Source organism: Pelophylax lessonae (genome assembly GCF_965119305.1).
Source record: "Pelophylax lessonae genome assembly, chromosome: 8".
NCBI classification, from domain to species: Eukaryota; Metazoa; Chordata; class Amphibia; order Anura; family Ranidae; genus Pelophylax; species Pelophylax lessonae.
In genome coordinates this window covers 269,075,038-269,147,126 of record NC_138775.1, presented here as the reverse complement: position 1 = coordinate 269,147,126, position 72,089 = coordinate 269,075,038, and positions in this window count along the sequence as shown.

The window sequence follows — 72,089 nt, the reverse complement described above, 5'->3', positions numbered from 1 at the left end:
GGTACGATACGTCCTATGGAGTATAAAGAGCTAGGAAAGCTTGTGGGAAGCCGACAGAGACACCGAGGGAAGGGCCTCTAAGGCCTGATCCCACTGATCTCCGCCAATATCCCCCAGATCCATGCCGCTCTACACCGCAAGGAGGCCGGGTCCTGTATACACGAGAGAAGCCATTGGTACCTAAGGGAGATCAGTCCCCGTTTATCTTGAGCCCTAATCACTGAGTTCACAATCGTCTGGTCCGCCTGTCGTATGGGGGACAGTCGCTGCTGGGTCTGAAGGGCATGGCGCAGTTGGAGGTAGCGATAGAAGTGTTGGCGAGGGAGATAAAATTCAGACTGAAGGCGGTCAAAAGGCTTAAGCACAGAGCCCTCAAACAGTTGGGCAAAGTACCTTATACCCCTGTCCCGCCACCCCAGAGAGTCTTGCAACCTAGCGACCTCTGGAAAGGCCGGGTTGTCCCACAGAGGCGTAAAATCAAAAAATCCGTCCGAGTGTGACAACACACGCAGTTCCCGCCACAGGCGACGCAACAGGGTCGCCGTGGGAGCACGGAACGGCAATGAGGGAAGATCCATCTCCAAAAGGGACGCCGCTGAGAGAGGTAGCCTGGAATTAGTCAGAAGCAGGGACTGTGGGTCCGTCGAGGACTGATCCCCCCACCCCGCCAAGTGCTGCAACTGAGCTGCAAGAAAGTACATCCGCGGATGGGGTACTGCCAATCCACCCTTATCCTTGGGGTACTGAAGGGTAGACAACTTAATACGGGGCTGCTGCCTCCGCCAGACAAGGTCACGAAACTGGGACTCCACCCGCTTAAACCAGGACACTGGGATCCACATTGGAGAGTTATGAAAGATATACAATAGCTGGGGGGCCCAAATCATTTTAATTAAGTTCACTCTGCCAACCACCGAAAGTGGCAGCTTACTCCAACTCTTACCCTTAGTACGTTGCTTGTCTAAAAGAGGCAGCAGGTTCAAACGCAGGTACTGAGCCGGATCCGGGGAGACCATCACCCCCAAATACCTAAAAGTGTCTGCTACACGCAGGCGACCCAGGGCCGGTAGAGAGGGATTGGGTATGGGGTCAAGAGGCATTAGTATGGACTTATCCCAATTAATAGAAAAACCTGAAAATGAGCCAAATTGTGCTATAAGAACCATAAGCGAATTAAGGGAACCCTCAGTGTCACCCAAATACAGAAGGGTATCGTCCGCATATAGGGACACCTTCTCCTCCAGGTCACCCCTCCGGAAACCCACCACAGCCGGGGAACACCTAATGAGGGCCGCCAACGGCTCTATCGCCAGTGCAAACAGCAGGGGGGACAGAGGGCACCCCTGCCTAGTACCCCTGTAGAGGGGGAACGGGGAAGATAGTTCCCCATTCACCCTGACTCGCGCCCTAGGTGCCGAATATAACGCCTTAACCCAACCAATGAAGTCATCGCCCAGGCCAAAGCGAGAGAGGACCTCCCACAGATAAGGCCACTCGACACTATCAAATGCCTTGGCCGCGTCCAAGGACAATATGGCTCTATTACCCGGGTTATCAACTGGAATTTGTAAATTGAGATAAAGCCGCCGTATATTAATCGCCGTGGACCTGCCCGGAATAAATCCAGACTGGTCTGGGTGAATGATGGAGGTAATGACCTTCGAAAGCCGGTTAGCAAGAATACGTGCGAAAAGTTTTATATCAGTGGTCAACAGGGAGATCGGTCGGTATGAGTCGGGGTATCTAGGGTCCTTCCCTGGCTTGGGCAAGACAATAATAATGGCTTCACTCATGGAATCCGGCAGGACCCCCGTCCGCATAATATCCTGCATAGTGGAGAGGAGAGCCAGCAGAAGGACTCGCCCATACCTAGAGTAGACCTCAACTGGAAGGCCATCCGCTCCCGGTGCCTTATTATTAGGTGCCTGCCCCAACGCATCCGTCAGTTCAGACATTGTAATCGGAGCACTAAGGGACAGACTATCCTGCTGCCGAAGCTGAGGCAGGGAGCACCCGTCCAAAAAGGAGGACAGGGCCGCCCCCCGGCCCCCGCACCGGGGCTGATACAGATCAGCATAAAACTGCCTAAAGCCCTCAAGCACCTGAGGAGTGGAGGAGACCACCTCCCCGGAGGGAGAGACAATCTCCGTCACCGAGCCAGGATCCTGTTGAGACCTGGCTACCATAGCCAGCATGTGCCCAGTGTTCTCGCCCTCCTCAAAGTACGTTTGTTGCAGGAAATATCGTTTCTTCTCAGCCGCTGAAAATACCACTGAATTATACAAAGCCTGCGCCTCCAGCCAGGCCTTCTGCGCAGAGGGAGAGGGCGAGGCTATCATGGCCTCCTCCCTACGCTTCATGTCATCACGAACCGTTTCCTCCCACTGCGCAGAATTACGTTTAACCATAGTAATCCCTTTGATAATTTGACCACGCAAAAAGGCCTTAAGGGCATCCCACACCACCGCAGGGGAGGCAGAACCCCTATTAACAGCCAGGAAGTCTTCCAAGGCCGGTGCAATCGGATCCGGCTCAGGGAACAACGTCAGCCAGAACGGGTTCACCCGCCACAGCCCACGAGTCCCCGAGCCCGGAACCGAAAACCTAACCCAAAGCGGGGAATGATCGGACACCAGGCGAGGCTCGTACGCCGAATCAGTCACCCGGGGCCTCATAGAGTCATTCCCCAGGGCCAAATCAATGCGTGACAGTCCTCCATGAGTGGCTGAATAGCAGGAATAACATTTAGTGGAGGCCTGCCTGTCCCTCCAAACATCTCTGAGGCCCAATTCCGTCAAAAACTTAGCAAACGCCGTAGGGCGTGAAATAGGGGCGGGCCCGTGATAGGAGGGGTGGAATTTGTCAAGTGCCGGGTCAAGATAATTATTGTAATCCCCCACGGCCAATACTGGGGTATCGGGGTGGGGCGCCATAAATTGTGCCAATAGACGGAGAACCTCGTGGGAGAAGGGTGGAGGGACATAGACAGCAGCCAAAATACACAGAAAACCATTAATTTTGCATAATAAAAAAACATATCTCCCCAGATCGTCCACCCTGCTGCGCAGGCACACAAAAGCCACCTCCCTGGACACCAACATGCTCACCCCCCGCGAATACGAGGAGTGAACAGAATGGTATTGAACAGGATATGCCCGAGAGCGTAGCAAATGCGTGGAAGTACGCACCAGGTGGGTCTCCTGTAAACAGACAATAGTGGGCTTAAGCTTCCTAAGATATGCAAATACCGCTTTACGCTTAACCCCATCCGCCAGGCCCCGAACATTCCAGGACAAGATTAATGCATTAAGCTGTGAGAGCTCCATGAGTTAACAAAAACACAATATAAATGTAACAGCAGAATTCCCCCAGACCACCCGACATACCACTCCCCACTGCCAACCATAGTTTGCCAGAACAGAGTCTCCGGGAGCATGCGCACTGAGTGCGTAGGTAAGTAGAGAGGGAAATGCAGTCCACGCCAGCCATCTGCAGCCGGAAGAGTCCTAGGCCTGAGAGGTCTCACCTGAAAAAGAACATGAGGTAGGGAAGGGGGGAAAAGCAGCAGTGCAAAAAACAAAGTCAAGGGGGCCAACAGGGCCCAGTAGTAAACCATTCTCCGTTCCACGGAGTCAGCATGTCCCCGCAGGACAACAGGATAGGGGCACAGTATGCAAAGGAACCGCATACAATCAATCTGGGGGGAAACACGACAGTCTCGCTCAGCCGAGCGGTGATCCCAAATGTAATACCCCTATTGGGGGGTAAAAAACACCAACTGTAGAAAAAAAAAGAAAACTTGGAAACGGACAGTCAGTGCTCCGCATCATAGACTGAAACTCAAAGCCAGTAAAGGATAACAGCATCCCCAAACTCAGGGGGGTGCCTGCCGGGCTAGATGACGTTCCTCCCTATCCAGCCAGTTCACAGCGGCCTGGGGGTTGTCAAAGAATTGTGTCGATCCATTCGCCACCACCTTCAATTTGGCAGGATAAAGCATAAAATATGGCACATTCAGCCTACGCAGCCTCTTCTTAACATCCAGAAATTTAGCTCTCCTGCGTTGCACTTCAGCAGAAAAATCAGGGTACAGAGAGACCCTGGCATTATCTATAGAGAGATCAGCAGTGGTTCTTGCTTTATTCAGGATGACATCGCGGTCCTTGTAATTGAGCAGCTTGAATAGAAAGGGCCTGGGGGGGGGGCTCCCGGCGGAGGAGGTCTAGCAGGGATCCTGTGGGCCCGCTCCACGGCAAACATAGGGGAGAAGGAATCCTTGCCAAAGGTTGTCAGCAGCCATGCTTCAATAAAATCCACAGGGTGTTTCCCCTCCGCCTTTTCAGGGATTCCCACTGCCCTCACATTATTCCTACGCAAGCGGTTTTCCATGTCCTCCAATCTGGCTGCATTAGCTGTAGTAATAGAGTGGAGAAACTGAACATCCCGCTGTAATGGTTGCCACTCATCTTCTATAGTACTAACCCGGCCCTCCAATGCAGCTGTGCGATCCCGCAGCTTCTGCATGTCCTGGCGTACTAGGGACAGTTCTAGTTTCATGCCCTGAACTTCACCAGCCAATCTAGCGATGTTAGCGTTGCCAGTGGTGACCGCTGAAAGGATATCCCGCAGGGTGGGCTCCGAGTCAAGGGTCATGGAAGGGGAGGTAGGCCCCAACTGCAGCGCCGCTCCCGCCTCAGGGGGGGTCCCAGGGGGCAGTTTGCAGTACTCACAAACTGGGAATGCTTTCCTGAAACTGGACCCCTCTCAGCTCCGCTGGTCCTCTGCACACTGGATACTCTCTGCAGCTCAGCTCAGCCCTTTGTCACCTCAGGCAAGCTGCCCGGAACACCCGATCCTGCTGACAGGAGGAGAGACAGCTGTACCCTCCCTCCTGGGACTCTGCTTCCCGCCAAAGACGCTGCATCATGCATTCCCCTCAAACTTATACCCACTCCCAGAATGCTGTGCGGCAGAATCTGCCTTTCTGGGGTAGATACAGGCCTGAGTGCACCATTGGCTGGGTTTCCTCCACTGCCCAATGAGAACCCTCTCCTTGTTAGAGTAATTTGGAATGGTTCTCCAGAGTTGATGTTGGAAGATTGCAAATTCATCGGGAGTTATCCTTTACTGTATAATCATTTTTCTATGTCAACCATTTTTCATGAGAGGCATGGCTATCTGGTGAGTGACATAGTGTGACGGGGAGCGGTGATCATACACATGTGGAGCGAGCTTTCTTTTTCACTGTAGACACTAATTATTGAACACAGTTAACACACTAGGGTTGATTTCCTAAAACTGGAGAGTACAAAATCTGGTGTGGTTCTGCATAGAAACCAATCAGTTTCCAGGTTTAATTGTCAAAGCTTAATTGAATAAGCTGAAGTTAGAATTTGATTGGCTACCATGCAGAGCTGCACCAGATTTCGCACATTTCAGTAAATACACCCCAGTGTTGATTTACTTGAGTTTAAAGGGACTATCTGTTGTAGATATTTAAATATATTTGCGAACACTGTATTGTTGTGTGCACTTTAAACCATAGAGGTGGGGTGGATTCATTTTCACTATGTTACTGTATTTATAAATTTACATGTTGGATAAAAAAATATTTTGAGTACATAATATAAGTGCATCTCAAAAAATCAGAATATCATCAAAAAGTTAATTTATTTCAGTAACTCAATTTAAAAAGTGAAATATATATATTCATTACACGCAGAGTGATATATTTCAAGCATTTCTGTCTTTTAATTTTAATGATTATGGCTTATAGCTAGTGAAAACCCAAAATTCACTATCTTAGAAAATTAGAATGTTACATAAGACCAATAAAAAACGTATTTTGAATACAGAAATATTGGCTTACTAAAAAGTATGTCGATGTACAGTACTTGGTCAGGGCTTCTTTTGCATAAATTAGTGCATCAGTGCGGTGGAGCTTGGAGGTGATCAGCCTGTGGCACCACTTAGGTGTTTTGGAAGCCCAGGTTGCTTTGATAGCGGCCTTCAGCTCATCTGCATTGTTGGGTCTGGTGTCTCTCATCTTCCATTTGACAATACCCCACAGATTCTCTATGGGGTTTTGGTCAGGCAAGTTTGCTGGCCAATCAAACACAGTGATACAATGATCACTAAACCAGGTAATGGTACTTTTGGCATGTGCCAAGTCCTGCTGGAAAATGAAATCAGCATCTCCATAAAGCTGGTCAGCATGAAGTGCACTAGAAGTTCCTGGTAGAGGGCTGCACTGACTTTCGACTTGATAAAACACAGTGGACCAACACCAGCAGATGACATGGCTCCCCAAATCATCACTGACTGTGGAAACTTCACACTGGACCTCATGCAACTTGGATTATGTGCCTCTCCACTCTTCCTACAGACTCTGGGACCTTGAGTTCCAAATTAAATGAAAAATCGACTTTCATCCAAAAAAGAGGACTCTGGACCACTGAGCAACAGTCCAGTCCTTTTTCTCCTTAGCTCAGGTAAGACGCTTCTGACATTGTCTCTGGTTCAGGAGTGGCTTGACACAAGGAATGGCACAGTTGTAGTTCATGTCCTGGATACGTCTGTGTGTTGTAGCTCTTGAAACACTGACACCAGCCATAGTCCACTCCATGTGAATCTCCCCCAAATTATTGAATGGTCTTTGCTTCACAATCCTCTCAAAGCTGTGGTTATCCCTGCTGCTTGTGCACCTTTTTCTACCACACCATTTCCTTCCACTCAACTTTCTATTAATATGTTTGGATACAGCACTCTGTGAACAGCCAGCCTCTTTAGTAATGACCTTTTGTGACTTACCCTTCTTGTGGAGGGTGCAATGACTCTCTTCTGGACAACTGTCAAGTTAGCAGTCTTCCCCATGATTGTGTAACCTACTGAACCAGACTGAGAGACCATTTAAAGGCTTAAGAACCATTCACAGGTGTTTTGAGTTAATTAGCTGCCCATTTAGCTGGGGGTTTTGCAACTGTAGCGCCAACTTTGCACATGCCGAGTTTTCTGCTGAGCATTTGCTCCCTATCACATCTGAGCAGTCCATGTAACTACAGAGTCACACATTTGGGCATATATACAGTGGAAAATGACAGTCCACTCCCTCCTTCCTCTTCCATGCTCACTAACCAGCTAAACACAATGGGGGTGTGATATTACATGTAGATTGATGGAGGCATCACCTCCCTCTTATTCTAAGACACAGGCTGGAGTGGTGTAACACAGCCTGTGACTGGCAGAAATCCACCCACACTATGTTATTTTCACAACATAATAAAAATTTGATTTCAACTATTTATTAGTATGACAATTTAAAAACAGTTTATTCATATAAATTATTTATTTTTGCTCTGTATTCCAATGTTTTTCTTTTTTTTTTTTTTTTTTTTGGGACATGTGACCAGCAGCAGAGGACCAGAAGCTCCTCCTGCTTATGTTTACCTGCAGACATGCTGGGAAAAACCTGAGTCATGCGACAGCTGTATATCGATTAGGAAAAAGGTACTTAGATTTTTTTTTTTATTCAAATAATTACAGTGCCATCATACACATACAGAAGAAGAATGTAGAATGTAAATTTAACAGTGTGTGTTTTGTATCATTTTAAGTCTGAAAGTTTTTTTTCAGATAAAACCAAGGAATTCTTTCCATTGGCCATCGCACTAATGCACTGTGTGCTTTTATTATTATTATATAGGATTTATATAGTGCCAACAGTTTACACAGCGCTTTACAACTTGAGGGTAGACAGTAAAAATACAATACACTTTAATACAGTAGGAATCATTAGAGCTTACAATCTAAGAGTAAATAGTAGCAGGGGTTTCCTTAGACCGGAACGTTAATTCAAGGGTTCCTCCATGTTAAAAAGCTCTAGAAAGGCTGATCTAGAGCATCAGAAACACCAAGACATTAGTTTGGGCCTTTATGACTTTGATGAAAATCTAACTGGATCAAACCCGGGGTCTTTTAGATCTTCCCACACTTGTACTTTAATCTCATTTTTCTTACACATTTTCTTTTCCGATGTTGTCTACTGATTTAATATGCCAGCACTTCCCCCTCCTATGGAACGTTCAAACTCTTCCATATCCATTTGATTCCAAGTGGCCATTTGAATTTCTGTAAACATCTGCCCACCTACATAGCGTGTTTTCTACTAATTAGGGAACAATTAAGTTATAATTACCAGATTCAAATCACTTCACCTAAATTGCACATATTAACTGAAATAAAGGAATATATTGCATAGTGTCTAATTACTGTCTTTTCTATAATATTGGAAACAAAACCATTCCAATTACGGTTTGGGTAGGAGAAGGCTCAAATACACACCAGCTTGTCTAATTAAAAGGAAACAATAATCATCTTACTTTTTCTTTTTTTTAGATTTATGTGTGAAAATGATTAGCTTCAGGTAAATGAACATATCACTGTTCAAAATAGCAGACCTGAGCAATTTAAACAAATAGATGTTAGAAAAGAAATAATGTCATGAGGATCAATAGACACAGAGATGTAGAGGGCTGTATTTATGTGCAGTTCTCAAAATTTCCTGTAAACCGTGACCTTGGTCCTGCCTCTGACTTCCTATTGATCCTTTATTGTGACCAGCAGTCTCACTGACCAATAGGATGGCTCAAAAGATGGGGTAAGCTTGACTTTTATGCAGAAAGTTGGGTGAGATATGACTTTGGCTGCCTACATCTGTGAATATTTGAATGACACCAAAATGCATCTGTAAATTTTTTTTTCATCCACTCTGGTAAATCAGAAACCTATATAAATGAATAGGTTGCCTTAACCACTTAAGCCCCGGAAGATTTTACCCCCTTCCTGACCAGGGCCTATTTTGCGATTCGGCACTGCGTGACTTTAACGGACAATTGCGCGGTCGTGCGACGCTGTACCTAAACGAATTTGTCGTCCTTTTTTTCCCACAAACAGAGCTTTCTTTTGGTGGCATTTGATCACCTGTGCGATTTTTTGATCATGCGCTATAAACAAAAAAAGAGCGTCAATTTTGCAAAAATAACAATATTTTTCACATTTTTTTATATGAAATTCCCCCAAAAAAAATGTAAAAATCAAAATTTTTTAACATTTTCGGCCAATATGTTTTATGCTACATATGTTTGGTAAAAAAAAATCGCAGAAAGCGTATTTTGATTGGTTTGCGCAAAAGTTATCGCATTTACTAACATAGGGAAAGATTTTTGTCATTTTTGTTGTTTTTTTTTTTAACGAGTAATGGCGGCGATATGCGATTTTTTTTGCGGTACTGCGACATTGTGGCAGACAGATCGGACCCTTGACTGACATTTTTGACACTTTTGGGGTTACCAGTGACATTACTGCAGTAATCAGTGCTATAAATATGCACTGTTACTGTAAAATTACACTGGCAGTGAAGGGGTTAACTTTTTTGAGAGGGAGGGGTTAAGTGTGTCCCTAGGGGTGTGATTCTAACTGTGATTGGCTGTGGCTTGAGGTGTATGAACAGTGATCAACGGTCCTACATAGTAGAACCGTATGATCACCATTCATACACAGGGGAGAATGACAGGCGGCTTGTTTACATTAGCCGCCTGCCTTTCTCCCTCTGCACCGACGATCGCCGAGTGCTCTATCACTTTGCCACTCTGGTTTCCAGCTCCTTTACTGATTGCTAGCATCGGATTGGGATGGCCTCATTTCTTGAAACAGAACCAAACTCTTGCAATCAACATTAGGGCCCCATTCACATCTAGTATTTTACAAGCGTGCATTTTTGGGCTGCCCTACAGGCGACAAATGTGGCAAAGTAGGTCTTGTTGCTTTTAGCTGCTTTGAAGTTGTGCGTTTTCTAACCGCACATTCTGCTGTTTTTGCTTGCCACAGCACAAAAACATGTGGCTGCTTGCCATGTTTGGGTTGCCATTACCAGTGAATGGCACAGCAAACACAACACGCGTCTTTAGTATGTTTTATAAATGCGTACAAATCTCATGATTTTGCACATTTATAAAACACGCAGGTGTCAGTGGATCCTATCTTTTTTAAATCCTCATACTGCTAGCATTAGTAAATAGATCGAAAGATATATTATATGTACTTGTTTTATTCTTTTTTTCTTTTACATTTCTTCAGCTGCTTATTGGTTTCTGGCTTAGGCCAAAATTATGTCATACATCCCAGGAGTCTTCATGGGCATTTTTTTTTTCATCTAGAGCAGGGGAGGAGGGGCTTTCACAGCCAAGCACACTCTCCTACCGCCACGACTGAGCTAAGGGCAGACAGATTCCAGAAAGTAAATGTTACATGAATCATCTGCCTTTACTCAAGATAGCCGCACCCAGAAATGCTGGGGGGGGGGGGGTGTTTTTCAAAGTGATTTCTCAACAAAATAAAGCATGGAGACATGGTAGGATGGTGAGTTTGCTTTGAATATTACCAGAAAAATATGAACAGCAGGGCACTGAGGTCAGTATAAAAAAAGAAATCACTTCATTACAAGAAGCAGTACACTTGCATTGATGTTGTGCATTTAAAAAAGAGGGTGAAGTCCCTGGAAATACACATGTGTCATACACATCCCCTCTCCCGACATCCACCTGGCATTTTGACAGCTGTCATTACTGTCCATACCCTGAGTTGGCTGGCACCCTGTCATCCTTGGTCTCTGTTTGCTCAGTGATGCTTACAGCCTCACACTGATCACAGCTGCTTGGCCTCAGGGGTTTCCTATCCATTCTGTTTTATGCTAACTCCAATGTAAGTGTGTTGCTTATTTTAATTGATTTTTATTTGACCTCAGCTCCCTGCTGTTCGTATTCTTTTGGCATTGAGGCGATCCTACCCAGGAGCTACAGAGGTTCCAGTCTCAGTCCCTTCTCCTGCTCAGCCATCCTTACTCTCTCATCCATCAATTTATCCATCCATTTTCATCATCCCTTCTTCTACCCTGTTGATGGTCTACAGATACAGATGAAGATTCCAATGAACTAAGTGATTCTGCACTATTCCTAGGAGCGCCGTATGTTCTTTGTACTTGCACACTTTTTGGATTCACCATACTGCTTTAAATATTACAAATGAACAGTGGTTTCAGTTTTTGGTGCTCAGATACTGTTTAGTTTTCCTTTAAGTTGGGTTGACCTCAGGCCCTAAATTGGGTTGACTTCAGGTCCTAAGTTGGGTTGACCTCAGGTCCTAAGTTGGGATGACTTCAAGTCTTAAGTTGGGTTGACCTCAGGTCCTAAGTCGGGATGACTTCAAGTCTTAAGTTGGGTTGACTTCAGGTCCTAAGTTGGGTTGACCTCAGGTCCTAAGTTGGGATGACTTCAAGTCTTAAGTTGGGTTGACCTCAGGTCCTAAGTCGGGATGACTTCAAGTCTTAAGTTGGGTTGACCTCAGGTCCTAAGTTAGGTTGACTTCAGGTCTTAAGTTGGGTGGACTTCAGGACCTAAGTTGGGTTGACCTCAGGTCCTAAGTCGGGATGACTTTATGTCTTAAGTTGGGTTGACCTCAGGTCCTAAGTTAGGTTGACTTCAGGTCTTAAGTTGGGTGGACTTCAGGACCTAAGTTGGGTTGACCTCAGGTCCTAAGTTGGGATGACTTCAAGTCTTAAGTTGGGTTGACTTCAGGACCTAAGTTGGGTTGACCTCAGGTCCTAAGCTAACACATTAGCATTTCTGAGGTTATAGTAAGTGGTAATAATATGGATCAAAACCCTTTATGCACAACAGTTCATCCCAACAAAACAAGCACAGGTAAACAGCATCCCTTATGAATAATTTATTACTGGCTCTGCATTGCTTGTCATTCGCCTTTAAGCTCTAGCTTTATTCTTTCTCAAAAATGTTGCGTAAGCTACTTTTTAAGCCATTACATCCTCGAGCCACTAAAAGGGCCAGCAATTACATCTGTTTAATTTTACAAAGATATATTGCATCTGAAATGTTTCTTTACGAGCATAGTTGGGAAAGGGGGGAGGGGGTTCATTATGGATAGGCATCAGAGACAATATCATTTGTGATGGGGACAAAAGGAGAAGGAGGCTGTCTGGTCGATTGCGACTCAGAAGTGGGAGTTACTGGAGCATAATTAACAGCCTCTACGAAGGATAATTGAGACTTATAACTCAGCTGCTCTTGCCTCGTTGCTGCCCCATAAATTTCGGCTCATGGCAGTGGATGATGTCATACAAATTAATCGGAGATGCCATTTTTGAACAATGCCATTAGGGACGCCATAAAAACGCCAACAACTTAGACTTACAGCTTCCACAAAGATCACTGGATTGTGAAAAGACATGTCCATTAAAATATAACCTAGCGGTGCTCTTTTGCACATCACAGTACAAGTGCGCAATATAAGGAGAACTACATAAGAAGAGATTAGTCTATTAACAAAATGGCAAATTTAAAGCTGAACTTCAGGCAAACATCTAAATACACTAATGAAATGCATATACAGGAGATATTTTATATTCCTGTCTATGCGGTCCTGAGATTTACAATGCTCTGCCACAAACAGCCCTGCTGTCTCTGGCAGGGCAGAAGACCTGACTTTTTCTCTGCTGCATTATGGTAATGCTAACAGGTCTTGTCCCTCCCCCCAGCCTGTGACTGGACAGCGAAAGGAGAAGCAGGAGACTGATGAGGTCATCTCTTTGTCTTTCTACTTTCTACTCCTATTACCATGTTCCTTGTTAGCAAATTAGGTCTGCAGCACAACTCAACCTTTTGTTACTTCTCCCTCCCCGAGTCTGAGCTCTACTGTTCAGTGGATCGCAAGAGTATAATTCAAAATCAATTTCAGGTACTTTCAATGCGTTTATTCACAAAAAATACACTGAATGAAGTGCTCGGACAAGATCATCCAGTGCCCAGGGCAAAGATGGCAAATTGCGCCCCCCCCCACCCTTCATTAGGTGCAAGCTTATGAGGAGGAGGGGGAAAGAGAGCACAGCCTGCATCTCCTCCCGGCATTCCCCTTCTCCCCTTGCCGCTTCCAGCACTGAGCTGACAGTAATGCCACTTTCACTATTCTTGTCAGCCTTATAGTAGAAGGAACTTGCGGCACCCCCATCCCTTCAATAAATGCTGCATCCTGGGCAACCGTCCCTTCTGCCCACCCCTTGTCCTGGCCCTGATTGAATGTATTCCTGAATAAAGAGTGTATTTTATATTTTTCTTGGATTTCAGCCTAAACTGCTGGAGTTCTAGTGACCTGGGCTTTTTTTTCTCAGAGAGCAAGTGCAGGAACTCCCACTTTCTGAGTAATTTGTATGGAATTTCTTAAGGATAACAAGAAAAGCTGTAAAAATAGATCCCCTGCAGCCAGCAAGAATAGGTCCCTCTGAGCAGCAACAGATTTCCCCTAGCAACAATGGACCCCTGCAAAATAATACCACCCCAGCAACAACAGACCTTGAGCAGCCGCAACAGGTCTCCCAGTAGCCAGCATCAGTAGACACCTCCCTCAAGAGCAGATCCCTTCCAGCAACAATCGATCCCCCCAGCAACATACGCCCCCCCCCCCTCGGCAAACTAGCAACTTTAGACCGCCCCAGCAACAATAGACCACCATGCAAAATTCAGATCCACTCCAGCAACAATAGATCCCACAACAACCAGCATCAATAGACCCTCCAGCACACTTTAGTACCCCTTACCTATTCACCCTAAATGTCATGACCTACCCCCCCCCCCTCCCTGTCTTGCCAATGGACATTATTTATTTTTACAAAGCACTTGACTTGTGCTGCAAAGCAGCACTTCCGTGGTTCTAGCCTAGGTGAAAAGTTCTCCCCACCCCCTTTGCTTAAACAGGTGTACCGTATGGCTTATATTGTAATAATAATGACCCGATAGAGCCCTGCAACACAAATGTACAGGTACCCCAGCTATCTGTACACAGGTCGGGTTTTCCACACACTGGCAAAAACTGCTACCAGGGAAGTCAAAAATCTACCATGTCTTTGCCCATGTATGGACAATCCCATGCAAGTGTGCAGACAGGCTCCACCAGGACCCAAAGGCCAAGCAGAGCCCTTAGGCGCATCTATGAATGTGCCATAATGATGGTGCCTGGGGGGGGGGGGGGGTCAGAGCCAATAGGAAGGTGGACTCAGGTTCAGATTTAAAGATGGTGCACAGACTCTGAGGTTGTATTTTTAAGGTCGTTACCATGTCCCACCACAAAAAAGCCCCAAATAAATTCTTTTACTCCTAGCGTTCATTATTTGTTGCTTGTACACAAAGTAGGGCCAAGAAATTACAGTGCACATTTTTCTTTCTTTTTATAATGGTTATACAAACTCATATCTCGCAACTTTGTGAGATGTGAATGAGGGATACCTTGTCAGGATGCCAGGAAACCAGACCACATAGGGATGCCGGTAAAATAAAGCAGTTTATTGGAGAAATCAACAATAATCGCACAGCTAGAGTGAGGAAGAGAGAGCCGGAACAAGCCGAGGTCAAGTCCAGGAGTGGGTAGTCATCCAAGCAGGGTTCGGGTCCAGAAGTGGGCAGTCTGCTGATGCCAGGTAGTCTGCCGATGCCAGGTCATCTGCCAATGCCGGGTTGTCAGCCGATGCCGGGTCGAGAGCCAGGAGAGTCGTCAGCCAAGCAAGGTCATACACGAAGGAACACAGAGAACAGAGGAATACTAGCAGAGATGCACCTTGGAGCACAAACACAAGGGCAAGGATTACAACCCAACAGGTAATAGATATAGTCAGGTGTGCAGCATCATCAATTTGCGATGCCCATGCAGCAGAAAGTGATGATGCAATCAGAGTCTATAAGAGGCAGCAGTCCACACATGTCCAAGATGACTGCCAACAAGAGAACAAGGTAAGACCTTGACAGTACCCTCCCCTCAACAGTCCCGACTCTGAGGAGCAAAAAACTGTTTCTGAGGAAAGCAAGCAAGAAAAGCACAGAGAAGGGCGGGAGCATGAACATCAGTGGAGGGAACCCAGGAGCGCTCCTCAGGGGCCATAACCCTTCCAGTGCACTAGGCATTTAACCTGACCTCGGAAAAGATGAGAATCCAAGCTGCGGCTAACCACATACTCCTCATGATTGCACACGAGAATGGGATGAAGGCGGGGAAGTGAAGTATAGCGATTGCAAACCAGTGGCTTCAAAAGTGACACGTGAAAGACATTGGGGATACGCATGCCAGGGGGAAGATCAAGGGCATAGACCACCAGGTTCACCCTACGGAGGATGTGAAAAGGCCAGTTTTGGAGTGGGCACCCTGAGGTTGAGATTACAGGTCGACAACCACACCCTCTCCCCGACCTGGTACGAAGGAGCAGATAAACATCTCCGGACAGCCTGGAGCTTCTGGCGCTGTGCAGAGACCTGTAAAGTCTCTTGAATCTGCACCCAAGAGGAACGAAGGATGCAAAGATAATCCTCCACAGCCGGGATGTCCTGTGCCGAGAATGACTTGGGCAACACAGCGGGTTGAAACTCATACTTGGGTCCTATAATAACTCCTGTTGAATGGACAGGAGCAGCTTAGCAGCAGAGGCAGAGCAATCAGGCACATGGAATACCCTACGAAAGGAGGCAACAAAACTCTGGTAATCGAGTATCACATGATTATCGTTCTCCCATAGGGGCCTTGTCCGAGAGCAACGAGATTAGGAAGCCCACCTTGGACCTGTCAGAGGGGAACGCCTGAGGAACCATCTCAAAATAAATAGAAGTAAAAGGCAAATGCGCTACCAGTGAAGTAAATGAGAATAATAATATAATTTATAAATATGATCAAATATAAATATAATGAAACATGTGAGAACAAGCTGAAAATTTCTGTAGTGTCACCACATACCAACAAAGTAAGAAGACTATGTAACAACCCACTTAAAGAAATATCATACAAATCTAGCACTATAATAAAATATTCATAAAATAATTATCCAAAGGTCGCAATTGGATGCCCCACTTTCATTGGAAGAACTGCGGGAGGCGGTAGGTCTGTTTCCCAAATCCAAGGCCCAGAGGGATGACGGGTTACCGATGGAGGTATATCAAAACTACTCAGAAATATTGTTGTCCAAAATGTTAGAGGTATTCAATGAGGCAAGGGTTAGACAGAGGTTGCCCAAATCCATGAGCCAACATAGTATTGATACTTAAGCCAGATAAACCGGCGACTGAACCAAATTCATATCGCCCTATCTCACTTTTGCAGACTGACATCAAACTTCTGGCAAAAGTTATCGCCAGACGATTGAATAAAGTGGTGAGCTCCATAAAACATGAGGACCAGGCAGGATTTATGCCCAATAAATTTACATCAGTGAACTTGAGGAGGTTATATGTTGATATGCAGACTCCAACTGACAATGGGGGACTGAGGGTATTACTGTCATTAAATGCCAACAAGGCATTTGACAGTGTGGAGTGGGAATATCTGTGGGCCGTCCTGCGGGAATTTGGGTTTGGCCCCGGGTTTATTTCCCGGATAAGGTTACTGTATAATGCCCCTCATGCATCTATTAGGGAAGGGGGAAGGCAATCTGCTGGGTTCCAACTGGAGAGGGGAACCAGACAGGGGTGTCCCCTCTCCCCATTGTTATTTGCCCTGGCAATCGAGCCATTGGCGGTGTGTATTCGAAATAATGAGCATATTGTGGGGTTTAAGTACGGTTCTTTACAGGAAAAGATCTTACTATATGCGGATGATATGCTTCTGCTTCTGGGAGACTCTGATTCCTCGCTCAGGGAAACAATGGCGACTTTTACTGAATTTGGGAGGTACTCTGGGCTTACTATCAATTGGACGAAATCTGGTCTTATGCCCCTAGATGGGGTGGTGGACCCATTGGTGACGGTGAGTAGTTTTTGTCTGGTACCGGTAGTGGCCTCATCTAAGTACCTGGGGCTGGTGATTTCGCCAGCCCTGTTGGATTTTTGTAGACTCAGTGTACTACCGTTACTGGTAAAACTCAAAGATCGGGCTAAGATATGGAGGAAGTTATGGCTATCTGTTGCTGGACGTGTTAGTCTGGTTAGAATTATTCTCATGCCTCAATTACTTTATTGTCTGAATAATTCCCCGGTGGTGATTCCACTGCGGACTTTTCGGATGATAAATTCCATTTTTCGGGATCTAATTTGGAAGGGAAGCACTGCCATGATAAGGCTGGAACAACTTTAGAAGCCTAAGGAGGGGGGAGGGCTCGCCCTCCCGAACCCCTGGCTGTATTATATAGCCTCACAGGTACAGCATCTGGTGGGGGGACTGGCGGATGGACCGATGGCCTCATCATTACGCGTTATGCTTCAAAATAGTGGTGCGAAGTCTTTGGCGTAGGGCCTGGAGGCGCAATTATTTGCCAAGTCTAATAAATAATTTCCCACGTATAGACTGGTCCAAAAAATATGGGATAAAACCAAGCAGTTACAATGTGTGCCTGGGTTCACTAAATATATAGCCCGATATGGAATAATTATTCCTACCCTGAACTTTTAAAATTACAATGTGCGGCCCAGTGGAGGACTGTGGGGATGACACACCTCTATCATATTTTTGAAGACGGAATTTTTTGTAATTTGCTCAGTTGCAGGCTAAATTTAATATTTCACTAAATATGAAATTTCCTTATCTTCAATTACAGCATGCTATAAGAGCCCAGACAGCACTGGAGGGTATTGAGCTCTCCCCAACTCCTGTATTTTCCCTTATGCAACACACGGCTATAACTAAAGGATTTATTTCTGGCTGCTATGTACCTCGAGAAATTTCCTAGTAATGCCCGTGAAAAATGGGCGAGAGATGTGGGAGAAATATCCAGGGAAAAATGGGAGGGGGCATTGGAGGCTGTCATGACTTGCTCATTGAATGACTCTCAGAGAGTCTCCCAACTATATATCCTCCTCAGAGTTCACTATACTCCGCTTAAATTACATCTGATGGGCGTGAGGCCAGATGCATTATGCTGTAAATGCAGGGGGGGAGACGGGTACCCTTATCCATTTGTTGAAGAGATGCCCCAAATTGCACCGATATTGGTCCAAGGTTGTGACCACAGTAAACACTGCTCTAGGTGTAGCGGTCCCTTTGGATCCTAGACAATGCTTGTTGGGCATGCTTGATACGCTCACCCAGGACAGATGTCTTGGGGAGGCGGCAGCGAGAGCCTTGTTTCAGGCACGTAGACTTTTGTTAGTAAACTGGACTGCATCTGAACCTCCCATGCATGAGATGTGGCTTGAACAGTTGGGTAATGCATTGCGCATTGAAAAAAAACGTATATATCAACATAGGGGCTCCCCTTACAGATTTGAGAAGGTGTGGGGTAGATGGTTGGCTACTCCGGGCCTGGCCCCTGCGGACTTGGTACTGGATAGATTGTTGCGCCAATAATGGTATTTATAATGTTACCTGGGAGGAACTGCAGAGGCGATAGTAGCTATATGTTTGTAACTTTGTATAATGAATAGTATTTTTGAAACATTAGAAATGTATGCATCTGTTATAAATGTACTGTTGTTGGCATCTCAATAAAATTGCTCTTGATTAAAAAAAAATAAAATTATCCAGGGAACTGTGCAAAAAAAAAAATCAAGTACATAGAATATATCTGAATAATAATGTTCCATTGAGGATAATCAATAAAAGTTCACATAAAAGTCCATGTGCATGTGCAGTAAAAATATATATGAATGGGGAAAGGGTAGAACAATAGTGGTCTAAAAAACGTAATGCACATCAATCAAACAGTGTCACCTATGTGAACAATCCCAGACAAAGAATCCAACCTTGAGTGCAGTGGCTGCTGACCTCAATAATGAATAAACCAAAGCGTTATTCAGAGGTGTAAAACTTCTCCGTGTAGCTCCAATAATAATGATATTTCAGCTGACAAGGTGTGGTAAATCAATAGACCAAAGTTTTAGAGATACGTGTCCCCTTGCTGGTTCACTCATAAAGAAGGGGCTTCATGGCCTAGAAAATAAAGTGAATTTTTAATGAAGACAATATCAATAACTTACAGTAAAGTTGAAGACGTAGCATGTAGATACAGACCGCTCGGTATTACCTTTGAAAAAGTCACGTGTTTGAGTAGCAATGCGATGGTAGTAGCAATACGTCTGGAGGAGCCGGGTGAGTTTGGAATCTCTTCACCGCACACTGCGGGGACAGAGTGGTCCGTATCTACATGCTAAGTCTAAGTAAGCCATTCTTTACCAGGCTTACAAAAAATAAGCCATTCTTTTCCAGTTTTCAGAGTGCCGATTGCCACTCACATGACCTGCCGCCTCTCCTCCTTCCCTTCTCCTCCCCTCAGGAGGCATGGCAGGGGGTGTGTCCTTTGCCTACATACTTTTGCTTATAGGTGTGTCAAGCAGACATGGGAGTAAGTCACACATGTGCAAGTCACAAGCAAGTCTCAAGTCTTAACCTTCAAGTCTCAAGCAAGTCCCAAGTTACCGTGTCGAAAAGCAAGCAAGTCAAGTCGAGTCCCTGCTAGAAGTCATTTATTTTGGTCAGGTCACAAATCAAGTCAAAATACTGATCTTCCCCAATTTTCACCTTTAAATCAGTTAAAAGTCAGTGGTCAGGAAAGGTTTTGTTTTATTTTCAACATTAACCACTTAAGCCACGGAAGATTTTACCCCCTTCCTGACCAGGGCCTATTTTGCGATTCGGCACTGCGTGACTTTAATGGACAATTGCGCGGTCGTGCGACGCTGTACCCAAACGAATTTGATGTCCTTTTTTTCCCACAAACAGAGCTTTCTTTTGGTGGTATTTGATCACCTGTGCGATTTTTTGATCATGCGCTATAAACAAAAAAAGAGCGACAATTTTGCAAAAAATAACAATATTTTTCACATTTTTTTATATGAAATTCCCTCCAAAAAATGTAAAAATCAAAATTGTTTAACATTTTAGGCCAATTTATTTTATGCTACATATGTTTGGTAAAAAAAATCGCAAAAAGCGTATTTTGATTGGTTTGCGCAAAAGTTATTGCGTTTACTAACTAAGGGAAATATTTTTGTCATTTTTGTTGTTTTTTTTTTTAACGAGTAATGGCGGCGATCTGCGATTTTTTTTGCGGTACTGCGACATTGCGGTGGACAGATCGGACCCTTGACTGACATTTTTGACACTTTTGGGGTTACCAGTGACATTACTACAGTAATCAGTGCTATACATATGCACTGTTACTGTAAAAATGACACTGGCAGTGAAGGGGTTAACTTTTTTGAGAGGGAGGGGTTAAGTGTGTCCCTAGGGCGTTATTCTAACTGTGATTGGATGTGGCTTGTTGTGTAAGAACAGAGATCAACGGTCCTACATAGCAGAACCATATGATCTCCATTCTTACACAGGGGAGATGATAGGCGGCTTTGTTTACATTAGCCGCCTGCCTTTCTCCCGGTGTAACGGACGATCGCGAGTGCCCGGCGGACATCGGGTCCGCCGGGCACACGCGCGGGGGGTCCATGACTGAGCGGGAGCAGGAGCGCGCCTTCTGCGGCACGCGCTCGCTCCCTAGAGCCTCACAGGCTAGTGACGTAGACCTATGTCGCTTTGCCTGTGAGGGGCTGACCGCCGCCGTAAATAGTCGTGCGGCGGTCGGCAAGTGCTTAACAAAACTGCTTAGTGCTTTTTTCTTGGCATATTAAAGAAACACTTTGAATGCCCAAACAGCTCAAAATCCTTCGTCCGGTCATGTTTCAACACCACGGTCACTAAAAACATGTTAAGTATTTCCATTGTTAAACAGCCAGTGTCCTAAAAATCAGAACACACTGAGGTGTTTTAAGTGACTGTGGTGTCAGAAACATAACAGGCACATTAATTTTGCTTTTACACATCTTGAGAAAATGCAAATATTTAATAACTTAAAAAAGTAAAGTCATTTCGAGTCATATGTCTCAAGTCAAAGTCAAGTCTCAAGTCATGAATACCAAGTCAAAGTCAAGTCGAGTCTTTTATTAATTTTAGTCAAGCAAGTCTCAAGTCCTCAAACTGGCGACTTAAGTCTGACTTAAGTCAAGTCATGTGACTCAAGTCCCCCACCTCTGATGTCAAGGTCTTACCTTGCTCTCTTGTTGGCAGCCATCTTGGACATGTGCAGACTGCTGCCTCTTATAGACTCTGATTGCATCGTCACTTCCTGCTGCCTATTATGTATCACCTGTTGGGTTGCAATCCTTGCCCTTGTGTTTGTGCTCCAAGGTGCATCTCTGCTAGTATTCTTCTGTTCTCTGTGTTCCTTCGTGTATGACCTGGCTTGGCTGACAACTCTCCTGGCTTTCGACCCAGCATCGGCTGCCGACCCGGCATTGACAGACGACCCAGCATCAGCTGACGACCCGGCATTGACAGACGACCCGGCATCGGCAGACTACTCACTTCTGGACCCGACCCCTGCTCGGACGACGGCGTTTTTCCCCACTGACGTCAACGGGGAAAAACGCCTGCTGCAGCCCCTTGTCAGACGGGGAGAGGAGAAAGCCAGCGGGTCACGTGAGCGGCGATCGACGCTCTGAAAACACAGACACAGGGGCATGGGCACACTGGGCACACAGGGTTATTAAACAGACCAGACAGGATGGTTTGAATCGGCTTAACAACCACTTTAAAGGGAAAGTTGAGATTCCCCCCCCCCCCCGGACGCCCATGTGCACCCGATGACATTGTCCATTGGAGAAATTATATGTTACATATCTAAAATGAACTAGAAAAGAAGAAGTAATATTTCAGCTTATACCTGGAAATGAACAGTGTTGTGAAAAAGATGCAAATTAAATTGAAATGTGAGGAATATATGGAGCCATAATGAGTTGGTAATTGGTTTTAACAACAACATTTTCTCTGTCTCTCTGGAATTTGTAAGAGTAGAGCTATTTGTGAAATAGCGATACTGTAATGAGTTAGATTAGGTGCAGACAGGAGCCGGACCATTGACATTTTAATGCCCTTTTTGACAAACATTAAAGTCTATGACTAGCAATTGCCATCTCATAAAAAATTCCTTCCCAGCGACTCGCTTGCTGTTTAACGTAGATCTCCAGGCAGATATAAAATCCCACCCTTTTGTCATGATATGCATTTATTAAAAATGATTAAATGTCGTTTTTTTTTTTTCTACCATAATTTCCTGAAATCTGTTTTAACTTCCCATAATTCCATAACAGAAATCGGGACTGTAGTGGGAGTGGCAGTTAACTGTGAGCCAAACAAGTCTCCATTGCATTCACCAATTCTGCCATCCTAACATGTTTGGGGCAATGGAGGATGCATGGAGAAGTGATGGTAACTTTTCAGGTGGACATGCAGGGGTGTTGTGGAACCCCCCCCCCCCTTTTGCTTTTTGTAGGAAGCAGGCCTGCAGGACTTGTGGAGCCCATTTATACTTGGGGGTTTATCCCCTGGTGATTTACCCTACAGTGCATTCCACATAAACAGGGTTTTCTACAATGATGTAGTTGGATTTTTCCTTTGGCCTCTACATTTTTTCCCTCGGATATTTTCCTTTAAGGATTACTGTCTATGGATGTGTCCCCACCCTCACTAGGTCCTGGATTTTCCCATGTGGAAGCTCTTCTATCGTGCTCATTGACAGGCTCCCTCGCGAAAGTGTGAAACATGTCAAGCCTGAGAGCCTGAGCCAGAATACAAATGTTCAGCAGTGGAAGTGCCCTACCACCAGATGTTACATTCTGTTATGTTACTGACGATCGTTGGTGAAATATATAAAAGGAAATTACTCTATGTATACACTGTACTTGAGTGGTAATTGGGCATCCATTGACATAGTGCTGTACATATATAATAGACATATTTCTGTCTCCACATGTTGTAAAAATAGCTGCAGGCACACAGGTTCATGCAGGAGGGGCTGCCTGCCTCAGTATAACTGCGGCGGGCGGTCCTTAAGTGGTTAAATAGACCCACAGCTGACTCTCTAAACCAGAAGGGTGACAGCAGCCCAAAAGTCTCTAAGGTCTTTCAAAACCATGAGTACTCACACAAAGACAGCTGGTTGCCTGCTTCCAACTTCCAAGCAATACCTATCTCCCAGTGATACCAGTCTAGATCTTCAGCACACAGCCCCTCAGTCAGCTCTCTCTCCGTTCCACGGTTGGCCTTAGCATCCAGGCCCTCAGGTTTCCCACCTGAGGCCTAGCAGAGATGCAACAGCAATTCCCTGGAGGGCAGGAACCCGCTCCAGGCTTGGCTGATCCTCTCCATGAAGAGACCCAGAGCCCAGAAAATATATACAGTCTCCCAGCATGCCTTCAGGCCCAGCTCCCTGGCTGCATCACTATTTATGCTGCCATCTGCATAACTCCACACCTGTGACCCAGAAACTTCTCAAACTCTCTGCAAACAGAGGGAACTATCAGACTGGCAGCATTTGAGAAGACAAAACTACTCAAACACAGCTGCACTGATCACAGTGAGCAACTAAATTTACTTAATCAAAAACATAGCTCCACAAACCACAGTGAACCAACACTAAATCTTTCTATCTAATTCTAGCACCTATCTAAGAGGATACTACATACAAACTAAATTCTACCTGCATAACAGTTAACTGTCTTTTTATATATGGCAGATCTGGTCAGGTAAGCTTGAGAAAGAATCTGGTGTCAAGTACTGTGAAGTTCTGGGATTCCAAATGAGAGTCTGCCAGACCACGTTGGTTCATACACCATCACTATTACCCCACAGAGTCATGTACCATAAAGAAACTCCAGACAATGTATTTAAACAGACAATCTTCCCATGAGGATATATTTGAATTTAAGATACAGTATTTTATACATTTTATCTCCCTGTAAAAGCTCAGGTGCCGAATATAAACCCCTATGAAGACAATGGGAGTCAAATGTTAAAAAAACAGCAATGGAAATTTTCTAGACCAATTGGCAAGGGAATACACAAAAAAAAATAAAAATGCCAGATCCTTTTAGATAACATGTCTGGAGGATGCCCTGATCCTTCCTGTGAAGTGGCACATCTGTACAATGGATACAACCTACTGCAGCAAAACTGACATTTACAGAAACAAAATGCTGCTGTTTAAATTGGTGACAAATGACAGCTCCCCGATGCTTATCTCTGTCTATAAACACAGTGGCCAGGGACTATACCAGACTCTGATCCTTTATGAAGGTCTGGTATAGATGTTAATGAGGATTCCCCCCCCCCCTCCCCAAAGAAAAATAAAAGTGTGGGATTTCCATCATATATGCATTCCATACCGTTATCCTTGATGAAGGTCTGGTATAGATGTCAAGGGAGACCCCATGCAAACCCCCCCCCCTAAAAAAAAAACAGAATGGTCGGCCTTTAAATTCCATACCATATCCTTCAGCCCTGGTATTAATTCTATGAAGGAATCCCATAAAAAAAAAGAAAGAAAGAAAAGTATGAATTCCCCCCACAATAATCCATGCCAGACCCTCATCCAAGCATGCAAGAAAAGGGGGGTTTAAGTATAGGCCCCCTTCCTCCTGAGCCATACCAGGCCACATGCCCTCAACATAGGTAAGACCCTTATCCTTCATGAGATTGTGGTATAGATGGTATAGATGGTATAGCTGTTAATGGGGGACTTCACACACACTCAAAATAAGTGTGGGGTAAATTAAAGTATTTATTATTAATAAATGATTAATTATTTTAATTAATCATTAAAGATATATATCATTCACTTGTCCTTGATGAGGGTTAGGTATGGATTTAAAGAGGGACCAGTGGCGTCGGGAAGGGGTGCTGACCCGGGCTATATCCCCGAGTGGGCCCCCAAAAAGCCCCAGGTCTCATGTTTGTTTATAATTATTAGCCCCGAGTCGTGAGTTCAGCCAGGCAAGGCCGATATAATCCTGTGCTCCACTGGGCCTCTATTGCCTGGCCCGCCACACTGGTTGCTAGTATAGCCTAGTATACTATAGCTAGTATAGCCTGCCACCTGGTGTCTAGCGACCAGTGATGTCAGCGTCGTGACATGACAGCAGGAGAGAGCAAGGTCCCAGGCTCCCAGCATCCACCGTGCCTAGCATTGGCTCCACCCACCTCCCTCAATGCCCCCAGGCTCTAAATTCTTCTGATTAGGTATGTAGTGAGTGGAATTACATTTCAGCATCCTCATGGTGTGGTGCTGCTGCTTTGTGCACCAGTGAGTGGACTTGCATTGTGCATCCTTTTTTTTTTTCACTTGGGGCATCACCTGATCTTGGCTAGATCATGAATATTACTTTGATGAGGGCATGCCAGCTTACTTCTCTTCACTTGCATACTTTATATATATATATATATATATATATATATATATATATATATATATATATATATATATATATATATATATATATATATATATACAGTAGTTTTATCTTGTAAGAGAATGATGCGTGTATTTGGGTGGAGATGGGTGGGACTTCCTTTAAAATGTGGGAGGGGTTATCAAATTTACCTTCGGGCTGTAACCCCTGGTCTTTTTCCCACCTTGCAAAGCCCCTCAGAGGGACCCCATACAAATAAAAAATAAATATAAAATGGAGCATAGTCCCTCCCAAATTCCATACCAGAGCCTTCAACACTTTTATAAGTTTTGAGGGAGGATCACATGCAAAAACAAGGGGGAAAAAAGCATTAGGCCGACCTCAAAACCTACACCAAACCTCTATCCGAATATGTAGCCTGACTGGCAAGGGAGGAGGGGGGGGGAAAATATTTGCCCCTTCCCTCTTGTTCCATACCAGGCCACATACCCCCAACATGGGAAAGAGGGTACGTTAATCCCATTTTGATAATGACAAAGGCCTCTGTCCCACAACCCTGGTCTGACGGTTGTGGGGGTCTGCAGGCAGAGGGCTTATTAGAATCTGGAAGACCTGTTTAACAATAAGGGGGCCCCTAGATTCCACCCTCCTCCTCTAGGTGAAAGAGTAAGGGCAGTGGCGTAACTAGAACCTTAAGGGCCTCGGTGCAAGAAACCATGAAGGGCCCCCTGGACCCCTGGCCGGGGCCCTTCCCTTCAAGCCTGGGGCTCTTCTCACTGATCCTGGGGCCCTTTACTCTCATTGCGGGACCCTTTCACAAGTTCTGCAGTGGGCCCCTTCCTGCCATCTTGGGGTCTCCCCACGGTGGTGGAATGCCAGAGCCCGGTAGCAAGTGTGACCTTTGCAATCCTGGAAGTTTACCCACTGGTGTCAGTAGTTTTTATTTTCTGGAATTTTAATTGTATTATTTTTTATCATCTTATCTTATTTTTTTACAATGTCACTGACTATGACTCTGTCCATTCAGAAAAGGAAGGAGCTGGTAAATTACATATTTACTGACCTCTTCCTGGTTCTCTATTGTGACACATCCCCTGCTGCAGCCGGCAGGAGAGGGAAGGGAGGAGCACAGTGGGGGGGGGGGGGGCAGGGGAGCACAAATAGGGGCCCAGAGACAGCAGAACACAAGTTAACTGGATAGGAGGGGTGGCGGGGGCAGCATACAGAGGAACCAATCTCCTCCATTTTCCTCCTGCAGCTATAGGAGGAAGAAAGAGGACAGTGGTTTCTCCACATGCTGCCCCTGCCCCCCTCCTTTCCAGGTATACAGGGGAGCCACACAGGCCCCCTAGAGCATAGGGCCTGGTTGCAATTGCAACCCCTGCAACCCCTGTAGTTACGCCCCTGAGTAAGGGGTATATAATACCTCATTGCATTCACAAAAAAAACAGTAAACAATAAAAGGTAAAGACAGCAAAGAACTGTAGGCTCATCAAAAACTATATAATAATAACTCAGGATACTGAAAATACAAAGTAGTTTCCCTTTAGTGCCTTCATTAGGTCTCCTGGACTGTTAAAATTAGGAGGGGCCGTTTGCAAGGTCAGTATAGCTGCCTTTAGTAGCCTACGACTGCGGCGTTGGATGTTCAGCTGCTCCGCGTGTCACCCAGCCAGCCCGTACATCACACAATACAAATGGCTCCCACCAAGCAATTTGATTTCTGAAAGGGAACTTTTATGCAAATGTTTGATTTAACAGTTAGCACTTGGCACTGTAGTATTACGTTTCAGAACTGATAAATTATCCCCGTATTCTCATCATGATCTCTAATGCCTTTTTGACCTGATTTGCTCTTAAGTAGCTCGCCTCTCGAAGACTATAATTCTACTAAATGATTTTCTCAAATGTGGGGTGGCCCTACTGTGCGATCCTAGACAAACTTCAAACTGTGCCGAATGATATTACATGGAGGCTCCAGAGCCGGAAATTTGCATTTTTCAGCACACGCAGGGCAGGCTTGTAATTAAGTAGCAGATATGTTCGGGACAAATGTCAAACCATTCGGCTGTTTTTGCATAAATAATGCATATGTTAAGATATCATTGATAGTGAAGGATCGCTGTGGTAATAAATACAGTGCAATGACTGACAGCAAGATTGTAATTGTTCAGGAAAGAAAAAAAAAAAAAAGGCAGATGACAATCCATAGACTGGAAAAAGCCAGATTTCCTTTTTGAAATAATCAGCTGTTGAAATCACTTTAAGTATATTTAATTCCAAGAACAAAAATGTAATACATTGTAGCTTATCTGTCCTTAGATCAGAAGTAGGCAACCTTTTGAGCACAGTGTGCCGAAAAATGTTTTCAAAGAAATTAAGCGTGCCGATATTATAACAAAAAAAATGTCAACTTCACACTCTCAATCACTAAAAGGATTTTCTATAAAGTAAATGCTGTAAACTCCTTGAGTAATAGTGACAAATTAACATCCTGCACTCTCACGCCACAGATCAGTCCCAATTCCTGCCACCCCACACTTCTGATTAGTCCCTATTCCTGCACCCCCCGTCCTCAGATCAGCCATAATTCATGCACCTTTACACCTCACATCACTGCAGCCCCCTGCGCATGTGTCCCACCACTGTACCCTCCTGCTCATCTGTCCCACCACTGTACCCCCCTGCTCATCTGTACCACGACTGTATCCACTGCTCACCTATCCCACCACTGTACCCCCCTTCTCATCTGTCCCATCACTGTATCCCCTGCGCATATATCCGACCACTGTACCCCTCTGCTCATCTGTCCCATCACTGTACCACCTGCTCACCTATCCCACCACTGTACCCCCCTTCTCATCTGTCCCATCACTGTATCCCCTGCTCATATATCCGACCACTGTACCCCCCTGCTCACCTGTCCCATCACTGTACCACCTGCTCATCTATCCAACCAACCACTGTACCCCTCTGCTCGTCTGTCCCACCACTGAACCCCCTGCTCATCAATCCCATCACTGTACCCCCCCTCTGCTCATCTATCCCATCACTGTACCCCCCTGCTCATCTATTTCACCACTGTACCTCCCTTATCATCTGTCCCATCACTGAATCCCCTTGCTCATCTGTCCCACCACTAAATCCCCCTGCTCAACTGTCCCACCACTGTACCTCCTGCACATCTGTTTTACCTCTGTACCCCCCTGCTCATCTGTCCTATCACTGTATCCCCTGCTCATCTATCCCACCACTGTACCTCCCAGATCATCTGTCTCACCATTGAATCCCCCTGCTCAACTGTCCCACCACTGTACCTCCTGCACATCTGTTTTACCTCTGTACCCCCTGCTCATCTGTGCTATCACTGTACTCCCTGCTCATCTATCCCACCACTGTGCCCCCCTGCTCATCTATCCCACCACTGAACCCCCCTGCTCTTCTTCTCCACCACTGTAACCCCCTGCTCATCTGTCCCATCAATGTACACTATATTACCAAAGTATTTGATCAACTGCCTTTGCACAAACGTGAACTTTAATGGCATCCCAGCCTCAGTCCATGGGGTTCAATTTTGAGTTGACTAACTCTTTGCAGCTATAACAGCTTCAGCTCTTCTGGGAAGGCTGTCCACAAGGTTTAGGAGTGTGTCTATGGGGATGTTTGACCATTCTTCCAGAAGCGCATTTGGGAGGTCAGGCACTGATGTTTGAAGAGAAGGCCTGGCTGGCAGTCTCCGCTCTAATTCATCCCAAAGGTGTTCTATCAGATTGAGGTCAGTCAAGTTCCTCCACCCTAAACTCGCTCATCCATGCCTTTATGGACCTTGTATGAACACAGAAATGTATGGTTTTGACCATTTTGGAGTAGACCAAATGACATGTGTTGCAAACATTTTTGCTCTGAAGGGAAAAAAGGGCAACTGGGGATATGTGTGTCTCGGGGCTATTTTCTTTGACCTGGAATTTAAGCGCCACACCAAAATATCTGAATCTGAAGTTAAGTTTGTTCCAAATATGAATTATTAAGTACAGAAGTCAATGCGTTTTGGGGGGCACACATAATTCCCTTCATCAGGGCTAAAACATGACATTAAAGGTGAACAATAAAAACACTCCTTTAGCAATGTTTCAGCCCTGGGGAAGGAGGTGATGTGTGGCTGCCTAAAAGCTTTGACTTCTGTACTTATAATATTTGGAATAAACTTAATTTCATTTAGGTGTGATGCTTCAATTCCAGGTCAAAGAAAATGGCCCCCCATCTTCAGGTTCTACGCGCCTTCAGTTGTCAATTTTCAGGTCAACAAATATCCCTCTCATATTCGGAATTGGAGGTGGAGAAACTCACTTCTGAACTGTATCACTACCTTCATGTGGCGGCCAGTCCTAAACTATCCTCTTTTCGCCAGAAATGGACTTTGGATATTACTGGACTGGATGATTATGACTGGCTGGAGGTTTGGGATTTCCCCTTCTCATAATTAGTTTCCGCTAGAGACAAAATGATGCAATTTAAAGTCTTACATCAAGCTAATTATACCCCATACAGACTCCATAAGATGAGTGCTTCACTCTCTAAAGCTTGCTGTTCGCACCAGTCAGGTTAATTTTTTCATATCTTCTGGTCCTGCCCGGCTATTGCATGATATTGGCAGGATGTGTTGATAGCGATAGGACATATGACACAAATCATAATACCTATTGAACCACAATATTTTCTGCTTGCTATGGAGGAACCATTGGCCACTTGGGTGGCCAAAAGAACTCTTGTGAGCCTCCTGTTATTCTATGCCCGTAAAGAAATTACTACGTGCTGTAAGCAGGTCTCTTATCCTACAATGCCGTTTTGGTAGACATGCGCTCTACCGGAAAATTTGTTTTGTTTCATTTTCGTTTCATTCATTTTTTTTGTTTATCGGATCATTCATTATGATCGGCATTCAAAACTTCGGATGCATTCATATAAGTTCTGTTCCATTCGTTTGGATGCGGCATTCGTTACTTCGGATAGTTCATAACTTTTGCCACAGTATAAGTACTTCAAGCGGTCAGCAAGTGGTTAAGGGCCGCCCTGGCGCAGTAAATATACGTGGGGCGGTCCTTAAAGTGGTTGTATACCCTGCTTGGTGATTTTTACCTACAGGTAAGCCTATAATAAAAAAAAAAAAAAGAAACTGTCCCCTGAAGCACATTGGCATCTGTACCTGATCAACATTTGGAATAAATCTTGTTTTGGACTCAAATTATTGGTCTGGCGCTGCAATTCTAAATCAAAGTTTTGCCTCTACAACCCTGGGTGACTGAGATCACCTCTCAGTTTGCAGAAGCTGCCTACTTATCATTCAGATGCCACACAGAGAAACCATTGGCATATTAATGATAACAACTTGTACACAAGTGGGGGATATTTTTTGCAGTGCATGGCATACCTCCCAACTTTTTAAAATGGGAATGAGGGACACCTATTAGCAAAAGTATGCAGGCATAGGACACACACCCAGTCACACCCCCTTAAAGAATTATACAAAAAAATATTAGTTAAACTCACAAGTGCTTTTTTTTATTTTATTTTTTTTTACTACTACTATTTCTTTATATTGGTTTTTAAAATTTACAAATTTTTAATTTTATGAAAGGTTTAGCACTGGAAAATACTTTTTGAAAAGTGCATTTTATATACAACTATATAGATCAGACCAAAATGGGGGACAAATAAGGAGGAAAGAGGGACAGAGGGACTTTCTTCCAAATCAGGGACAGGCCCTCAAAATCAGGGACAGTTGGGAGCTATGGCATGGTAGGGATAGAGACCTGTCCAGGGCAGTGGCGTAGCGTGGGTTGTCAGCACCCAGGGCAAGGAAAGTAATTTGCGCCCCCTAACCCGCAGGATTTTAGCACTCGAGTCTCTTCCACTAGATTAGTTAAAGAAACCCTTACCCCCTAAGCACATATATTGTTTGTTATGAAAATACTGATGTAATTAAAGTAAAATGCATCTAAATACAAGTTTGAATGACCAGTGTGCCCCCTTTCAATGCAGAGAGACCAGCGTGCCCCCTTTCAATGCAGAAAGACCAGCGTGCCCCCCTTCAATGCAAAGAGACCAGCATGCCCCCTTACAATGCAGAATAACCAGCGTACCCCCTTTCAATGCAGAGAGACCAGCGTGCCCCCTTTCAATGCAGAGAGACCAGAGTGCCCATTTTCAGCGCAGAAAGACCAGTGTGCCCCCTTTCAATGCAGAGTGACCAGCGTGCCCCCGTTCTGCAGACAGACCAGCGTGCCCCCTTCAATGCAGAGAGACTTACCTGCAGCGGCGGCTTCTCCTCAGTTCCCCGGCGTCTCCTCGAGTCCTCCCATTTCCTCCTCGGTCAATGGCATGCGTTCGCCTTTCGGCCAATCAGCAAGCGGGTCTCGGACCCGCTTCCTGATTGGCCAGGAGGAGGATCCGTGTGACAATAGCAAATTTTAATTCGCTATTGTCACACAATGGGTGGGCTCGGGCGCACTGCTCTGCGCCCCAGGTCCACCCTTATTTGAAGCCTATTAGAGCCTCTGGCTCTAATCAGATGATTAAAAAAAAAATCCACTCTGTGACAGCGGCAGGGCTTGGCTTGCAATGCCACCCCACCCTACACCAATGGACAGGTGAGGCACAGCACAGCCCCGACCCAATATTTTCAGCCATAGGGCGGTCGCGCTGGACATCTCCCAGCCTAAAGATGGAGGCAGCCGCAGACAGTGTGTGAACTGTGTATGTCAGAATCAGACAGACAGAGTGACACTGTGGATGCGCCCCCCCTCAGATGTTGCACCCGGTGCGGCCGGCCCCCCTGCACCCCCCTGCTATGCCACTGGTCTAGGGACAGTGCAGAAGAAGACCCCCTAAGTGCTGGTTCACATTGGTGCGATGCAGGAACCCTGCAAATCCCTGCAAAGAACCCTGCAAAACCCTGCAAATCCACATCGCACCCGACTCACAGGAAGTTCACACTGCCATATGCAAACTGCATACATCCCAACTTTTTGAGATGGGAACGAGGGACACCTATTAGCAAATGTATGTAGACATAGGACACACCCCCTGACATACCCCCTTAAAAGAAAAATGAGTTAAACCCATGAGTGTTTTTTTTTTTACCACTACTATTTCTTTATATTGGCTTTTGAAATTTACAAAAGCAGCAATTTAGAAATCGGATGAAAGGTTTAGCACTGGGAATCACTTTTTGAAAGATAAAAAGTGCATTTTATATACAATTATATAAATCAGAGCAAAATGAGGAACAAATGAGGAGGAAAGAGGGACTTTGTTCCAAATCAGGGACAGTCCCTGGAAATCAGAGACAGTTGGGAGCTATGGAACTGCTGGGAGTCTCAATAGAAAGTTAATGACACCCCCAGATTAGTTCACATATCGCAGCGTGAACTGTCAATCCTGACATGATACGGATTGCCTAGAACACCCCTGCGATCCAATTCTGGTGCAGACTAAAAATAGGGTCCTGCACGACTTTTGCCCGAATGCGATGCATATTCAGCCTTACAATCTGTATGGCTGAATTTGCATCGCACAGGCATCGCATGTGATTTGCAGAGCAGTGCGGTGCGAATCACATACGATGTCTGACATCACTATAGTGTGAACCGGGACTAAGAAGAAATAGGCAAAATGTTCTAGGAGACCTTGCTAGAATACCTACGTAGATATATTAAGTTGCAGAGCATTTTAAAGGTACAGAACGTCTGCGTGACTTTTCTCAGAAGCCTATTACTGTGTGGCTGAATTTTGATGATACAGACAGAACACGAGTGCCATTTATCTTGGAGTAGTTCAGATGGTGTCATCCTGGATGTCCCTGGTGGGGATGTGTAACTAAAGGTATATTATTCACCAAACTGCTGTGACAGAACGTGTCAAATACATTTATCTTCTTGCCATGTCCTGCATGATAAGATCAAGAACATGCGGACAGACATGCCCTCAAACTAGCAGAAGGAAAGTTCAATACCAGCCTTACAAAGTCTTAGCGCCCATTCAGACTGGCACGACACGACTTGCTGGGGCGACCTCGGCGCGACTTGCTGGGACTTCATATAATTGAAGTCAATGCAAGTTGCCTCCAGGTCGCCCCAAAGTAGTACAGGACCCTTTTTCTAAGTCGGAACGACTTGTGTCGCTCCTATTAGAACGGGTCCTGTGCTATTCAATGGCGAGCGACCGACCGCGACTTGTCAGATGACCAAGTCACCTAACAAGTTGCGCTAGTGTGAATGGACCCTTAAAATGATTGTAAAGTCTCGTTTAAAAAAACAAACAAACAAAAAAAAAAACATGTTTATACTTACCTCCTCCTCTGTACAGTTGGTTTTGCACAGAGCAGCCCGGATCCTCCTCTTCTCAGGTCCCTCATTCCTGCTCCTGGCTCCTCCTTCCTGTCGAATGCCCCCACAGGAAGCAGCTTGCTGTGGGGGCACCGGAGCCGAGCTGAAGCTCAGTGTGAATGGCCTCTGCCCCCACCTATAACTGGCCTTCATAGCAAAGAACACATGGAAGGGCAACGCACATGAAACAAACAAAGATAAAATTCCCAGTTCAATTTGCCAACCAGTCTGGGCTTCCATTATGCCCCCAATTACCTTTCAGGAGGGATGGGCCACCTCCAGGCTCACCTGCCCCCTATCTATCCATTAGCTTGCATGTGCTACCACTGTGGAGACTCTTTAAAATTCATTAGAGTTAGGACTGCAGGTAACAGGGAACCTTGACGTGGCCCTGCAGCTTTCACATGCGTTTGCAAATGTGTGCTAACTAAACCCCTGTATTGACGCAAACTGTTAGACAGGCCAATTTGGTTGGTAAGCAGACTGGTTGGCAAATTGAACTGGGAATTTTATCTTTGTTTGTTTCATGAAGCTCAGTGTGACCATTCAGGCACAGAGCTGTGACCCGGCCCCAACACCTCTCTCTCCTGATTGGCTGACTGACTTTGATTGACAGCAGCGGGAGGCAATTAAAAAATGGGGAAAAGGAATAAGTGGGACCTCAGACTCCCCAAATATAAGGGTCCTCACTGGGAACAAGGGGATGGGGGATGGAAAATTATCTGGATTTTTGGGTACCAATACCCTGTAAATGTCAGAAGAAATATAATTTAAAATTTAAAAATATATCTTTATTGAAAAATGTATAAAATTTACACATGCTTAATACATAACAAAAAATGACAAACAAGTTGACACAACCGGTGCCAGCTAAGTATTACAGATTCCAGATGTGGAAGAAAACAGAGGTATCTCCACGGTTTCTCTACATGTTTCGCGGACTGGGCCGCTTCTTCAGGAGAATATAATACATAGATTTTATATAATATATCTAGAAAATGAAACAAAGGTAAATAAGAAAACATATTACCACTGTATAGAGAGTTTACAATATGTATGAGGAGAAGTAATAACCTCACCTGTGGTCACAAATGGAACAGGGGGGCTCAAAGCGGGAGCAGAACCATCAAAACTCAAAATCACAGCAGCGGGAGGCAATCGTGCCATGCTGCTATCTCAGCCAATGAAGAGAGGAGTCCTGGGCAGCTGAGAAACTCCTGCAATGTCGCTGAATAAAGATGGGCTCTGGTAAGTATTAGGGGGGCTGCTGCACACAGCCTTTACGATACTTTAAAGAGCTACAAAGAATAAACTAGGAGCTAAAAAGAAAAAAAAAAGGAATCAAAACATTTTCATTTACAAACTTTTCATTGTATAATGACATTGATATAATAAATATCGACGATAAAGCAATATCAACAGGAATCAAATTAACAATAGAAATAAAAAAAGGTGCATCTCTGCGCTGTGGTGGGGCAGCAGCCGACACAGATAAGTAATAGACCAAACTTATAAATAATCTTAAGAAGAAGTGCGTAGTGCCAAAAGTGAATGAGCAACAATGAAATGTGAATACTGTGTTATAAAGAAACAACACATTAAAATAAAGTTAAAAAAAAAAGTGCTAAAATGAAAAAACGGAAAATGGTTATGAGATACTTACCATGATTTTCCTTTCCTGATGGACTCCATGGCAGCATACATATCAGGTTTAGTCCCGCCCAGGGCTTTTTTTTCTTGGAGAATAGGTGCAGGTACTCCCCCCTTCTGAGTCACCCCTTGTCTCCACCCCCTACCCACCTCCGAGCGCTGTCCTTTGGATCCACCCTCTACCACCCACCAGTACCCCCCTTTTAGAGAATACAGAACCAAGTATCATGATGTGGTTCTAGGTAATTTGTATGGAATTTGTAATGATAACTAGAAAAGCAGTACAATAGATCCCCTGGAATCAGCAACAATAGACCCCCCCCCAACAATAGATCCCCTCAGCAACAATAAATCTTCCCTTGCAACAATCGCCCCCCCAATAAATCCTCCCCTGCAACAATAGACCCTCCCCAACAACAATAGCCCCCCCAGCAACAATAGTTCCCTCAAGCAACAATAAATCCTCCACTGCAACAATAGCCCCACACACAACAAAATGCCCTCCAGCAACAATAGATCCCCCAGCAGCCAGCATCAATAGGCCCTGCAGCTCACCCCACTGACCCCAGCACCCCTTTGCCATTGCATACATTAAGACTGGAGGCAGGGCCGGCCTTAGGTGTTTAGGCGCCCTGTGCGAGCTAATCCTGTGGCGCCCCCCCCCGCGCGCGCGCGTGCATTTTCTTGCACCTTTTTTGCACTTTATTTGACTTTTATTTTTTATGATCACTAATAACTTAGCCCCCCTTACATCAGAGACCCTCACAGAGTAAAATAGAGTAAAAACACAAAATAGGAAAAGAATAAGTGTACCAGTGAAAGGAAGAAATAAAAAGTATGTAAAAGTTTATCACAGTACAATATAAAGTCCGGATATAGTGGATTAGACCAGGCATGTCCAACCTGCGGCCCGAGGGCCGCATGCGGTCCGGAACCCCAGGCAATGCGGCCCACTGCCCCCTGACAATTTTTTTTTTGCTGGGGAGGAAGGAAGTCAGGTCAGGGGCACGGCCACAGCAGCTTCCAACTAACGGTAGGCAGAGGCTGCCTCAGAGGGGGAGGGGAGCATGTGCAGTGTTCTGACTCCTACCACCATGACCACTTCAAATCACTGAAGTGGTCATGGTGGTTAGAGTGTTCCTTAATAATCGCTCAGAAGTAAACCTCTGTATACTGGTTCCATTTAATTTGATCGTCCTCTAGTTGTGTTAAATTAGTGCGGGGGGCGTGGCAGTGCGGGAAGGGCACTGCAGCATTTTATTACTTATATACCTTAACTATAGTATATATTTAATATGCGGCCCAAGAAAATTTCTCTACACTCAATGTGGCCCAGGGAAGCCAAAAGGTTGGACACCCATGGATTAGACTCAAGGTGGAAAAGAAAAAATTGGAGTATGCAGAGTTTGGGTAATGTCTATTTTGGAATTTATATCAGTCTGGATGTCTGTATAGAAACCAAGGTGTCCATTAAACATCAAAAGAGGGTTTGGAGTCATGTAAACTGTGAAAAAAATGTTCCATCTGCATAATTTGGTCAATCCGAGAAATCACTTGTGGAAATGGTACAACATCAGACTTCCAGTTTAGAGCTTTAGCCAGTGGCGTCGGCAGGGGGGGGCTGACCTGGGCTATAGCCCCGAGTGTGCTCCCCAAAAGCCCCGGGTCTCCTGTTGCTTTTTTAAAATGATTAGCCCCGAGTCCCAAAGCCTGGGTTTGGCCGAGAACTCGGGCTACATACCTCAGCAGTGAAAGATTTATAAAGCACATCCAATGATTGGTGGGCAATCCAGGGCAGCCGCAAGGAGAGTTAATGCAGCTGTCAAGTTTCAGCATTGATGTCGGGTGTGGGCGGGGCCGGTATGCCACGCCCACCTTCCTCCCCAGACAGCTTCTGTTTCTCTATGCACGGAACAATGGGGCGGAGCCCCGCATACCGGTCCCGCCCACACCCGAAATCAATGCTACTTGACAGCGGCAATCACTCTCCTTCCTTGCGGCTGCCCCAGATCGCCCACCAATCACTGGATGCAGTGGAGTAAAGGGCACTGTGTAAAGGGCAGGCAGTGGCAGCTCCTTCAGTGCGGGGACTAGCGGGGGCGGAGCCTTGGCGGGAAGAAGGGGGCGGAGTCTCGGCGGGAAGAAAGGGGCGGAGCCTCGGCGGGAAGAAGGTGAGTGCCCATTGCCCAAGTGTGTGTGCTGGATAGGAGGGGGATGGGGAAGCTGCATATAGAGGAATTCATTTTTCTCTATTCTTTCTGCAGCTGCTGAATAACTGATTCTCCTCCTTTCCCTCCTGCAGGAAGAATAGGGAAAGATCAATTCCTCTATATGCAGCTGCCCCATCCCCCTCCTATACAACTTCTTTTGCTGGCTCACCAGTGCTCTTAACCCCCCCCTCACTGCTCTTATCCCCCCCCCCCCTGCTCTTATTCCCCCCCCCTCGATGCTCTTATCCCCCCCCTCGATGCTCTTATTCCCCCCCCTCGGTGCTCTTATTCCCCCCCCCCTCGGTGCTCTTATTCCCCCCCCCCTCGGTGCTCTTATTCCCCCCCCCTCGGTGCTCTTATTCCCCCCCCCTCGGTGCTCTTATTCCCCCCCCCCTCGGTGCTCTTATTCCCCCCCCCCTCGGTGCTCTTATTCCCCCCCCCCCTCGGTGCTCTTATTCCCCCCCCCTCGGTGCTCTTATTCCCCCCCCCTCGGTGCTCTTATTCCCCCCCCTCGGTGCTCTTATTCCCCCCCCTCGGTGCTCTTATTCCCCCCCCCCTCGGTGCTCTTATTCCCCCCCTCGGTGCTCTTATTCCCCCCCTTGGTGCTCTTATTCCCCCCCCTCGGTGCTCTTATTCCCCCCCCTCGGTGCTCTTATTCCCCCCCCCTCGGTGCTCTTATTCCCCCCCCCCTCGGTGCTCTTATTCCCCCCCCCTCGGTGCTCTTATTCCCCCCCCCTCGGTGCTCTTATTCCCCCCCCTCGGCGCTCTTATTCCCCCCCCCCCCTCGGTGCTCTTATTCCCCCCCCTCGGTGCTCTTATTCCCCCCCCTCGGTGCTCTTATCCCCCCCCTCGGTGCTCTTATTCCCCCCCCCCACCCTCAGTGCACTTATCCCCGCCTCAGTGCTCTTAACCCCCCCACCCAGTGCACTGGACTGCCCCCTGTTCTTTAGCCCTCCCCCGGTGCTCTTCAGCTCCCCACTGTGCTTTTCATCTCCCTCCCCCCTATGCTCCCTGTCCCCCCCAGTGCTCTCCACCTCCTGCGCCTTCCAACCCCCCTGCAATGCTTTCCAAACCCCCTCTTAATACTCTCCAGTCCCCCACCCCCACCCCACCATGCCCTTCAGCTCCTCCAGTGCTCTCTGCTTCGCCTGTGCTCTCCGGCCCCCCTAGTGTCCTTCTATCTTCTATCATGTCCTCAGTCTCTGAGCATCTCTTGTATCATGTCTGCAGTCTCTGACCGTCTCTTGTATCATGTCTGCAGTCTCTGACCGTCTCTTGTATCATGTCTGCAGTCTCTGACCATCTTCTGTAACATGTCCTTAGTCTCTGGCCATCTTCTGTTTAATGTCCTCAGTCTCTGACCATCTCCTGTATCATGTCCTCAGTCTCTGACCCTCTCCTGTTTAATGTCTGCAGTCTCTGACCATCTCTTGTATCATGTCTGCAGTCTCTGACCACCTCTTGTATCATGTCTGTAGTCTCTGACCATCTCCTGTACCATGTCTGCAGTCTCTGACCATCTCCTGTATCATGTCTGCAGTCTCTGACCATCTCCTGTACCATGCCTGCAGTCTCTGACCATCTCCTGTACCATGCCTGCAGTCTCTGACCATCTCCTGAACCATGTCTGCAGTCTCTGACAATCTTCTGTAACATGTCCTCAGTCTCTGGCCATCTTCTGTTTAATGTCCTCAGTCTCTGACCATCTCCTGTATCATGTCCTCAGTGTCTGACCATCTCCTGTATCATGTCCTCAGTCTCTGACCCTCTCCTGTTTAATGTCTGCAGTCTCTGACCGTCTCCTGTATCATGTCCGCAGTCTCTGACCGTCTCCTGTATCATGTCCTCAGTCTCTGACCCTCTCCTGTATCATGTCCTCAGTCTCTGACCCTCTCCTGTTTAATGTCTGCAGTCTCTGACCATCTCCTGTATCATGTCTGCAGTCTCTGACCATCTCCTGTACCATGTCTGCAGTCTCTGACCATCTCCTGTATCATGTCTGCAGTCTCTGACCATCTCCTGTACCATGCCTGCAGTCTCTGACCATCTCCTGAACCATGTCTGCAGTCTCTGACAATCTTCTGTAACATGTCCTCAGTCTCTGGCCATCTTCTGTTTAATGTCCTCAGTCTCTGACCATCTCCTGTATCATGTCCTCAGTGTCTGACCATCTCCTGTATCATGTCCTCAGTCTCTGACCCTCTCCTGTTTAATGTCTGCAGTCTCTGACCATCTCCTGTATCATGTCCGCAGTCTCTGACCGTCTCCTGTATCATGTCCTCAGTCTCTGACCCTCTCCTGTATCATGTCCTCAGTCTCTGACCCTCTCCTGTTTAATGTCTGCAGTCTCTGACCATCTCCTGTATCATGTCTGCAGTCTCTGACCATCTCCTGTACCATGTCTTCAGTCTCTGACCATCTCCTGTACCATGTCTGCAGTCTCTGACCATCTCCTGTACCATGTCTTCAGTCTCTGACCATCTCCTGTACTATGTCTGCAGTCTCTGACCATCTCCTGTTCCATGTCTGCAGTCTCTGACCATCTCCTCTACCATGTCTGCAGTCTCTGACCATCTCCTGTACCATGTCTTCAGTCTCTGACCATCTCCTGTACCATGTCTGCAGTCTCTGACCATCTCCTGTACTATGTCTGCAGTCTCTGGCCATCTCCTGTATCATGTCTGCAGTCTCTGACCATCTCCTGTACCATGTCTGCAGTCTCTGACCATCTCCTGTACTATGTCTGCAGTCTCTGGCCATCTCCTTTAGCAAGTCTCCAATCTATTACTCAAACTTAAACACATTGCTAATAGTATTAGCTATCTATTTATGCTGAAGGTAGGACTATGCAGGGGAGGGAGGCAGAGAGTGCAAAAGGGGGAACTGTGATTAGAGAGACGGAGGGCAGACTGCAAGGGGCACTGTGATGGGGGGGGGGGGGGCTGTGAAATGTGTGCAATAAATATTCTTGAAAACATTACACATTTTTGTGGGTGTTTTTACATTTTAAAGTTGGGGGTTGCCAGATATAGGATCCGCCCCGGGTGCCAAATGCTCTAGGTACGCCACTGACTGGATGTGCTGTAATACATTTTCTTTCTAAAAAACCCCAGTGAGTCGGCGCACAATGAAAGAGATCTCAGAAGAAACTCAGACCGAGTCAACCAATCGCAGCAAGACCTCCCAAACTAAAATAAGAAAGGGGTCTCACCATAAATATGTACCAATGTTTAAGAATGACCAAATAAATCTATAAGCAGCTAAAAAATCAACTGATTGAAGCAAACAACATATAAAATCCAACTCTTGTAGGCTGATCCGATTCCTTAAAAAAATTCTTAAAAAATCCTTAAAAAAATTCCTATATTTGCCTAGGATATATGAAGATAGGAAAATATATCCAACTTATAGACAACTCCCAATCTATATTAAAAGACGTGTATGATGCGAATCCTAAAATTGATCCAATTCCTTAACACTAATCATAAATAAGTAATCTAAATATCTGTTCCCAGTGGAATTATGGCTTCTTTTCCTAAAACAATATGAGATGAAAACAGGCTAAATAGTCGCAACAGCCGACTGGATCGCAATACTAGTTCGTAATTCACAAATATAGCCAATATTCTCACAAATGAATCAGTGATGATGCATGTATACCCAAAGATCGGAAAGCTGTTGCAACTATTTAGCCTGTTTTCATCTCATATTGTTTTAGGAAAAGAAGCCATAATTCCACTGGGAACAGATATTTAGAGGGGGGCAGATATAGGGTGGTATGGAGAGGAGCGGAGTACAGGGGGTCAGTCATGGGGTGGTATATTGAGTTGGTCTCACCTTTGCATCTGTAAACAGCTTCCACTTTTCTGGGAAGGCTTTCCACAAGATTTTGTATTGAGCTTGTGAGAACTTGTGCATTTTTGAGGTCAGGTACTGATGTTGGACAAGAAGACCTGGCTGTTTACATTTACGCCAAAGGAGTTTGATAGGATTGAGTTTAGGCTGCATTCATTTATGTTCCATCTGATGCCGGCAGTACTCCTCTCCATACCACCCCATGTCTGACCCCCTGTACTCCTCTCCATACCACCCCATGTCTGACCCCCTGTACTCCTCTCCATACCACCCCATGTCTGACCCCCTGTACTCCTCTCCATACCACCCCATGTCTGACCCCCTGTATTCCTCTTCATACCACCCCATGACTGAACCCCTGTACTTCTCTCCTCTCCATACCACCCCATGTCTGACCCCCTGTACTCCGCTCCTCTCCATACCACCCTATATCTGCCCCCCTGTACTCCTCTCCATATCACCCCATGTCTGACCCCCTGTACTTCTCTGCTCTCCATACCACCCCATGACTGACCTCTTGTACTCCTCTCCTCTCCATACCACCCCATGTCTGACCCCCTGTACTCCTCTTCATACCACCCCATGTCTGACCCCCTGTACTCCTCTTCATACCACCCCATGTCTGACCCCCTGTACTCCTCTCCTCTCCATACCACCCCATGTCTGACCCCCTGTACTCCTCTCCTCTCCATACCACCCCATGACTGACCCCCTGTACTCCTCTCCTCTCCATACCACCCATGACTGACCCCCTGTACTCCTCTCCATACCACCCCATGTCTGACCCCCTGTACTCCTCTCCATAGCAACCCATGTCTGACCCCCTGTACTCCTCTCCATACCACCCCATGTCTGACCCCCTGTACTCCTCTCCATACCACCCCATGTCTGACCCCCTGTACTCCTCTCCATACCACCCCATGTCTGACCCCCTGTATTCCTCTTCATACCACCCCATGACTGAACCCCTGTTCTTCTCTCCTCTCCATACCACCCCATGACTGACCCCCTGTACTCCGCTCCTCTCCATACCACCCTATATCTGCCCCCCTGTACTCCTCTCCATATCACCCCATGTCTGACCCCCTGTACTTCTCTGCTCTCCATACCACCCCATGACTGACCTCCTGTACTCCTCTCCTCTCCATACCACCCCATGTCTGACCCCCTGTACTCCTCTTCATACCACCCCATGTCTGACCCCCTGTACTCCTCTTCATACCACCCCATGTCTGACCCCCTGTACTCCTCTTCATACCACCCCATGTCTGACCCCCTGTACTCCTCTTCATACCACCCCATGTCTGACCCCCTGTACTCCTCTCCTCTCCATACCACCCATGACTGACCCCCTGTACTCCTCTCCATACCACCCCATGTCTGACCCCCTGTACTCCTCTCCATACCAACCCATGTCTGACCCCCTGTACTCCTCTCCATACCACCCCATGTCTGACCCCCTGTACTCCTCTCCATACCACCCCATGACTGACCTCCTGTACTCCTCTCCATACCACCCCATGTCTGACCCCCTGTACTCCTCTCCATACCACCCCATGACTGACCTCCTGTACTCCTCTCCATACCACCCCATGACTGACCTCCTGTACTCCTCTCCATACCAACCCATGTCTGACCCCCTGTACTCCTCTCCATACCACCCCATGACTGACCTCCTGTACTCCTCTCCATACCACCCCATGTCTGACCTCCTGTACTCCTCTCCATACCACCCCATGTCTGACCTCCTGTACTCCTCTCCATACCACCCCATGTCTGACCCCCTGTACTCCTCTCCATACCACCCCATGACTGACCTCCTGTACTCCTCTCCATACCACCCCATGACTGACCTCCTGTACTCCTCTCCATACCACCCCATGTCTGACCCCCTGTACTCCTCTCCTCTCCATACCACCCCATGACTGACCCCCTGTACTCCTCTCCATACCACCCCATGTCTGACTCCCTGTATTCCTCTCCTCTCCATACCACCCCATGACTGACCTCCTGTACTCCTCTCCATACCACCACATGACTGACCCCCTTTACTTCTCTCTTCTCCATACCACCCAATTTCTGACCCCCTGTACTCCTCTCCATACCACCCCTTGACTGACCCTTGACTGAGGGGGCCATTGGGTGGAGCTTGGGCGGTACTTACTTTTAAATATGGGAGGAGCTTGGGCGGGGCTTACTTTAAAATGTGGGAGGGGTTATCAAATTTATCTTCGGGCTGAAGCCCCTGGTCTTTTTCCCACCTAGCAACGCCCCTGGCTTTAGCCCAAAACATTTTCTAACATATTAACAGTAAAAATCAGCTACTGAGCATTTAGAAGCCCTAAGAACATCAAAACACAGATTTGTGTATGTTAATATACCAGATGCCCACTGAGGCTCAATGCAAGAATGGTCCTCTAAGGGTTGGACAATATATATTTGAAAACAGCACCTCAGCCAGATGACTTTCACCCATGAGTCTTTAAGGAGGTGAGATCAATTATATCCAAACCATAGTTTCTAAATTTTAGAGAGCCAATAAACTGGTGCAAAACAAATATGGTAACTACTGTATATTGTAAAAGGCATTGAGATTTTAACCCAGTAACTATAGTTTACTATAGTATAGACCTTTAAGTTGAAATATTGTTGCAAGGTATATTTTTACAGTGATCATTCAGCTACATGGTTGAAAAGAAATAATGCCAGCTTGGTAAAAAAAAAGTGCTATATACTTAACATGCCAGTTGCTCATGTCTTTAACCGCTTGCCGACCGCCGCACGACTATCTACTGCGGCGGTCAGCCCCGTATAGGTAAAGTGACTTGGTACTACGTTGCTAGCCTGTAAGCCTCTAGGGGGCGAGCGCACGCCGCTGGAGGCGCGCTCTCGCCCCCGCTCGTTCCCTAACATATCCGCACGTGTGACCGGCTGATCCGATGTCCCCGTGGAGAGGGAGAAAGGCAGGCGGCTGATGTAAACAAAGCCATCTGTCATTCTCCCTGATCTAACTGCAGAGACTATACGATTCTGCTATGTAGGATCGTATGTCTCTGTGGTTACATCACTAGCCACACCCCTTTACAGTTAGAAGCATGCCCCTAGGGACACACTTAACCCCTGCATCACCAATAAAGTTAACCCCTTCCCTGCCAGTGTCATTTTTACAGTAACAGTGCATATTTATAGCACTGATTACTGTAGTAATTTCACTGGTACCCCCAAAAGTGTCAAAAATGTCAGTCAAGGGTCCGATCTGTTCGCCGCAATGTCGCAGTCCCGCAAAAAAAATCGCAGATCGCCGCCATTACTCGTTAAAAAAACACCAAAAATGACAGAAATCTTTCCCTTAGTTAGTAAACGCAATAACTTTTGCACAAACAAATCAAAATACGCTTATTGCAATTTTTTATACCAAACATAGGTAGCAGAAAACAAATTGGCCTAAAATGTTTAAAAAAAATTTTGATTTTGACATTTTTTTTGGGGAATTTCATATAAAAAATGTGAAAAATATTGTTATTTTTTCAAAATTTACGCTCTTTTTTTGTTTATAGCGCAAAAAGTAAAAATCACACAGGTGATCAAATACCACCAAAAGAAAGCTCTGTTTGTGGGGAAAAAAAGGACGTCAATTTCATTTGGGTACAGCGTCGCATGACCGCGCAATTGTCCGTTAAATTCATGGACATTCACGGGGGTTAAGTGGTTAAAGCTCTGCCATGTTGCTGGTCTCCTCCACCACTTTTGTTCCTTCCGCTGGCTCATGTAGTCTTGTAGTCTTAGATGCGGTTCCTCTTAGAACCCTTATGTGTAAATGACTGTTGAGTGCTGGTTTTAAAAAACAAAATATGTAAATTAACATACAGTTAACAAAAAACAGCACTTATTACATGCACTCAACTTTTTAAAAAAAAACAAGATATTAAAAAAAATGTAACACGATATTGCAAGCTAACCTAATGTACAATCCATGGGAAAAAATGTACTTTAATTTCTAAGTCTTCATTTTGTTAGGTATTTTTATTTCTAATACAATCAAACCGAATGTTTTTTTAATCGGTTTCACCTGTAGCTGGAACAAAGATGGCATGAACAACACGAAGCTCATCGCTAAAAGGTGAAATATTTCATTCTCAATCTCAAGTGCGATACAAAAGGTGTTCAGATGCCTTCATCTCCGTATTCTCCTCTTTTCTTTCTGTACATAATTGCAATAATTTAACAATCATCATTGGTGCTCAAAGCTGTGCGCTAAATGGAGGACACAACAATAGCACAAAATCAATAAGCATTTTTAGGGAACAAAGAAATATTAATATAATTTCCTTCCAGATGTTCCGTGTACCAAGCTGTGCGAAACTAAATGCTGGGGTGTTATCAGAAAGGGACGTGCAGGCAGAAGGAAAACATTTAATTTTGTTCCTTTTTTTTTTTTTTGTGTATTGCACACTTTGACAAATACAATTTACTTGTCAGTAATTTGGGAATGGAAGAGGCTGTGTCTAAAACAAAGTGGATGAAATATAGTGTTATTAAGTGCTATCAAGCAGTCATGGGCTCAACTCTGCAAGAAGTGTTTTTTTTTTTTTTTTCTTTCCTGGACTCTTAAGTTTTTCTGTTGCAACCAAACTTTTTGAAAAAAACAAACAAAAAACAAAAAGACTAGGGGTCCTTTCACACGGTCCGCCTCTGTTGGCGGTCTCCGTGCTGCTCAGCGGGGGATTGACCCGCCGATCCCCGCTGAGCAGGCGGATGACAGCTCTGTCTCCGCTCTGTGTGCTGTCAGATCCCCACTGTCCTCTATGGGGAGATCGGATGAGAGCGGACCGACTGTCCGCTCTCATCCGATCCCATCCGATCCCCTGGACGGATGGAAAATGGGGTTTCCATCCTTCCGGATTTCACGGTCAGGGTCGAAATCAGATAGCAGCGGGTGTCAGCGGACTTGTCTCCGCTGACATCCGCTGTCCCATAGGGATGCATGGAGGATCCGATCAGATCCGCCTAAAAAACTGACCGGAAGATCTGATCGGATTGTTCGTGTGAAAGGGGCCTAGGGCTGCTTTACCACTTGTGCAACTTAGGATCCGACTTGTGAGACCCAGAGTCACAGGACATGGGAAATGCCATGTATCTCTATGAGAGCCGTTCCAACTGACACTACTGAAGTCGCTGCAACTTCAGAAAAGGCACCTGCCCTACTTTGGTCCGACTTTGTCACGACTTCAATGCCAGAGAGTGTCTTATTAAAGTCACTTCAAAGTCGTATCAAAGTCAGACTCCAAAGTTGTAATGAAAATGTTTGGAGTCGGCTAGTGTGAAAGGAACATAACGCTTTTAACACAAGGGTGAAGAAGTTAACCAATACATTTTGAAGGGATGGGATTTTTAAAGCGTCACCTCAACATGAACACTACGTACATTTTATTCTATAAAAAAATAAAATAATATATTATTTACATCTTAATACTAAAATATTCCATAAATATTCCATAAATATGGTGTCTGCATCAGGGTATATGTAAGAGCGATAGGATCTGTGTGTCCCAGAGGTGGAACGCAAACGGAAGCGCGGTGGAACGCACGCCGCTGGTTACTGCACAGACCGCAGCAGCAGTGCCTTAACCGCTTCCCGGGCACCTTGGAGGTGAATTTAATGCCTATGAACATTTTGGAAAATGTGAGTGTACAGTATATCTGCACCTTTTATATTAAATAAATTCTTGGAACGTATTACACTATTTGGAGTGTTTCTGTCTTTCCATATCGAGGAGTGATTCCTTAAAGAGGATCTCTACCTGTAACCGCTTGCCAGTATCAAGCTATACAGACCCCTACGCTGTACAGCTTAGGGGCCCACGCCTTCTGGTAAGTGGATTCTTGGTTGGGGGAGGAGTGAATACGGGATCCATGATCCACAATTCACAAAGAAGTCACTTGGATGTTCCTGTTTTCTGAGCACCAGTCACGTTTCCCACGGGATATTCACTGGACAAATGTTTTCATCATTTTAGGCCAATTTGTATTCTGCTACATATTTTTGGTAAAAAAAAAAAAAATCCCAATAAGCATATTTTGATTGGTTTGCGCAAAAGTTATCACATCTACAAACTAGGGGAAAGATTTATGTAATTTTTATTTTATTTTTTTTTACTAGTAATGGTGGCACGCAGCGATTTTTAGCGGGACCCCGACATTGCGGCGGACAGATCGGACCCCTAACTGACCAGTGATATTACTACAGTAATCAGTGCTACAAATATGCACTGTTACTGTACTAATGACACTGGCAGGGAAGGGGTTTACCCAGGGGCGATCAAAGGGTTAAATATATGCCTAAGGTGTGTTTTCTAACTGTGTGGGGGGTGGGCTTATGGAATCATCCCAGGAACCTTTGCTCCTAAATAGGAGCCCTGTGATGGTTACAAAGAGAACAACGGTCTGCTGTATTTACAACAGCAGACCGTCGTTCTCTCTCCACGGGGAGCAATCACGGGCACCTGGCAGCAATCACGGCACCCCACCCTGCGCCTCAGTTTCCCTGCTGGCGAATGGGTGTGCGTGTGCCTCAGGTGGCACACACGCTATTCTAGGATCGCTCCTGCGAATCGCCATACAGGTACGGCAATTCGCGGTAACCTCCCGATCTGCGGCCGTATATAGGCGGCGGCTGGTCGGCAAATGGTTATTGTATCCTTTTATTGTTTACATATTTTTATGACTTGTACAATACATTTTTAATATTGTTATACAATCGAGTGGTACCGTTACAGTCCTCATATCTAGCGGTTAGGGTGTGTTTATGTTTAGTCTTCTCCATAGGATGTGGTCACAGACAAATTGTGTCCAATATGTAGAAGGTCCCATTTGGTTTCCCTTCCTCCCACTCATTTTGTTCTAATTCTGCTGTGATTAATTAATCTGCGGGTGCCAGTCACTGGATGTCCTCTGGCACCTCCGGATCATCGGTAAAACACACAGAACTGAGATCTTCCTATGTAAAAAAGTAGGAGCTCTGTTCTGTTGGGGGAAGGGATGGATTTTGTGTTCCTGCAAAGAAGGGACAAAAAAAAAATCACTTCCCCTAGTAAAAACACCTAACACAGTACATAAAAACACTGGCTAGGCACACAGTTAACCCATTGATCGCCCTAGATGTTTAACCCCTTCCCAGCCAGTGTCATTAGTACAGTGACAGTGCATAAGTTTAGCACTGATCGCTGTATTCATGTCACTGGTTCAAAGTGTAAAAAGTGTCAAATAGCCGCTGCAATATTACGGTCCCACTAAAAATCGCTAATCGCCGCCATAAATATATATCATAGTTTGTGGACGCTTTGACATTCATGTAAAACAACTGATATACACTTATTGGGATTTTTTTTTACCAAAAACATGTACCACAATACATATTGGCCTAAATTTATGAGGAAGTTTGATATTTTACTGTTTTTTTTTATCTGTTTTATAGCAGAAATTTAAAATTGTCTGTCTTTTTTTTTTGTTTATAGAGCAAAAAAATTTAAGAATACAAAGGTAATCAAATACCATACAAAAAAAGCTCTATTTGTGGGGAAAAAAATGACATAAATTTGATTTATGTACAGTGTAGGGATCGACTGATTATCGGCAAAGCCGATATATCGAGGGCCGATCTGCACTTTCCCCGATATATCGGAATCGGCCCCTGAAGTTACCGATATTTCGGGAAAGTGCTGTACCAGAGTGATGCCTACAGCTAGAGGCCTCCCCCCGGTACCGGAATCCATAGCCGACGGTCGGCTGTCTTGTAATGTGAAGCCACTCGGCTGACATTACAAGGAGAGGGAGGGGACACCCCCCCCCCCTCCTGCCGCCTTCCCCGGCTCACCTGGGTCTATCGTCCCACTGGGAGACCCGGGCATCCAGCCTGCATGGCCGCTGAAGACCCGATCAAAGTCACATTCAGCTGATCGGGGTCTCCATGTAAAAACCCGGAAGTGATGTCATGATGTACTCGGCGCCAAATTAAAAAAAATGACAGCATTCAAAACAGCCAAACTTGGCGTTTTGAATGCTTTTAAGTGCAGAGGAGGGGTTTGGGGGTCTTTTAGACCCGTAGATCCCTCCACAAGAGTACCTGGGTAAAAAAATAAATAAAAAACAAATAATTTTTTTTAAATGTCCGAAAATATCGGCAGATATCGACCGATACCGATATGGGATGACCAAAATATCGGTATCGGCAAAAAAAAAAAACTATATCGGTCGATCACTAGTACAGTGTCGCATGACTGCACAATTGTCAGTTAAAGTAATGCAGTGCCATATAGCAAATGGCCTGGTCATGAAGGGGGGTAAATCTTCCAGAGGTCAAGTGGTTAAAAAAACATGTATTGGTCCTTTCTTTTTTTTTTAATTTCCTTAGGCCCCTTTCACACGATCAGACTGATCGGGTCCACCTGTCTGTTTTTACGAGGACCCGATCGGGCCAACCATTGTCCGATCGTGACCCGCCTGGCATCCGATCTGACAAGATCCGCTGAAAACAGACGTATGGCGAAACATTCGTCATCTGTCCAGCGGCTCCGTTCGGTTGGGATTGGATGAAAACGGAACAGGCTGTACATTTTCATTTGATCTCCCCATAGAGGAGAGTGTAACAACTGCATAATGGTCTGGTGCCATCTGTGACACACCTCCATCCCAATATGAACATATAATACAAAACAAATTGGCCCCGGGACTTTACATGAGGTGAACACATGTGGCCAATGAGGAAAATTGGATGTAGATATCATAAACATTTATTGGAGTAGAAAAGTAATCATCATACATAAAAAATGCCAAATCAATAGGTGGTATTGCAATACACGATAATGGTAATGGTGGGTTACAATAGTAAATACATAAAAATACAATGCATCTTTGGTCTAATGTAAATACATAATAGTACAATGCATCTTTGGTCTCAATGTAAATACATAATAGTACAATGCATCTTTGGTCTCGACGCGTTTCGCGAGCTGTCGCTCACTTCTTCAATAGGTGGTATTGCAATACACGATAATGGTAATGGTGGGTTACAATAGTAAATACATAAAAATACAATGCATCTTTGGTCTAATGTAAATACATAATAGTACAATGCATCTTCAGTCTCAATGTAAATACACAAAAATACAATGCATCTTTGGTCTCAATGTAAATGCATAATAGTACAATGCATCTTCGGTCTCAATGTAAATACATAATAGTGCAATAATGCATCTTTGATCTCAATGTAAATACATAATAGTACAATGCATCTTCAGTCTCGACGCGTTTCACGAGCTGTCGCTCACTTCTTCAATAGTTGGTATTGCAATACACGATAATGGAAATGGTGGGTTACAATAGTAAATACATAAAAATATAATGCATCTTTGGTCTCAATGTAAATACATAATAGTACAATGCATCTTCGGTCTCAATGTAAATACATAATAGTACAATGCATCTTTGGTCTCAATGTAAATACATAATAGTACAATGCATCTTTGGTCTCGACGCGTTTCGCGAGCTGTCGCTCACTTCTTCAATAGGTGGTATTGCAATACACAATAATGGCAATGGTGGGTTATAATAGTAAATACATGAAAATACAATGCATCTTCGGTCTCAATGTAAATACATAATAGTGCAATGCATCTTTGATCTCAATGTAAATACATAATAGTACAATGCATCTTCAGTCTCGACGCGTTTCACGAGCTGTCGCTCACTTCTTCAATAGTTGGTATTGCAATACACGATAATGGAAATGGTGGGTTACAATAGTAAATACATAAAAATACAATGCATCTTCGGTCTCAATGTAAATACATAATAGTACAATGCATCTTTGGTCTCAATGTAAATACATAATAGTACAATGCATCTTTGGTCTCGACGCATTTCGCGAGCTGTCGCTCACTTCTTCAATAGGTGGTATTGCAATACACAATAATGGCAATGGTGGGTTACAATAGTAAATACATAAAAATACAATGCATCTTTGGTCTCAATGTAAATACATAATAGTACAATGCATCTTTGGTCTCAATGTAAATACATGATAGTACAATGCATCTTTGGTCTCAATGCGTTTCGCCAGCTGTCGCTCACTTCTTCAAGAGTGGATGCATGAAATGCATATCTAAAGAATAAATCATCAATTTAGAATGCAAGCCAAAAATGATGGACAAAATTCTACAAATAATAGGGAACTCAATAGAAAACCCAGTAGTTACAAATCGGATAGACTGGAATTAGGAAATGGGTTTCTATCTGGTGGCGATGTGATGGGTCTGACCGAGGAGCTGAAGGGGCTGTTTTGCATAGAGGAGAGTGGGACTCTGACAGCTCCATCTCTGCACAGTGAGTGGAGATAGACCTGTCATTCGCCTGCTCAGCGGGGATCAACGAGGCGATCCCCGCTGAGCAAGCGGAGTCCATCAAAACAGATCGGCCCCATGAGAAAAGGGCCTTACAGAACAGGTCTGAAGATAGATACACAGTGAATACGTTTTTATTTATTGGAGGCCCAAAAAATGTTCTCCTGCGGGGACTCTTTCATGATTTTGTCCTCCTCCGATTGCTACTCATATTAGAGTTGGTTTCATTTTTCACATCTCAGTTGAACAAACCTGCAGTCGGAATATCAAATGTGAATATTCAAATGCGCTCCTTCACTGTTGACACTTCATTAATGTAATCATTGTATCAAAGTCATCATGTAAATTAATATTACAGAAACCCAAGACATTAAAAATGCATCTGATTGGAAAACTCTGCAGAGAGCCAGCTGTTGAGGAGGGGGGGAGCACAAAAACAGCAATGCACAAAAAAAAAGCAAAAACTATCCATTGGAGGCTTTGTCTTGCCAAGTAATACACAAACAGGGATAGAGATGTGATTAGACCTTTCTCCAAATACTCAGCACAGCACACTGCTGCTGATCTGAGCTAGTTTCATTCTGAAATACTAACAAGATGAGTAATTAAGCCTGACATGCTCTTTACATAAAGCAAAAGTTCATAATTAAGGTAAGCACCCTTGAAATTGTCAGAAGTATCATTATTTGGGCATTTTCCAGAAAATTAGTATTAACGGCCTATGATTAAGCACTGTGGCGTAATGTTAATTCACTTGTAGTGCAGTTCTGTGATTTTTACACAATTTTTGTTTAATGAACTGCAACCCGGGATTCCAAATATATAACATTAGCATTTGCAACTATTGCATTGTTGGAAATCAAATTCTTTTTGCCGGAAACCGTTTGCCGTAACATTGTTTTTGTATCTAACAAAACTCCGGAGATCAATGTATAGGTCCAGAACGGGTCTCAATCATATATAATGAGCTATTAGGAGTTATAAAAGTGCGGCTTTGCAAAATAGAAGAACTACGAGCGTGCGTTCAGGGACGAATCAGCGTGCATATGCTGATAGAGTTTAATGAAATAAGTGGAAATTTACATTTTTATGGAAGTGAAATAATAGTAAAGCGCATATCCTTTATTTAAAGGGGGATGATGTTTTGTTTTCAAGACGTGTGTGTGTTGATTTATTAGTAGAACATGTACTTCACAGTCATTTTTGAGATGGGACTTTCACATTTTTTATATCTTGTTCCAAATTTTGATTGTTATATTTAATATGCATATTTTGCAAATGCTCCATCTAGTGGGCATCTGTATATCAGGTAATCTGCATTTTAGGATATCTGTGTCACAATAGGGAGGTTTCCCTTCACGTTCTGCCCCATAGCTACAACCAGAAACAAGAAGAAATTACTCCAAAGTTAGGGAAATCCTTGGTTGTCACCAGTGTCCACAATGAAAGATCCCCCCCCCCCCCCTATTTGTGTTCTGGTGACAACTTAGAATTTGGGATTTTCTTTTGCTTTTTTCTTTTGGTGATAATGATCAGAGAGGGTAAAACTCCTTACTGGACACAAAGACAGCAAATAAAACCTAAAAGCTGCTTTAGGCCCTCTCCACTCTAAAACTAAAGCTGTAAAGCACCCCATTCAGGTATACACATCCTACCAGAGGCGTAACTAGAACCTTCAGAGCCCCGGTGCAAGAAACCATGAAGGCCCCCCCCCCCCCGGACCCCTGGCCGGGGCCTTTCACTTCAAGCCTGGGGCTCTTCCCACTGATCCTGGGGCCCTTTACTCTCGTTTATTACGGGACCCTTTCACAAGTTCTGCAGTGGGCCCCCTTCCTGCCATCTCGGGGACTCCCCACGGTGGTGGAATGCCAGGGCCCAGACACAAGTGTTGTGACCTTTGCGATCCTGGAAGTTCACCCACTGGTGTCAGTAGTTTTTATTTTTTGGTATTTTAATTGTATTATTTTTTATCATTTTATTTAATTTTTTTACAATGTCACTGACTATGACTCTGTCCATTCAGAAAAGGAAGGAGCTGGTAAATTACATATTTAGCGACCCATTCCTGGTTCTCTATTGTGACACATCCCATGCTACAGCCTGCAGGGAAGGGAGCACAGTAGGGGGGGGGGGGACCAGGGGAGCACACAGGAGCCCAGAGACAGCAGAACACAAGTGAACTGGATAGGAGGAGTGGCGGGGGCAGCATACAGAGGAACCAATCTCCTCCATTTTCCTCCTGCAGCTACAGGAGGAAAAAGGAGGACAGTGATTTCTCTAAATGCTGCCCCCCCCCCTCCTATCCAGGTGTACAGGGGAGCCGCACAGGCCCCCTGGAGCATGGGACCTGGTTGCAATTGCAACCCCTGTAGTTATGCCCCTGCATCCTTCCCATGCCCCTTTGCAGCATATGCCTCCACTACAGCCAGGACAGAAATCTGAGATGTAGGGGGAGCAGTAAGAGGTAAGAATAGTAAGAGGTGAAGCAATGGCTTTGATGGTATGGAGGAAAGAGGCGGGGCAGTGGCACAAACTTTGCAGAGCATTTAAGATGTGGAGCAGTGTCACAGACTTTGCAGTGCAGAGAAGGGATGGGGCCATGGCACAAGCTCTGCAGAGAAGCTAAGAGGTTATGAAGGGGCTTATACTCTTCTGAGAAGGAAAAAAGGAGTGAGGCAGTGGAATGGACTGAAGAATATGGAAGAGACAGGGAGTGTGCAGAGAAGAATAGAAACAGGGCAGTGTAACACACAAATCAGAATAAGTAAGAGGACGGTCAGTGGCACATACTTTGCAGTACAAAGAAGTGACAGGGCCATGTTACAAACTCTGCAAAATAGGTACAGTATAAGGTGAGGCAGTGGCATAGACTCTGCTGTGAAGGGAAGAGGTGGAGCAGGGTTAAAGACTCAGCGGAACAGGGAAGAGGTGGGGCAGTGTCACAGACCTGCAGAACAGGGAAGAGGCAGGGGGAGTGTCACAGACCTGCAGAACAGGGAAGAGGCGTGGCAGTGTCACAGACCTGCAAGAATAGGGAAGAGGTGGGCAGTGTTACAGACTCAGCAGAACAGGGAAGAGGTGGGGCAGTGTCACAGACTCAGCAGAACAGGGAAGATGTGGGGCAGTGTCACAGATCTGCAGACAGGGAAGAGGTGGGACAGTGAAACAGACTCAGCTGAACAAGGAAAAGGTGTGGCAGTGACGCAGACTCAGTAGAACAGGGAAGAGGTGGGGCAGTGTCACAGACTCAGAGATACAGGGAAGAGGTGGGGCAGTGTCACAGACTCAGTGAAACAGGGAAGAGGTGGGGCAGTGTCACAGACTCAGCAGAACAGGGAAGAGGTGGGGCAGTGTCACAGACTGCAGCACAGCGAAGAGGTGGGGCAGTGTCACAGACTCAATGGAACAGGGAAGAGGTGGGGCAGTGTCACAGACTCAGCGGAACAGGGAAGAGGTGGGGCAGTGTCACAGACTCAGAGAAACAGGGAAGAGGTGGGGCAGTGTCACAGACTCAGCGGAACAGGGAAGAGGTGGGACAGTGTCACAGACTCAGCAGAACAGCGAAGAGGTGGGATAGTGTCACAGACTCAGCAGAACAGCGAAGAGGTGGGATAGTGTCACAGACTCAGAGAAACAGGGAAGGGGTCAGGCAGTGTCAAAGACTCTGCAGAACAGTGAAGAGGTGGGGCAGTGTCACTAACTCAATGGAACAGGGAAGAGGTGGGGCAGTGTCACAGACTCAGCGGAACAGGGAAGAGGTGGGACAGTGTCACAGACTCAGCAGAACAGCGAAGAGGTGGGATAGTGTCACAGACTCAGCAGAACAGCGAAGAGGTGGGATAGTGTCACAGACTCAGAGAAACAGGGAAGGGGTCAGGCAGTGTCAAAGACTCTGCAGAACAGTGAAGAGGTGGGGCAGTGTCACTAACTCAATGGAACAGGGAAGAGGTGGGGCAGTGTCACAGACTCAGCGGAACAGGGAAGAGGTGGGACAGTGTCACAGACCTGCAGAACAGGGAAGGGGGGCAGTGTCACAGACTCAGCAGAACAGGGAAGAGGTGGGGCAGTGTCACCGACCTGCAGCACAGGGAAGAGGTGAGTCAGTGTCACAGACTCAGTGGAACAGGGAAGCGGTGGGACAGTGTCAGAGACCTGCAGCACAGGGAAGAGATGAGGCAGTGTCACAGACTCAGCGGAACAGAGAAGAGGCGAGGCATTGTCACAGGCTTGCAGAGCAGGGAAGAGGTGGGGCAGTGTCATAGACTCAGTGGAACAGGGAAGAGGTGGGGCAGTGTCACAGACTCAGCGGAGCAGGGAAGAGGTGAGTCAGTGTCACAGACTCAGCGGAGCAGGGAAGAGGTGGGGCGGTGTTATAGACTCAAAAGAAGAGGGAAGAGACGGGGTAGTGTCACAGACTAAGTGGAACAGGGAAAAGGTGGGGCAGTGACGCAGACTCAGAGAAAGAGGAAAGAGGCAGGGCAGTGTCACAGACTCAACAGAAAAGGGAAGAGGCGAAGCAGTGTCACGGGATCAGCAGAAAAGGAAGAGGCAGGGCAGTGTCACAGACTCAGCAGAAAAGGAAGAGGCAGGGCAGTGACACAGACTCAGCAGAACAGGGTAGAGGCAGGATAGTGACACAGACTCAGCAGAACAGGCGGGATAGTGTCACAGACTCAGTGGAACTGAAAGAGATGGGGTAGTGACACAGACTAAGCAAAACAGGGTATTGCTGGGGTAGTTACACAGATTCAGCAGAACAGGGAAGAGGAGTCAGTGTCACAGAACAGGAAGAGGCAGGGCAGTGACACAAACTCTGCAAGGCAGGAAAGCGGTGGGGCAGTGTCACAGACTCAGCAGAACAGGGAAGAGGCGGGGGAAATGTCACTAACCTGCAGAACCAGGCTGTACTTCAAATGCTATCAACTTGCTTATTCCATGCCAGCCATGTAGCCTATGATAAAATCTCCACCATCTTTAGAAATCTATTGGCAAAAAAATAAAGAATTGCTGTAAATGTGCATTTAGCCTTTTGGCCTGTATTTAGTGACTCTGGCAGCTTGTCCATGCTGAGCTGTATTCCTCATTAGCGTGTCACAGTTTGCCGTCAGTTTGCCGAGAACACCAATATTTGAAATTTCACAAGCCGCGTTTAATCCGGCCGCATCGTGAACGCTGCATTCTCTAGTTTCAGCACCGGTAAATAATTTTTCACACCTCTCCACCGATGAAACAAAAAGGTGATCCAAAACTGCCCGGGGTTTTCTAGCTTTATTGTTTTTTTTTTTTTTTTGTCTTTTCTCTGTGCTCAATAAACATTATTTATTGCCCTAATAAATCCTATTAAGAGAAATACCCTCACCACCTGCTCAACGCCGCATTTCAAAAAAATATATTTACAGCGCGATGGCCAGATGGTCGCTGTCTTCGAACATTTTCAGGTTGCTGAGCAGTTTACTTTTATTTGAAATCCCAAATGTAATAAGGCTGTAAGCACGCTGTAAGCTGTGTGCTTTAACCCCTGCGAGCGCTCTGATCAAAGCCCGTGGAAGACTGCCTTTTGAAAACCAGAGACATTTGGCCTGTACTGCAGCGCTACATCGGTTCGTAGTGTCTTTTTTTTTTTTTTTTTTTTCAGGCCGCGGCTGCTTGTAATTTCAGTCACGCATTTAATGCGCAGTGAAAAACACAAAATATATTTCTTAGACTAATAGCATAAGCTATTAGACTCCGGCACGTTCCGCGAGCACATGTACGCGGTGTCTGCTGCTGAGTGTCATCCGTCTGGGTGGGATCCGGCAAGCATCACTAAAGAGAATACACATATATTGTAAGATATCATTGCTCTGGCTACATGCAGTCTATAGAGTTTTTATTTTCTCCCTGCAGGAACTAAATTAATGGGATTGACTCCTCCACCCAGGAAATTTTAATTGTATTTACGCAAGGTCGTCTTCTATAGACAAACATACCAGCCATAGTTACATAGTTAAAATCATCCAAGCATTAGAGCATTCAAGTTTTAATAAAAGTGTAAGTATTTCATTTTTGCCATTTGACTTTAGTATTCAAATCTCTTTGGACCTCACTAAAAAATAACTGTCACTTTTTGGAAAATAAGTGTACTTAAAGTTGAATTCTAGCTTGTTTTTATTTTTTTTATTTATTTTTTTAAAACACCCTCGTGATGGTCGCAACTGATCTTATACACAACAGATTTAGCAATAAAGGTAGGTTTTCTAATTCATTTTGTTTTTTAACCACTTCTGGACCGGAAGGATTTGCCCCCTTAATGACCAGGCCATATTTTGCGATTCGGCACTGTGTTACTTTAACGGACAATTGCGCGGTCTTGCGATGCTGTACCTAAATAAAATTGTCCTTTTTTCCCTCGAATAGACCTTTCTTTTGGTGGTATTTGATCACCTCTGCCCTTTTTATTTTTTGCGCTATAAACAAAAAAAGAGCGACAATTCTGAAAAAAAACAAAACAATATTTTTCACATTCTGCTATATAACATTCCCAAAAAAAAAAAAAAAAAATTTTAAAAATCTAAATTTTTAAACATTTTAGGCCAATTCGTTTACTGCTACATATTTTTGGTAAAAAAAATCGCAATAAGCGTATTTTGATTGGTTTTCACAAAAGTTATCGCGTCTACTAACTACGGGAAAGATTTATGTCATTTTTATTGTTTTTTTTTACTAGTAATAGCAGTGATATGTGTTTTTTTGCGGGACTGCGACATTGCGGCGGACAGATCGGACCCCTAACTGACATTTTTGACACTTTTGGGGGGGGGACCAGTGACATTACTACAGTAATCAGTGCTAAAAATATGCACTGTTACTGTAATAATGACACTGGCAAGGAAGGGGTTAACATTGTGGGTGATCAAGGGGTTAAATGTGAGCCTAGGGGAGTGATTCTAACTGTATGTGGGCGTGGCTTGTGAAATGACCCTAGAGACCTGTGATCCTATATAGAAGGATCACATGGGCTCTGTGATCATTTCAGGGAGAACGGTCAGCTGTGTTTACAACAGCTGCCCGTCCTTCTCTCTCAGGGGGGAACGATCGCGGGTGTCAGGTGCCAATCAGAGCCGCCTGCCCCATGTATCAGAGTCCTCACTGATGGCAGCGCACGCTCGCCCCTTAGCTCCCTGCGCAAGACCGATGTATACCTACGGCGGTTTGCGCAGGTGCGGCTGCCTGCCACAGTATAACTGCGGCGGGCGGTCGTAAAGTAGTTAAAAACTCACTTTGCCCTCCTCAGTGAGCGCGCTCCCATCTTCAGTGTGGGCATCTGAAGCCCACTCGTTGCTCTTTCTGGGATACAGCGCTGCTGGCTACCCAGCATGCACCTTCCAATCTTACGCATGCTTATATCCTACAAATCGCGGCGCAATGCTACCAGCGGGGGATGACCATTGACTCTTAGGATTGATGACACTCATATCCCAGGAGCCAATGGGTGGGTGGAAATGACATACCTCGCCGCGGAGAAGTGAAGCGGAAGCGGATACCTTCAAAATAAGGCATATAAATTGCAGGGGGGAAAAAAGGATCCACGGAGAAATTTTACAGTGACCATGAACACGGGGGGTGTAAAGTTTAAAAAGTGGGCGGATCTCTGCTTTAATGCAAAAATTTGAGACATGATCCAAAATATAGGGATGCCTCATCCCAAAAGTAGATAAATGGAAAAGGAGGGGGGGGGACTCAAATCCCCTAAAAATAGCGGGACTTTATGGGCATACACTGATTCATTTCATAAAAAAATTTACAATCTTAAGTAGTATAAATATAGACAAATTTATTATTTAAAAAATGACATAAAAACTATCACACAGATGCATACAAATAGCCATGCAACAATTATGCTCCTAAGCCAAAAGAACCCATGTACATTCCAACATATGATCGTTTCTATTTCAAGACCATAAATATGTTCAACCTTCTTGTTCCTGGATGGACAGGGTTCAAGTGTACAAAAATGTGCCCAAGGAATTGCTACGCGTTTCGCTACACAGCTTCTTCAGGAAAACCCATAGGAGCTAGGAGACACAGCATAATAAATACATATTCTATAGTAGACAAAAGTATTAATTTATAGTACATAGTTTTTATTACATGATTAATTATAAAGGTATTTTAAATTTTTCAACATTGATTCTACAGAATATATCACAGTTACAACTATAATTGTTATCCAATGTGTTTTAATCCCAGGTTTGGGGGAGGGACATGGGGCACCTTGGACAAAAAAAAATATTTCAGCAAAATGTGAAAAATCTATAGGAAGGCTGTATATTATAAATTAAAGGAATATAAAAAGTGTTTCTCCCAGCCTACATCCACTTACTCAGGGATCTCTGCTTTAACCACCGGAGGATTTTGCTGTTTTACGTCCAGGCCACTTTTTGCGATTCGGCACTGTGCGAATTTAACTGACAATTGCGCGGTCATGCGACGCTGTACCCAAACGAAATTTACGTCCTTTTTTTTCTCACAAACAGAGCTTTCTTTTGGTGGTATTTGATCACCTGTGCGACTTTTACTTTTTGCGCTATAAACAAAAAAAGAGCGTACATTTTGAAAAAATAACAATATTTTCCACATTTTGTTATATTAAATTCCACCCCCAAAAAATGTAAAAATCTAAATTTTTTAACATTTTTGGCCAATTTGTTTTCTGCTACATATGTTTGGTAAAAAAAAAATCACAATAAGCGGATTTTGATTGGTTTGCGCAAAAGTTATTGCGTTTACTAACTAAGGGAAAGATTTCTGTCATTTTTGGTGTTTTTTTTTTTAACGAGTAATGGCCGCGATCTGCGATTTTTTTTGCGGGACTCCGACATTGCGGTTGACAGATCGGACCCTTGACTGACATTTTTGACACTTTTGGGGGTACCAGTGACATTACTACATTAATCAGTGCTATAAATATGCACTGTTACTGTAAAAATTACACTGGCAGGGAAGGGGTTAATTTTATTGGAGAGGGAGGGGTTAATGTATGCCTGGTGCTTACTGACGTGTGTGGGGGGAGGAGCTTACTTGGCAGAAAATGATAGGAGGGTTTAGTTCCGCTTTAAATTGAACCAATCATTATAAATATTTATCATCTGAAGTGCATGCATGCTAAATATTTATTGCAAGATGCCAATGCTCTGGCTACATGCAGGACTGCCTATAATGTTTATATATTTTTCCTTGCAGGCGCTGAATTAAAAGGATTGACTCCTGCACCTAGAAGAATTCCATTGAAAATACACGAGGCCATATTCCTTATGCAAACATACCAACCATAGTTACTGTACATAGTTAAAATGAACCAAACATTAGAGCATTCACATTTTAATTCAAGGATAAATATCTTTATATCAGCCATATAACTTTTGTGTTCAAACCTCATTGTACCTAACTAAAAATAACTGTTACTTTTTGGAAAATAAGAATAAAGTGGACCGATCGTTATAATTATTGTCAAGCTCATGCTCAGGCCTGTGTTTAAAGGAATGCACATGCATTCAGAACTGTGCTAAGAATTAGAACCCTGCGAATATCTACACGAGCACGTGCACATACATCTGAGGATTAGCGTGCTACATGTGCTCATGTTTGCTGGACTTTGGCCCCCCCCCCCAGGCCTATTTAAAGCGATATAGGACTCTGGATCATTGCTGAGTGGTTGTCAGCTCCTTCTGCCTGTGACCTAATCCTGTGTACTTCTGTATCCGGACCCGGCTTGTTGATTCTGCTTGTTTCTGAACTAGGGTTACCACCTCACCCATTAAACCAGGAAACATATTAATTACACAGGTTCTGGGGCTGATATAATGCACATCAGGCACTAAGTGAGTTTTATTACCACCTTAATCAGACACAGAACCTGTGTAATCAATGTGTGTCCTATTTTAAAGGGACAAGGTGGCAACCCTATTCTGAACCCTTGTTGTTGACTCCAGCTTGTGACCCCGACCTTGCCGTCTGCCTGCTGCTCCAGTATCTTTTCCGTCTTCTTGATACTGACCTTGGCCTGGCTTTGACTCTGCTCCTGATTCCTGAATCTGCATTCCTGCCACCCAATTGTTGCCGCCTCCTGCCTGTCTGACCACGTCCCTGAGATCCTGCATCTGCTAGCCACCAGCTAGCCTGCTTCTCTATCTTTAGCTTCACATCAGCTATCAAATCTCCTGGCCTGGATCTTCTACACCAGCACTCGTGCCACTCTGTGCCCTGTTATACCCTGTTGTCATCCCCAGGGGAAACAGGACAAGAGGTTTAAGGGAAGCCCTCTCATCAACTTGGCCTCAACCAGGTACATGACAAGAGGACAGGCACCCATGCCACTCTGTGCTCTGTTATACCCTGCTGTCACCCCCAGGGGAAACAGGCCAAGAGGTGTAAGGGAAGCCTTCTCGTCAAATTGTCCTCAACCAGGTATGTGACAACAGGACAGGCATCCGTGCCACTCTGTGCCCTGTTATACCCTGCGGTCATCCCCAGGGGAAACAGGACAAGAGGTGTAAGGGAAGCCCTCTCATCAACTTGGCCTCAACCAGGTACGTGACAACTGGACAGGCAACCATGCCACTCTGTGCCCTGTTATACACTGCCATCATCTCCAAGAGAAACAGGACAATAGGGGTAAGGGAAGCCTTCTCGCCAACCTTTCCTCAACCAGGTACGTGACAACAGGACAGGCACCCATGCCACTCTGTGCCCTGTTATACCCTGCTGCCATCCCCAGGGGAAACAGGACAATAGGGGTAAGGGAAGCCTTCTCGTCAACTTGTCCTCAACCAGGTATGTGACAACAGGACAGGCACCCGTGCCACTCTGTGCCCTGTTATACCCTGTTGTCATCCCCAGGGGAAACAGGCCAAGAGGTGTAAGGTAAGCCCTCTCATCAACTTGGCCTCAACTTGGTACGTGACAACTGGACAGGCAACCATGACACTCTGTGCCCTGTTATACACTGCCATCATCTCCAGGAGAAACAGGGCTTTAGGGGTAAGGGAAGCCTTCTCGCAAACCTTTCCTCAACCAGGTACGTGACAACAGGACAGGCACCCATGCCACTCAGTGCCCTGTTATACCCTGCTGTCATCCAGGGGAAACAGGCCAAGAGGTGTAAGGGAAGCCTTCTCGCCAACTTTTCCTCAACCAGGTACGTGACAACAGTACAGGCACCCATGCCACTCTGTGCCCTTTTATACCCTGCTGTCATCCCCAGGGGAAACAGGACAATAGGGGTAAGGGAAGCCTTCTCGTCAACTTGTCCTCAACCAGGTATGTGACAACAGGACAGGCACCCGTGCCACTCTGTGCCCTGTTATACCCTGCTGTCATCCCCAGGGGAAACAGGCCAAGAGGTGTAAGGTAAGCCCTCTCATCAACTTGGCCTCAACTTGGTACGTGACAACTGGACAGGCAACCATGACACTCTGTGCCCTGTTATACACTGCCATCATCTCCAGGAGAAACAGGGCTTTAGGGGTAAGGGAAGCCTTCTCGCAAACCTTTCCTCAACCAGGTACGTGACAACAGGACAGGCACCCATGCCACTCGGTGCCCTGTTATACCCTGCTGTCATCCAGGGGAAACAGGCCAAGAGGTGTAAGGGAAGCCTTCTCGCCAACTTTTCCTCAACCAGGTACGTGACAACAGGACAGGCACCCATGCCACTCTGTGCCCTTTTATACCCTGCTGTCATCCCCAGGGGAAACAGGCCAAGAGGTGTAAGGGAAGCCTTCTCGTCAACTTGGACTCAACCAGGTACGTGACGTTTCCTTGCAGAAACTAAATGAATGGGATTGACTCCTCCACCCAGAAAATTTTAATTGTATATGCACAGTGCCGTTTTCTATAGACAGACATACCAGTCATAGTTACATAGTTAAAATGAACAAAGCATTAAAGAATTTACATTATACTACAAGGATAAGTGTCTTTATTTAGCCATTTGACTTTAGAGTTCAAATCTCATTGGACCTACCTAAAAATTACTGACACATTTTGGAAAATAAGCGTGCACTGATCATTATAATTATTTTTCGTCTGAAGTGCATACATGTGTAACATTTATTGCAAGATGCCAATGCTTTGACTACATGCAGGGTTGCCTATAGTGTTTTTATTTTTTCCTTGAAGGGACTGAATTAATGGGATTGATTCTTCCACCCAGAAAAGGCTAATTGTGTACACACGAGGCTGTCTTCTATAGGCAAACATACCGGTCGTGGTTACTTGGTAAAATGGACCAAGCATTAGAGCATTCCCGTTTTAATACAAGGATAAGTGTCTTTATTTTAGCCATTTGACTTTATTGTTCAAATCTCATTGGGCCTCACTTTAAATAACTGTCACTTTTTGTAACATATGTATACTTATTCTAATGTGTATGCTCTATAAATTGAGCCTATAATCGTATAAATCCTGGATAAAGTGGTTCTGGATAAAGTGAAATTAAAGTCTTGGGGTTTTGTTTAAAAATAACAAACATGTTATACTTACCTGCTCTGTGCAGTGGTTTTGCACAGAGCAACCCCAATCCTCCTCTTCAAGGGTCCCTCACCGGCGCTCCTGGCCCCTCCCTCCTGCCGAGTGCCCCCACAGCTTCAGCTTGCTATAGGGGCACCCGATCCAAGCTGTTGCTCTGTGTGTCCATTCAGAAAAGGAGCCGTGACTCAGCCCCACCCCCTCTCTATCCTCATTTGCTCACTGACTTTGATTGACAGCATTCGGTGCCAATGGGGCCCGCTGCTGTGTCTCACCTAATCAGGAGGGAGAGTCCCAGACGGCCGAGGTACTTGTGTACATCGCTGGCTTGAGATGGGGCTCGGGTAAGTGAAAGGGGGGCTGCTACACACAGTTTTTTTTTTTATCCTATTCATAGAATGCATTAACCACTTTAATTGTGGTGGTGTTCCTGTCTGAACTACTGCTGTAGCCTCCCACCCTTCACCCTGTGACTTGCTACAAAGTTACAATGCACAGCCTGATCACTGGGAGAGCACACCATGTCTTGCGAAAAGGAGCTGTCTGAAGACATACGATCAAGAGTAGTTGATCTGCATAAGGCTGGAAAGGGATATAAAACAATCTCAAAGCATTTGGGCATCCATCAGTCAGATGCATTTTCTATAAATGGAGACAGTTTAATACTGTGGCTACTTTTTCTAGAAGTAGGACCCAGACAAGACGACTCGCAAAGCAGAATCCTCAATGAATTCAAGAAGAACCAGGCCTGGACTGGGACAAAAAATAGGCCCAGGCATTTTAAACTGAGCAGCCCATTTTATTTTTCTTAAACCAAATTACAAATGTGGGAGGAGGGACCAGGACCCCTGTGGGTATGGCCGATCAGTTCCACTAAATGCCACCCTCACCGCCTCTCCTCTCCAGCAGGTTCTGTCGGGTTGCAGACCCCCAGATTAGGGTTTACCCAGACACACCCTATGTGCATGCCTATGGAAAATGTCCTCACTTCGTACTGTGCAGAGCAGTGGCGGCCGGTGTAATGAGGGCGCAGAAGCGCCGCCCCCCCCCCCATCCATGCGTCCGGCTCCCCAATCTGCATGCAGGGGCGCCGGACGCATCGAGCTTAATGTTTTTTTTTTTTTAATCACCTGATTAGAGCCAGAGGCTCTAATAGGGTGATGCAAAGGGTGGAGCTGGGGCACAGAGCAGTGCGCCCGAGCCCACCCATTGTGTGACAATAGCGAATGAAAATTCGCTATTGTCACAGCGATCCTCCTCCTAGCCAATCAGGAAGCGCGTCCGATACGCGCTTCCTGATTGGCCGCAAGGCAAAACCCATGCCATTGGCCGAGGAGGAGGCGGGAGCGGGAGGACTCAGAGATGCGCCGCCGGGACTGAGAAGAAGCCGACGCCGGGACACTAATGAGAAGCCACCCGCTGCCACTGCTGCTCCAGGTAAGTAAGGGGGCACGCACGCTGATCTCTGCATTGGGGGAATGTATGCTGGTCACTGCATTGAAGGGGGCACGCACGCTGATCTCTGCATTGGGGGCATGTATGCTGGTCACTGCATTGAAGGGGGCACGCATGCTGATCTCTGCATTGGGGGAATGTATGCTGGTCACTGCATTGAAGGGGGCATGTAAGCTGGTCACTACATTGAAAGGGGGCATGTATGCTGGTCACTGCATTGAAAGGGGGCATGTATGCTGGTCACTGCATTGAAAGGGGCATGTACGCTGGTCACTGCATTGAAAGGGCATGCATGCTGGTCACTGCATTGAAAGGGGCATGTACGCTGGTCACTGCATTCAAAGGGGGCATGTACGCTGGTCACTGCATTGAAGGGGGCATGTACGCTGGTCACTGCATTGAAGGGGGCATGTACACTGGTCACTGCATTGAAGGGGGCATGTACGCTGGTCACTGCATTGAAAGGGGCATGTACGCTGGTCACTGCATTGAAGGGGGCATGTACGCTGGTCACTGCATTGAAGGGGGCATGTACGCTGGTCACTGCATTGAAAGGGGGCATGCTGGTCACTGTGCATTGAAAGGGGCACGCTGGTCACTGTGCATTGAAAGGGGGCACGCTGGTCACTGTGCATTGAAAGGGGGCACGCTGGTCTCTCTGAATTGAAATGGGGCACGCTGGTCTCTCTGCATTGAAAGGGGGCACGCTGGTCTCTCTGCATTGAAAGGGGGCACGCTGGTCACTCTGCATTGAAAGGGGGCACACTATACCTTATAGTGCAGAGGCGTTCGGCATTCTCTGTATACATGCTTTGGGGGGATGCAACTGAGCTGATTCTGCTCACCACACCAATACTTCAGCCCACCACTACTACACCCCACCACACCAATACTACAGACCGCTATGGACCACCTCACCAATATTACTGGCCACCAATACTACACCTGACCACACCAATATTACTGACCACCATTAATACACCCCACCTCACCAATACTACAGACTACTATGAACCACCACACCAATATTACCGACCACCAATGCCACACCTGACCACACCAATATTACTGACCACCATTACTACACCCCATCACACCAAGTACGCCGCACACTGCATGGCTACTACACTTCACCACACCAATTTGACAGAAAACCACAAGAGTACTACAGACCACCAATACTTCACCATGCACTACATGGCTAATACACCTCACCACACCAATACAGTAGCCCACTAATGCTCCAACCCAACACAGCAATACTACAGCTTACCAACTATACCACATGACACCAATACTACACCACATTTAGATTACACCCCACCCCATCATTATTGGAGACCACCATACCAATACTTTCTCACTAGACCACTGGAACCCCTATATGACACCATGACTACATGTAATGTTCCCCATTATAGTGTTTCATTGTATATTTCTGGATTCCGGGACACACTCTTCCCAGAGGATAAATACGGCACATCCGGATCTTGGATAATTACTCTGGTACATAATGCATTTTACATGGTCTCCAAAATAGAATAGATCCCCAGTATATGGTAAGCTATCCAGTATATAATGGGTTCGCTGGTATAAAACATATCCCCTGCTCTCACCTGGCCGAAGCATCCTCCGCACACACTTCACCCAGTCCGGCACCTCCTCCTGTCATTGGTATTGTAGGGCCCTTATACCTTCAGGTATCAGCAGAGGGAAGTGGGCAGAGAGAGGATGAGCTTATTACTTCGACCCCATGTTCAGCCGCCAGGTGTATGGTGATCCGCTAGACAAACAGTATGCAGTTCTAAGCCTGTGAAGTGAGTTCAAGCCCCCCCCCCCAATCTATTAAACAACATCCTGCTCCCGATTACTCCCCCCTGTTCTGATACTGCTGTCACTACTCCTCTCAGCCCTGGTGCCCCCCCTCCCCCCCATGGCCCTGTAAATGCCAAGTGTGCCCTATGGCCAGCCTGGGCCTGAGAAGAACCCACGAGTAACAGCTAAAGGCTTGAAGACATCCCAGGAATCAGCAAGCATCCCTGCTCATGAGTCTGCATTACATAAGTCTGGCTGGGTGTCTAGAACATCAAGGAGGAAGCCGCTGCTCTCAAAAAAAAAAAAAATAATAATTGCTGCAAGCCTGATTTTTGCCAGAGAACACTTTGCAAACTGCAAAACTACTGGAAAAATATTTTGTGGACTGATAAAACAAAAGTTTAAATTTTTGGGAAGAATACTCAGCATTATGTATGGTGCAAAAAAGGGCACAACTTACCAACATCAAACCATCATTTTAATGGAGAAGCATGGTGGAGGGAATATCATGATTTGAGCTTGCTTTGCTGCCTTAGGGTCTGGACCACTTGCCATCATTGAAGGGTAAATTAATTCCCAAGTTTACCTGTACAGTAGTTCAAGGGATCGCTACGGTGGGCGAGCGTGCGCCTGCCCCCGCTAGGCAGTGGGGATGCCGATCCACGGTGCTGGCGACCACGATTGCCCCTGGGCACCCGTGACCGTTCCCTGCTGAGAGAGAATGTCAGTCTGCTGTTGTAAACACAGCTGACCGTTGTTCTCTCTGAAATGATCACAGAGCGCCTGTGATCCTCCTATTTAGGATCACAGGTTTCTGTGGTCATTTAACAAGTCCCTCCCCCATACAGTTAGAAAAACCTCCCCTAGGCTCACACTTAACCCCTTGATAGCCTCTGGGTTAACCCCTTCCCTGCCAGTGTCATTATTACAGTAACAGTGCATATTTTTAGCACTGATTACTGTAGTAATGTCACTGGTCTCCCCAAAAGTGTAAAAAATGTCAGTTAGGGGTCTGATCTGTCCGCCGCAATGTCGCAGTTCCGCTAAAAATCGCAGATCACCGCCATTACTAGTAAAAAATAATCAAATTAATAAAAATGACATAAATCTTTCCCGTAGTTAGAAGACGAGACAACTTCTGCGCAAACCAATCAAAATACGCTTATTGGGATTTTTTTTACCAAAAATATGTAGCAGAATACAAATTGGCTTAAAAGAATGAAAAAAATTGATTTTTAAATGTTTTTTTTTGGGAATGTTATATAGCAGAAAGAGAAAAATATTGTTTTTTTTTTTCAGAATTGTCACTTTTTTTTTGTTTATAGCGCAATAAATATAAATTGCAGAGGTGATCAAATACCACAAAAAGAAAGGTCTATTTGTGGGGGGAAAAAAGGACATCAATTTTAATTGGGTACAGCATCGCCAGACTGCGCAATTGTCCGTTAAAATAACGCAGGGCCGAATCACAAAAAATGGCCTGGTCATTAAGGGGGCAAATCCTACCAGTCCAGAAATGTTTAAGCTGGAACATAGGCAAGGAATAAATGATAAAGCTGCATACTTAGCAAGTGATAAAAACAGCTGCTGAAAATGCAAAAAAAACTGAGGGTGTAATATTTTAATTTCAGCACCAAGGTCAGATACTGATAATAATGGGAAGCGGTGGACTGCTCTGTCCATGGTACTGATAGGAAAGCTTGCCACTGAAGCCTTACTTTCCCTTCATAATAGAATGTCACCTGGATTTCATAAAATCTAATATAACAATCCGGTTGGTGAGTAATGGTACTCAGGAACGACTGTGAACCATTACTGAATCATCCAGAGTCAATAAGTCTTCAGCGCGGAGTCATGGTTACTAAGAGGTAAATGAAGACTTTCCTATGAAGTGAGCAAACTACGGCTCCCCCTTGCTAGTGTAAGCAGAGATGTAACATTTCTGGAAACTTTGAAGCCATGGGGAAAAAAAAAAAACATTTTTTTCCCTTTTTTATGGCAAAAATTGAAATTTTGGAAAAATTAAAAAAAAAAAACATTCAGTCTGGAGTAGTTTTACAAATTGTAAGTAATTTTTTTACACTGGGAAGGTGAATTGCAGTGTATATAAATGTGTTATGCTTAAAATAAAAGTACAGATTATTAATTAAATAAACTAAACTTGCTTTTTAAAATTGTATTTTTTAATACAACTGAAATAGCAAGGACTGTTGTTATGATAAGAACATTTCTCCTATCCATGGCAATAGGTAATCCCCCACCCCCCTCCCTCATAATAATGAAAAATCTTACTGCCAATAGGCATTTTCAGTTCTTGACAATGCTGAATCCAGAAGCATATATTGTTCTTGCAAGAGCTTGATAGGTGTTCTGATTTTCAGGTGCCATTTTATCTATAAATGATGGGATTGTGTATATTTGGGAGGCTGTGGTTACTTGAAGATGCTGCTGGTGAAGAAACACTTTGTGATGATCCAGAAGAAGTAGAAAGAGTGTTTCTGGAATGAGAACTCTGGAAGGAAAAGCTCCTCGCACTTTCATTCTGGTCCTCATCATTTCACTCCATAAAGTAATTTTTAATGTCTTTAGGGAACCTCTGGCATGTCAGGATGTATTTTTGTCATTCTTGTAGCATTTGGAAAAGAATATTTCTTCTCACAATATTAGCAAATTGCAGCTTATATACAAACTCTAGATGTTGGTCTCATCATTTTTCTGAGATGAGGAAAATAAAAACCAATTTACTGAGCAGACTATAAGGAAACATTATGCTGGGATGGTGGAGAACATTATTAGGAATCATTAAAAGGTTATAAAGATAAACTAATTTGTCAGACAAATTTACCCTCGTACCTGTCGATTAAGGCCTAAAAGGACAGAAGCTATCATCTACTGTATCCCAACAATCACCCAGCTGTAGTAGGTACAAGATGGAATCCACAATCAAACTAAACTGCAGGTTTTGCCCTGCAGTGCCCCCTAGTGGCAGAAATGCATATTTCTCTTTTTTGAGAACTGCATTGAAAAGTACAGTGTTACTTGAACTGTAGTCCAGGATTTGCTTTTCTTCAGCTGAGAGGACTTGCAATAATTTAAGACTTTACATGAAGCCTCAGAAATCTTTCATTAGTATCTTCATGTTATATAGTTTGAACACCATGTCATAGATATATTATTTATTAGGGTTGCACCGATACTGGTATCGGTGCTGAAACTAGGCATTTGCACAGGTATTAGTACTCGTGCAAATGCACCGATACCCAAAACCAATATTTTCTGACTCAGATCTTTCAGCTGTCATCGGGATTTCCCGCTAACAGCACAAATGTAAAGAGAATAATTCCTGCAATTATTGGTTGTTAGGGAGCGGGGCCCCTGCATCCTTAACAACCAATGGCATTTCATCTGTCTGTGGGATTCCCCTCCCCACCACCTCCTTCCCTCCACTAGCTGTCACCCTCAAGTCCTGAAGGACAGAGAGAGCAGTGCCATCTAAGTACAGTATGACCACAATTTAACGTATAAAGTTTAAGAAATACACTCACAAGGTTAAAAACAATCTCTGTATGAATGATAAATGTGGTGTTCATCAGCTCTACTCTCGGGTGGTAGCTGCTGGTGTGTCGGTGGCCAGAGGTCCGGGGGCACTGATGGTTCCCAGCACTTCCTGGAGACTCGGGTGCACTGATGATGTCACTTTTGGCATGTCATTAGTGCCCGTGAGTGTCTCCGAGTTTACCAGGAAGCACTGGGAACCATCAGTGCCCCCGGACCTCTGGCAACCGACACACCAGCGGCTACCACCCAAGAGTAGAGCAGATGAAGACCACATTTATTATTTTTACTGGAATTGTGTTTAACCTCGTGAATGTATCTCTTACCTTTTATACATTAAATTGTGGTCATACTGCACTTAGATGGCACTGCTCTCTCTGTCAGTTGTGTTCCCAGTGTCCCTTCTAGCTCCCTCCCCCACCCTGCCCTCACTTACCCTCCTACTCCCCTGCTCCCACCATGCCCTCATGTGCCCTCCTACTCCCCCCACCCTGTCCTCACTTAGCCCCCTACTCCCCCCCCCACCTCCCAAACCACCCCTCTACCTACTCTTCCTTGGCAATAGGTATCGGTAATTGGCATAGATGAGTACTTAAAAAAAAGTATCGGTACTCGTACCCGGTGTTAAGAAAAATGTCATTGGTGCAGTCCTATTATTTACTGTATCATTGTAAAAGAACATATTCCAGAAAAAAAAAAAACACTTTGACAAAAAACACGGAAAAAAAAACCCCAGTAGGTTTACCTTGAGTTTTGGTATGGAGATACTCTATGTACATTTGACTATATTGGTTCCTATGGTGGTGCCTCTTTAGAGGTCTGGAAGTCCACCCAGAGATTACCTTGGCCTAGTAAGTTCTGTTTTCTTGCTGGGAATCCCTCTAGCCCCAGAGCTGCTATTTGGATGTGACCTTACACTTCATTACATATGACTGGCCTTTTCTAACTGGGATTCAAGGTTGGATTCTCTTCACACACTTTGAACAGTTGGAA